Source organism: Equus quagga, chromosome 19, assembly GCF_021613505.1.
Source record: "Equus quagga isolate Etosha38 chromosome 19, UCLA_HA_Equagga_1.0, whole genome shotgun sequence".
Taxonomy (NCBI): Eukaryota; Metazoa; Chordata; class Mammalia; order Perissodactyla; family Equidae; genus Equus; species Equus quagga.
The window spans coordinates 17,545,444-17,617,532 of NC_060285.1; the positions used below are offsets into that span (position 1 = coordinate 17,545,444).

The window sequence follows — 72,089 nt, forward strand, 5'->3', positions numbered from 1 at the left end:
AAGCTTGGTTGGGGCTGGCCCAGTGGTGCCGTGGTTAAGTTCACATGCTCTGCTTCAGTGGCCCAGGGTTCTCTGCTTCAGATTCCAGGCACAGACCTATGCGCCACTTATCAAGCCATGCTGTAGCAGGCATCCCATATATAAAGCAGAGGAAGATGAGCACAGATGTTAGCTCAGGACTAATCTTCCTCCAAAAAGAAAACAAAACAAAAAGCTTGGTGACAAGAAAATATATGGCCTCCAAGCTGCTCAAAACAGCTGAAGCATTGTGAGAGGGAAAGGCAAGTGATGAGAAATGAGATTTGGAAAGGGGAGTGGACATCTGTCATGTTGGGACTATCTTTCCTATGTTAGAGAAGGTATCATGTTAAGTCTCTCCTCTGGGAAGGAGCAAGCACTCCATCTCACAGCCTCCCTTGCAGCTGGGGTCAGCCATGTGACCTAGGCTCCCCACCAGTCAGATGCATGTATTCAAAGTGAGCAAAGTAAGGAATGCAGTGCTAGGAGGACCTAGGTAGTGGTGCATGTGGCTGAGGACAGCAGCAGTGGCAGAACATCAGGTTTCCAGGCCCAACAACATGAGTGGGAGAAGCAGTGTGTGCTGAGCAGCAGTAGCCACAGTGGGCTCTTCACTGGAGCAGCCCCCCATGGGATGGTCTGGGTGTTGCTTCCGACTGAAATAGCCACAGTGCTTGACATTCTTTGCCTTCCTTCTTCTCCGCCCCCCACTCCATCAGATTCTTGCACTCCTAATACCCTTTAATAAATGCATTTTCTCTAAAATTAGTCAAAGCAGATTCTGTTATCTTAACAGGAGCCCTGACTTTTACGGCAATTAGTACAAGGAGTGGTCCCAGGCAGAAGATGTTCAAGGACATGGGAATCAAGAATGGAGTTCTGAAAGAAGATGGTGATGTAAGAGGACTGTGAACTCACCTCCTCCCATGGACACAACAAATTTACAATTACTCTTGGAACAACTACCCCTGAGAGAGAACTGAAAATTGGATGAAAAGAACTCCCACAAGAAGGCACAGTGCTGACTGAAGTGGAAGAGGCAGAAATTCCTTTCTGGAGAGGAAAAAGCCACATTTTAGCCACAGTGCTTTAGCCAGGAGCAGTCTTAAGGTATGAAGCCTTTCCTGGAGGAGTGGGGGGTCTGAACAGGAGAACTTTGCCACAATAAACAGGTTTTGGACTCAGCACAACCGAGACAAGTGTCATAATAGCTGGCTCTGCTGGCTATTGACAACAGTGAGGAATACCCCAGAAAAGCTATTAGACATAAGGGGAAGGGAAAGCCTGCTCTTGTGCCCATGTACGAATCCACCCATTTTGGAAAGCAACCTAAAATCACCAGAAAGAAAGGTGCACAGTCCTTTGGTGAAAGAAGACTCACTTGATAGTCTCTGGGCACATCTCAGTGAGAGATGAGACCTCCCCAGGCTGGAACCACCTCCCCAAGGATGGAGACATTGGCGGCAGCCATTGTTGTGACCTAGTACAGGCATGCTGACACAGATGCTGGCAGACACCATTGGAGTTATTCCCCTGGCCTGTTAGCTCAGGGGTCTGCCACACCCACTCCAGCACCAATTCAATCCAGCTCAGCCAGGGCAGGCAGCCCACCCTAGAGACTGGCCCCACCCTGCAGCAAGCCCATGGGCAACTTGTGGGCCAGCATAGGCAGGGTATGTGGGACCCCTGCAGGGAGATGAGTGGGTCTGCCTCTCTGGGGCAGAGTGTGTGCGAGGGGAAGGCCTGCATTGGCAGAGTGTGTGGGGTCTCTGCAGTGGGGTGAGTGGGTCCACTTCAGTGGGTTGGGGCAGGCACACCAGGCAAGACTGTGTTGATCAGGTATGTGGGCCTACAGGCAGTGGAGCTTGTCAGCTGCACAGACTTGTGCTTCTCCAACAGCTACATAGGGGATCAGCTCCACTTTCCAATGCCTGAGACAACTGGGTGCTCCCCTGCCTGGGGCTGGCCTCACCTAGCTGCATTCCTAAAAGAACCAAGAACAGGTTTGCAGGCTGGAGGCCTACAGCAAGTGTAAGCCCCTGAGTCTAGCAACCAGCCACACTGGGGGTCTACTCACTTTAAAAACTGCAGCAGAGGCATGCTATTAGACCTTGAAGTCAACTGTGCTAGGGCTCCCCACACCCAATAAAGTGACTGAAGGGACCATAGCAGCCACACACAGCTGAGCATCACAACCAGCTGGCCACGGGGACAGCCTAGCCTCCTTGTGCACCCGCAGCAACAGCAATCCTGCCACAACAGAAGGACACAAGTAGCCCACACAGGGGACACTCCTGGAATATTTGGAACTGGTGACAAGAGGGAAGGACACTGCTGGGCCTCTTAAGGTATCTGTTACATAAAGCCACCTCTCCAAGATCAAGAGATGTAGCTGATCTATCTAATATAGAGATATAAGCACAGAGAAAGAGGCAAAATGAGGAGACAAAGGAATATGTTGCAAATAAGGGAACAGGATAAATCCTCAGAAAAAGAACTAAATGAAACATAGATAAACAGTCTATCTGATAAAGAGTACAAACTAATCACAGATGTTTACTGACCTTGGGAGAAGAATGGGTGAATCCAGTCAGAACTTCAACAAAGAATTGGAAAATATAAAAAAGAACCAATCAGAAATGAAGAATAGAATAATGGAAACAAAAAATTTACTAGAGGGACTCAGTAGCAGAGTAGATGATACAGAACAACAGGTCAATGAGCTGGATGAAAGATTAGAGGAAGTCACCCAAGCTGAATAGATAAAATAAAAAAAAATTAAAAAGAACAAGGACAGTCTAAGGGACCTCTGGGACAACATCAAGTGCACTAACATCCATTTTATAGGTGTCCCAGAAGGAGAAGAGAGAGACAGAGAGGCAGAGAATCTATTCGAAGAAATAATAGCTGAAAGTTTCCTAACCTAAGGAAGGTAACAGACATCCAAATACAAGAAGTACAGAGAGCACCAAACAAGATAAACCCAAAGAGGCCCACACCAAGACACATTATAATTATATATATAATGTCAAGAGTTAAAGATAAAGAAAGACTCCTAAAGGTGCAAGAGAAAGGCAACAAGTTATATACAAAGGAAACCCCAAGGCTATCAGCTGACTTCTCAGCAGAAACATTACAGGCCAGAAGGGAGTGGCATAATATATTTAAAGTGCTGAAAGGAAAAAAACCTACAGCCAAGAATACTCTACCTAGTAAGGTTATCATTCAGAATGGAAGGAGAGATAAAGAGTTTTTCACACAAGCAAAAACTAAACAAGTGTATCATCAAGAAACCAGCCTTACAAGAAATGCTAAAGGGACTTATTTAAGTGGAAAAGAAAAGACCACAAATGGGAATAAGAAAATTATCCAAAAAAACAAAAAACAATAAAATCACTGGTAAAGGCAAATATACAGCAAAGATAGCAGATCAACCACCTATGAAGCTAATATGAAGGTCAAAAGACAAAATCACTAAAATTATCCATTTCCACGAGAGGGTAATGGATACACACGCATAAAAAAGAGGTTAAATACAATATCAAAAACATAAAATGTGGGAAGAGGGGAGTAAAAGAGTAAAGCTTTTAGCAAGAGGTCAAACTTAAGAGACCATCAACTTAAAATAGATTGCTACACATGTAACTTATTATATATGAGCCTCATGGTAATCACAAACCAGAAACCTATAATAAATACATTAAAAAAATAATAGGAAGGAACCCAAACATAATACTAAGGTAAGCCATCAGACCACATGGGAAGAGAGCAAAAAAGTAAGGAAGAGAGAAGAACTGCTAAAACACTCAGGAAAAAAAGTAATAAAATGGTAATAAATACATACTTATCAATAGCTACTTTAAATGTCAGTAGACTAACTGCTCCAATAAAAAGATATAGGGTGGCTTATTGGAGGGAAAAAAAAGACCTATATATATGCTGCATACAAGAGACATACTTCAGACATAAAGACACCCACAAATTCAAAGTGCAGGGATGGAAAAAGATATTCCATGCAAATGGCAATGAAAAGAAAGCTGGGGTAGAACTACTTAGACAAAATAGACTTTGAAACAAAAACTGTAACAAGAGACAAAGAAGGGCACTACATAATGATAAAGGGAATAATCTAACAAGAAGATATAATTCTTATAAATATCTATGCTCCCAGCATAGGAGCACCTAAATATACAAAGCAATTATTAACAGACATAAAAGGAGAAATAGACAGTAATGCAATAATAGTAGGGGACTTTAACACTCCACTCACACCAATGGATACACCATCCAAACAGAAGATCAACAAGGAAATATTGGCCTTAAATGACACATTAGACCAGATGGACTTAGTAGATATATACAGAATGTTCCATACAAATACCACAGAATACACATTCTTTTCAAATACACGTGGAATATTTTCCAGGATAGATCACATATTAGGCCGTAAAACAAGTCTCAATAAATTTAAGAAGACTGAAATAATACCAAGCATCTTTTCTGACCACAACTATATGAAACTAGAAATCAACTACAAGAAGAAAATTGGAAAAGCCACAAATATGTGGAGATTAAACAAAATGCTACTGAACAATGATTGGGTCAATGAAGAAATCAAGGAGAAATCAAAAAATACCTGGAGACAAATGAATATGAAAATATGACATGCCAAAAATTATGAGATGCAGCAAAAGTGGTTCTAAGAGAGAAGTTTATAGCAATATATGCCTAACTCAACAACAACAAAAATCTCAAAGAAATGATCTAACAGTGCATTTATAGGAGCTAGAAAAAGAAGAACAAACAAAACCCAAAATCAGTAGAAGGAAGGAAATAATAAAAATAAAAGCAGACATAAATGACACAGGGAGTAAAAAATAGTAAAAATCAATGAAACAATGAACTGGTTCTTTGAAAAGATAAACAAAATTGTCAAACCTTTAGCTAGGCTCACCAAGAAAAAAGAGAGAAAGCTCAAATAAATAGAATCAGAAATGAAAAAGGAGAAGTTACAACAGACACCTCAGAAGTACAAAAGATTATAAGAGACTACTATGACAAGCTATACACCAGCAAATTGACTAATCAGGAAGAAATGTATAAATTCTTAGAATCATACAAACTTCCAAAACTGAATCAAGAAGTAGAGAATTTGAATAGACCATTCACCAGTAAGGAGATCAAAACACGAATCAAAAACCTCCCAAAAAATAAAAATCCAGGACCAGACAGCTCCCTGGTGAATTCTACCAAACAGTCAAAGAAGACTTAATATATATCCTTCTCAAACTCTTTCAAAAAATTGAAGAGGAGAGGAACTTCCTAATTCACTCTACAAGGCCAACATTACCCTGATACCAAAACCAAAGACAACACGAAAAAATAAAATTACAAGCCAATATCATTGATGAACATCAACGCAAAAATCTTCAACAAAATACTAGCAAATTGAATACAACAATACATTAAAAAGATCATATGCCATCATCAAGTGGGATTTACTCCAGGGATGTAGGGATAGTTCAATATCCACAAATCAATCAACATGATACGTCACATTAACAAAATGAAGAATTAAAACCACATGATATTTTCAATAGATGCAGAGAAAGCACTTGACAAGATACAGTATCCATTTATGATAAAAACCCTGAATAAAATGGGGATAGAAGGGAAGTACCTCAAGATAATAATAGCCATATATGACAAGCCCACAGCTAATATCATACTCAACTGAGAAAAACTGAAAGCCATCCCTCTAAGCAGAAGAACCAGACAAGGATACCCCCTTTTGCCACTCTTATTTAACGTAGTATTGGAAGTCCTAGCCAGAGCAATCAGCCAAGAAAAAGAAATAAAAGGGATCCAAATTGGAAAGGAAGAAGTGAAGCTGTCACAATTTGCAGATGACATGATTTTACGTATAGAAAACCCTAAAGAATCCACCAAAAAACTTTTAGAAATAATAAATGAATAGGGTAAGGTTGCAAGATACAAAATCAACATACAAAAATCAGTTGCATTTCTATACACTAACAACGAAGTAGCAGAATGAGAAATGAAGACTGCTATCCCATTTACACTTGCTGAAAAAAGAATAAAATACCTAGGAATAAATTTAACCAAAGAGGTGAGAGACCTGTACACTGAAAACTATGGAACATTCTTGAAAGAAATTGAAAAAGGCACAAGGAAATGGAAAGATATTCCATGTTCTTGGATTGGCAGAATTAACGTATTTAAAATGTCCATACATCCTAAAGCAATTTACAGATTCAGTGCAATCCCTATCAAAATTCCAACATTTTTCATAGAAATAGAACAAAGAATCCTAAAATTTATATGGAACAACAAAAGACCTCAAAGAGCCAAAGCAATCCTGAGAAAAAATAACAAAGCTGGGGATATCACACTCCCTGATTTTGAAATATACTGCAAAGCTATGGTAATCAAAACAGCACAGTACTCATACAAAAACAGACACAGAGATCAATGGAACAGAATTGAGAGCCCAGAAACAAAACCACCCATATACAGACAACTAATTTTCAACAAGGGAGCCAAGAATGTACAATGGAGAAAGGAAAGTCTCTTCAATAAATGGTTTTGGGAAAACTGGACAGCCACGTGCAAAAGAATGAAAGTAGACCATTCTCTTCCACCATAAACAAATATTAACTCAAAATGGATTAAAGACAAATATAAGACCTGAAACCATAAAAATTCTAGAAGAAAACATAGGCAGTATGCTTTTTTTTTTAAGATTTTATTTTTCCTTTTTCTCCCCAAAGCCCCCTGGTACGTAGTTGTGTATTTTTAGTTGTGGGTCCTTCTAGTTGTGGCATGTGGGATGCCGCCTCAGTATGGCTTGATGAGCAGTGCCACATCTGTGCCCAGGATCTGAACCAGTGAAACCCTGGGCCGCCGAAGCAGAGCATGCAAACTTAACCACTCAGCCACGGGGCGAGCCCTGGAAGTATGCTCTTTGACATCAGTCTTAACAGCATATTTTCAAGTCCCAGGTCTGACCAGGTAAGGGAAACAATAGAAAAAATAAACAGGTGGGACTACATCAAACTAAAAAGCTTCTGCACAGCAAAGGAACCCATCAACAAAACAAAAAGACAGCCTAACAATTGAGAGAAGATATTTGCAAACCACATATTTGACAAGGGGTTAATTTCCAAAATATATAAAGAGCTCATACATGTCAACAACAACAAAAACTAACAACCCAATTAAAAAATGGGCAGAAGATCTGAACAGAGATTTTTTCAAAGAAGATATACAGATGGCCAACAGTCACATGAAAAGATGTTCAACATCAGTAATTATTTGGGAAATGCACATCAAAACTACAATGAGATATCACCTCACACCTGTCAGAATGGCTATAATTAACAAGACAAGAAATAACAACTGTTGGAGAAGATGTGGAAAAAAAGGAACTCTTATACACTGCTGGTGGGAGTGCAAACTGGTGCAGCCACTATGGAAAACAGTATGGAGATTCCTCAAAAGATTAAGAATATCTACCCTATGATCCAGCTATTCCACTGCTGAGTATTTACCCAAGGAACATGCAGACATGAATGCGTAAAGATATATGCACCCCTATATTCTTTGCGGCATTATTCACAATAGCCAAGACTTGGAAGCAACCTAGGTGCCCATCAAGGGACAAATGGTTAAAGAAGATGTGGTGTATATATACACAATGGAATACTACTCAGCCATAAAAAAGATGAATTCTTGCCATTTGCAAAAACATGGATGGAACTTGAGGGTGTTATGCTAAGCAAAATAAGTCAGAGAGAGAAAGTCAAATACCACATGATCTCACTCCTAAGTAGAAGATAAAACAAGAGCAAACAAACACAGACAGACAGAGATTGGTGGCTACCATAGGGGAAGGGGGGAGGGAGGCAGAAGGAGGGCGAAAGGGGTTATTTGCACATGTGTATGGTGATGGATGAGAATTAGTTTTTGGGTGGTGAACAGGATATAATCTACACAGAAATTGAAATATATATGATGTACACCTGAAATTTATATAATGTTATAAACCAATGTTACCTCAATAAAAATAAATAAATAAATAAAGGGAGGGTTTAATATCTTTAAAAAAAAAAAAAAAGAAAAAGGAGGGGCTGGCCCCATAGCCGAGTGGTTACGTTCGCACGCTCTGCTGCAGGCGGCCCAGTGTTTTGCTGGTTCGAATCCTGGGCGCGGACATGGCGCTGCTCAACAAGCCACGCTGAGGCAGCGTCCCACATGCCACAACTAAAAGGACCCACAACAAAGAATATACAACTATGTACCGGGGGGCTTTGGGGAGAAAAAGGAAAAAAATAAAATCTTTAAAAAAAAAAAAAAAAGGAAAGGGTTTCTAGCTTGGTTGGGTCTGAAGTCAGGAGAATATAGCTAAAACTGGAAGATGGGACTCTGGCAGCACATGACATTTTGTGGGTAAATTCTACAATTAAATTATCACCTGTGATCTCTCGAAATAAAATGTCCTTGAAAAGTAAAGCTTTGGGAAGCCACATGGCCATTATCTTGAACAGTATGATGGGCATGAAGAATTCAAGGATTCTTGGTGTGGTGGAATGGATCATGGTCTCCACCTCTTTGTTGCTCTCTAAAAGGATTACACATCCTTGTCACAATTAAAAAAAAGAAAAAGAAAAAGATGACATATCCATCCTTAGCCTGTAACTTCACAGTGCCTCCCAATAAGGTAACTTCATCACCATCACCACCACCACCTGCCCCACAGATGGTCTGGCCCAAAGGACAGATCTGAGGACAGAGAGTATGAACAACTCTAAAGAGTTTTGCTGTAAAGGGGAACAGAGAAATAGCACTAACTAGAGGGTCATTCTCGTGCCCGCTGTGCTTTGGGAACCACTGAGGTAGATTGAACTCCACTTACTCTCAATTCCTGATATTCCTTCCATGGGGAAGGAGTCCACTAGTGTAACACTCCGGGCCTTTCTCCATCCTCTTCACTCACTTGTTTGCTGGGGAAGAGGAGAGACCTCTGATTAGAAAACATGAGAGCAGGCAGCGGTGTGCTGGTAATCAACAACCAGCTCTCTGGGCCACAAGCCTTGATTGGCCGTGTGTAGCTTCCATACCTCTGTTTGTGGCGTTAAGGATTAAATGAGACAATGCATGGAAGGATCTAGGACAGGCCTGACCCACATAATAAATGCTCAATAAACATTTGCTGGATTTTCATCTAAATCTTGCCTGAAAGGACCCACGTTGTTTTTCTGTTTTTGTTTTCAAGTTGTTGAAGAGAAATGAAGCAACTGTTTCCTATCTTTTCAAGTTGACATCTCATGTGGTAGCCCCACTGAACAAGCCACCAATCTTAGGCCTTTGGGCATTGCTCTCAAGACTCCCAAAGAACTCAAATGCTATCTGGGACTTAGGTTCTAAAGTCATCGGGTAAGTTACACGACTGCGGACAAGACTTCACTCTATGCTGGGGAGAAAGCTGGATGGTAAGAAACTGCATAACAACCCCCGCCGTATTCAGTGTGCACTTTCACAGCATCAGTATCAGTGAGGACTGGCACTTTTAGGTAAATGGCACTTGAAGGCAGCTGCCTGTTTCCCATGAAGGAGCCAGTGCTGTAATTACACCAGTAACCTTCAAATTGAAACTGGCACCAAGTCCATCTTTCCATGGAACACCCTGTGCCCTGGCTGTTTCCTAGAGCAGTCTCAATTCCCTAATACTCCTCAGTTTTCAGTGTTCTGTCCTCTACTGCTCTATTTATTTAAAAAAAAAAAAAAACCAAGTTCCAAAATGTACCCCTTCCCACCCCCAACAATCTGCCTCCATTAATATTGGACTTGATTATTTTAATTTAATTTGTTAGAACTTCAGTATTTAAGTTTTCAGGATTGGCCTTTTGATCAAGAATCAAAGTTACTATCAGTTGTTCAGAGTTCAAATTGTTCACACTATTGAATTTCTTAACACACAATACTACTTTTTCTTTTTAAAAATGCAACGTAAAAAAATTGTCTCCGAGAAAATCCATACATTGGCTGTGTCCCCAACTTAATGTGTCCCTGATTCTTCTATTTCTGTTGGTGTCAGCAGCATGATGAATTTCATAAGGGAGAATTGAGGGAGAGGCCAGTGCTGAGAAGAATGCAAGACACGGGGGATCAGTACATATTTTTTGGGTAGATAAATGAAGAAATGGGCAGCCGAACGAGCTACATGAACAGCTTTGGGCACCATCCTGGTTCCCTCATCCCCACTTCCCATATTCAGACCCGGGAAAATATGTGGGGATCCCATTCACCTCCAGACAACTGCAAACTAATATAAACTCTACATTTTCCCCTTTTACCCTTTCTTCCCCTCTCCCAGTATCATTCCAGTACAGTCAAGAGTGAGTGTGACCTCACTCAAGAAAAATATTTAGGAAAATATGTATAAATAAACATTGCTTACTATTTGAGACAGTGTATGTTTCATTATGCAAGTGACTGGCACGTGTTGCAAATGAGAATAACCCAAATGTAAATAAGGATCCATGTGGTCCTTGGCAATGTCTTTGTCACAGACCCCATCTTGTGATACTAACAATGCTGGTGATGTTTCCGAACACTGACTCCACGTCAGGCCCTCTGCTAATCCATGGATTAACAATTTGATTCTCACACTTCTCTCAGAAGTAACAACTATTTTTTTCTGGACTCTTGTTTCTTTACTTGTAAAATGGAAATAATGTTTGCTCCTACATAATATGTCGTGGAAATTCAATGAACTAATGCATGTCATGTAGTAAGAACTCAATACATATTAGTTCTCAATATTGTCTCATTGTTACTCTCTCCATTTTACAAATTAGGAAAGTGAGACACAGGGAAGTTAAGTAAATTGCCCCAGATACATAGCCAATAAGTGGCAACGCCAGGATATAAACTCCCTGCTATTATGAAGAGTCTGTTGAATCTTGAAAGATTAAGGATTAAGGCAAGTAAAATATGGGTTACTCCCACCAGCAAGAAAGGGGAAAAAATTAAGCTGCTATTAGAAGTTGAATCCACTAGGGGTCAGTAGACACACGCATTACATAGGCATGACGCTGGGCGATAAAATTATTTTTAAGACGTTAAACAGTGCCAGTTTTATTGCAGATTTTATGCCGATTATTAAGGAAGAAATTGATCCAAACTACTTTCCTATTTTCCTATTACGTTAAAGTACAGAAGATTGCTGTGAGGAATAAATATATGTAAAAGAGACTAGTAAACTGTCAGGCAAATGAAAGGACTTTCTTCTATCAGCGTTCAATAAACCGTTGTTATTCACTCCTATGACCCTGACAGTGCCCCAGGCTGGGAGTCAGGCTGTGCCAGGCACGACGTTCACTGAACAATGGGAGACAAGGACCCGCCACACCACTGTACCACTCTCAGCTCACCCTTACTCTGTGTGAAAAGATGATAGCAATGGTCCAGGCACATGATGGTGGGGGCAACAGAGAGGGAAAGAAGCGGATGGGTTCAGTATATATTTGGGTCAACTGGATGAAACTGAATTTGGAAAACAGTGTGATAAGTGCCCTAGCAGAGCCGATATGCCAAGTGGACAGAGGGAGTGACCGATTCTACCTGGAGATGACACTAGAACTCAGCCTTTAAAGATGAAAAAGAGCTTGCCAGGCTGAGGGAGGGAAGTGGCAAAATATTCCGAGAAGAAGAAATATTCTGGGCAAAGTTTCCAGACCACGGAAGGTCCTTGCGCCTTTGAGAATAAGAGGATACCCAGAAAGGCCTGTGGGATGGCCTGGAGGGGAAGGGGGAGAGATATTCATCCCCCCCAACCCCCCATCCAGCCCCAAGTAAGAATATAAACGCCCAAGACAGGTGGGAGAAAAATACTCGTCCTGTAAAAAAGGTTTTTATATTTCTGATTACCAAAGTCTCATAAACATTTTTAGGAAATGTATGAAGAATATACATTTCATCACACACAGAAGAGCAGTATTTCCTTATTGTCTCTTTTATAAATACATTATTATATTTATATGTATGTGTGTGTATATATACACACACACACATAACACATATATACACATATATATGGGATAATTCTGTATATAATTTTGTATTTTTGCTTTCTGAAATAGACCATGCACATTTTCCGATTAAATTGCAGTCTTCAAAAGCATGATTTTTATGATTATATCTAATATTCCTGTATAGCTGATTCATCATTTTTAAGTATTCTTTTATTGTTGGACATTACTTTGCTCCCAATTTCCCTTTACTGTAAGCAGCTTTGATGTACCTTCTTTTATGTAAGTCTCAACATTTCTTATTATTTCCTTAACATAAATCTCTAAAGTTGAACCTCTCGGTCCAGGATATGAGCACTGCTAAATGCTGTTGATTCAAATTGCCAAGTTGCTTTCTAGAAAGGCTTATTAAGTGAAGCTCCCAAGCAAAGATGAGCGTATCCATTTCACCATACGCACGCCAAGGCTGAGTGTTATCACATTTGATACCTTTGTCACTCAAAAAAAAGAATTTATCAGGGGGTAGGCCCTGTGGCCTAATGGTTAAGCACAGCATGCTCTGCTTCAGTGGCCTGGGTTTGGTTCCCAGACACGGACCTACACCACTCATCGGCAGCTATGCTGTGGCTGTGACCCACATACAAAATAGAGGAAGATTGGTGCAGATATTAGCTCAGGGCAAATCCTCCCTAAGCAAGGAGGAAGATCGGCAACAGATGTTAGCTCAGGGCCAATCTTCCTCACAGGAAAAAAGAAAAAAAAAAAGAAGAGAGATAAGAAGTGTTGGCAAAGATGCAGAGAAAAGGGAACCCTGTACATGGTTGATAGGACTGTAAATTAGTATAGCCATTGTGGGAAAGAGTATGAAGGGTCCTCTAAAAATTAAAAATAGAACTACCATATGATCTAGCAATTCCACTTCCGGGTATATCCAAAGGAAATGAAATCAGTATCCCAAAGAGATGCCTGCACTCCCATGTTCATTGCAGCATTATTCTCAATAGCCAAGATATGGAAACAATCCAAGTATTATCAATGAATGAATACATAAGGAAGAAAAGATATATAATAGTATTATATATAGTATATATAATATATATTATAATTTTCCCTTATAGACATATAATATTATACTAATATACATTACATATCTATTATTATGTATATGTAATATATCTATAATGGAATATTATTCAGCCATGAAAAAGAAGGAAATCCTGCCATTTGTAACAACATGGATGAAGCTGGAAGACATTTAGCTAAGTAAAATAAGCCAGACAGACAAATACTGTATGATCTCACTTATGTGTGGAATCTTTAAAAAAAGTTGGACTCATAGAAGCAGAGAGTAGAATGGGGGTTACCAGGGAAAGGGAGGTGGAGGAAATGGGAGATGTTGGTCACAGGGTACGAAGCTGCAGCTATGTAGGATGAATAAGTCTAGAGATCCAATGTACAGTATGATGACTATAGTTAATAATCCTGTACTGAATACTGGAAATATGCTAAAAGAGTAGATTTGAAGTGATCTCATCACACAAAAAAGTAACTAGCAAATCATACGTTGGTATACCTTAAATATATACAATTTTTATTTTAAAATATATAAATAACTTAATTAAACAATAGACCTAATCTTCCTCCAAAATCCACCCCGCCCCCAGCAGCCCTTTTGCCTCTCCTATGACTCTCCCATTTGTGATCTTTGCCCAGCCGCACTGAATTCCTTTCTCCTCTTCATATGCCAGACACACTCCTGCACAGGACACTTGAATTTGTCCCTTCACCTTAAAATGTTCTTCTGCTGGATATCCACATGAGTAGCTACTTCTCCTTCAGATCTTTGCCTTCAAAGCTCATCTTTTCAGTACGTAATTCCCTGATCATCCTATTTAAGATTAAAATTGCAATGCCCACCTTCCCCACTAGCTCTCTACTCCCTCTTCTCTGGTTTAGTTTTTCCCATAGAACTTACTATTCTGATAACTACATAATAATATTTATTCATTTAGTGTGTCTCCCCTCTGTAAAACATAAGCCCCATGATGTCAAGGACTTTTTTCTGATTTGTTCACTGCTGCATCTCCAAGGCCTAACACAATGACAGGCATGGAGTCAACACTCAGGAAATAGTTGTTAGATGAATAAATCAATGAATGAACGGATTCTGCTAATAAACTTAGAGGAGAATTACAATAGATTTTGTCCCATTCATCGAAAGTTTCCAAGGTGCAGAAAAGCCAAATGACTTGCCAAAGGTCTTAAAAATTGTCCCAAAGATATTACTGCTCCAGAGAAGACACTCCAATTGCCCCAGAAGTCTATCCCTGTCTGGGAGTCAGTCACAAATTATTTGCTTTCCTACCAACTTAAGGCCATTTCTTCATAGTGGGTCCCTGGGACCCAATTCTAAGAAGAATGGAAAAGAATATACAAAGTAACTGTGTTCTGAGGAGTCTGTAGGACTTTAATATTAAATATTTAGAGAATAAGTAAAATACGTAATTGAGTGCTAAATTGTCTGAGTGTTCGAGGCTCCACTAGAGAAAGAAGGTCATCTTCGTTTAATGGGATGGTTTTGTGGCGAAAGAAATGGGAGAAATACGTGAAGGAATAGGATGGTCTCAACATCATCAAAAACCTAATTGCTAAGCACCTGGTGATACCTGGTCCTGGGAGACGTGTGGCCCTGTCCTAATGGAATGTTTCCTCTGGAACATATTCCACCATTTCTTCATTTCCTTGACTCTCTGCACTGGTTTCTGTGCATTAGACGAAGCAGCCACCTCTCCCAGTCTGGAAGCTGTGGTCTCATGTAGGAGATGAAGCTTATCAATCAACCCTGCCCCAGCTCTTGGTTGTCTCTCAAACCTTTCCACAAATTGCACTGTGTCTGAAAACTCCAAGTATTTTGTATTATAGATTAAATGGGAAAGCCCCACCTTCACAAAATAGAACCACAAGTACTAGTCAACCCTCCTGCGGAGAGATCTGCAAACCGTGAGTTGGAAGAGACAGTAAGAGCAAACCGTCTGATGGCCCCAGTGACGGGGAAATGGAGGGACCCAGCACGTAAGCTGGATTGCTTCACTCCCCAATGCCTTCCCACAGACTTCAGGAGAAGATCCAGCACAGCCCATGAAGCTCCTCACACGATCACCTTGCTCACCTCTCCCAGCCCGTTACCATCACCTCCCGCCCAGCCAGGATGAACTCCTAGCAGTTCCCAGATACGCCAGGGCCTTCGGGGCTGTGTCTTTGCACCTGCAGTTGTCTGCCTGAAGCTTCTTTCTCCTCCCACCTACAGTGGGCTAACTCACGCTCACCCTCATGGTTCTGCAGGGGACTGCTCTCTGGGGAGTCTTTCCTAACCCTCCAGTCTGACTTAGGTGCCCTTGCTCTGTGCCTCCAAAGTAATTCGTGCCAACCTTGGGCACTGCTCTTTGTGTTCATTACCCAGTGAATCCCCACTATTCCAGAGCCTCGAATGCAGGGCCTGGGTCTGTCAGCCATTCCCTTAGTAACTAGTACCCACCTGGGGCACAGTGAGAATTCAACTGGTGAAGGTTGATGAACAACTGAAAATCAGAACTGGGTATCAGAACGCAATCTATGGGAAAGCACATCATTTTGTACTGCTCAAATTTACCACGGGCATTAAGTAAAAAGTGGCAAATAAAATGTAAACTATCTTCCTGGGAATGAGTTCCTCACATAACTCTTCACTCCGGAAATTCTTCACAGCCCTGGGCATGGATACAATACGTCTATCCAAAGCTCCCTCTTGTAAAACTGAACCTGTTTTCTCTTCCCCTTCAAGCTCTTACCCATTCAAAACCCCAGAGAGAACTGCCCCATTGTACTAACTTAGCACCTTCTATCATTTCACCTCTCTCCCAAGAGATTACCTCAGACCACTTTTGAGAATTCAGTTCATGACGTCAGCCATTCTTCAGTAAAATCCCAGAAGTTGGTTGTACTTGCCAAAACCAGCTCTCTACCTTCCAGAGAGCCAAACAGTTCTTCCAAAACTAAATTCTAGCAGGCTTCTTTAACTAAGCCTAGGAGTAAATGTCTCCGAGCCTAGGTTTCTTAAGAAAACCCTTCTAATCAGTTTTATTAATCAGAAATTCTCTGAAAATCATCTCTCCTTTATATCTTCTCTTAATAATCATCTTGCAAAGAACCAGAATATATTGTTTGAGAAGATACGAACTCTTAAATTTCACACATTTTTAAGACTTCACCAATCTCTCTTTTCTTTCGAAGGATCTTAATGTTAATAGTTATTCTTCTCTACATCTTTCACTCAAATTCTTGCAGTATCTAATAAAGATTAGAACCATTAGCCTTAAGACACGGGTAAGTGGGTGGTAAGTATTATTAACACATAAGAATCAAGATTCTAAATTTAAATGTCTAGTTGAAGGAAAATGTTAAGACTTGTCATAACATGGAAAACATTATTCATTTGTAATGAAATTTGATGAAGTTTTAGGGATGTGTCTTAACTAACTTTTGAATTGGATTTTTATTCTATAAGCCTGCTGGTTGTTAAAAGTCAACCTAAGGGGAAGAAAAGGATGGGCTACATCAAGAAGCAACCTGGAAAAAACTACCAATGGTCAAAGCTTGAACAACTTGAGCAATAAAATAGTAATAGTATTGGATTATAACATAAAGAACAAAATACCCATGAGTCCATACTGATATTAATAAATGATTGAATAAATAAGTAAACGGGAGAGAAGGGACAAATATTCCTTAGAGAAGGATTCCAGGTAATACACGTGAAGGAACGCAGGCAGTAGAAAATTACCATTGGAACACTCCAGTAATAAAAGCTGCTGGCAAGATCTGAGGATGAATGCTAAAATGAGTGGGTAAACCTTTGAGGAGAAACAGGACATGTGCAGAGTCTCCAAGTGTCTCCCCCAAAATACTTATTACTGTGGTGCTTTTAACAAATGTCCAAAAAGTTCTGGATACTCTTTCCTCAAGAAGTGGAGATTACTTCCCCTCTCCTTTGAGTGTGGTCTTAGTGACTCATTTATGAGAAACAGAGGATGGAAAAGGAAACCAGAAATCTTAGAGTGGACAGATGCCCCCAACCAAGTGATCATGGTTAATATCACCAATAACAAGCCATGTTGAAATCATGAGATATTATGACATATTGGGATGGGGGACACATCTCCTCTGTGGTATTATTCCTAAAAATCTATAACCCCAGTCTAATCATAAAAAGATATCAGACAAATCCAAGAGGAGAGAAATACTATAAAATATCTACTAGCAGACTTCAAAGGTGTCGAGGTTATGAAAAACAAGGGAAGACCAAGAAAATGCCAGGCAGAAGAGACTAAGGAGATGGGAGGACCAAAGGCAACAGAATGAAATGGAAGCTCAGATTGGATCCTGGGACAGAAAAAGGACATTAATAGAAAAACTCATGGAATCCAATCAAAGACTGTAGTTTAGCTTATAGCATTGTACTAATGTTTCATTTCTTCATTTTGACAAATGTATTATGTTCATGTAAGATGTTAACATTAGGGGAACCTTTGTAAAGGGTGTACAGGAACTCTGCACTAGCTTTACAATCTTCTATAAAGCTAAAATTATTTCAAAATCAAAACTTTTCAAAAAGCGAACCTATCCATTATCCCTAATGGGATAAACTGCTGATGCTCCACCTAAAGGCCATCATGGACTTGTGGCTATGGGACGGGAGTACGTGTATCATGATCATTTATTGGTGATTCTTACCTTCGATTTTTTTTTTATCAATTTGATATCCCTCTGGTTGTCATCTATGGACCAAATATATAAGATAATGCTTTTCTTCTTATGAAAAATTTTGGTTTTTCAAGGTAATCTATCTATACATTATTATCTTTACATATTGATATACTGTATCTACATATCACAATGTCATGTGTGACTTCTGTGAAAGTGTTCTTTCGAAAAATAACTAAGAAATCCAGGTAAAGAGGGATAAAAATGTTTTAATTGTTGAAATACATTGGTAAATTGAGTAATTTACATTGTAGTACTAAGTGGATACACATGGTCATTATCAAATTAAGAACTTTCCAAATACCCCATCTAACCATCAGTCACGAGTCCTTGAAAATAGTACAGAATTAACACGATGAGATGCCATGATCACACAAAGGTAGAATGGGAGACTCAATGGCTATGAAGGATTTGTAGCTACACAAGCCTTTGACTAAAGAAAATAGGAAGGTAAACAAAATGCGCACATGGCATGCAAATTTCAAGTTTATTTTTAAATATTGCAATGTAATACATTGTTCCTAATAAAGGAAAGTCTCTGACATGTAAATAAAGCCAAAAACTAAATAGTAAAAAAGGGAAAGAGATAACAGTAAGAATCAATTTAACAATTTCACAGCTAAAAATTAATGTGAAGTAGAAATAGTGAAAGATACACAAATATATTACTTTAGGGAACTCATTTATACTGCCTTATTATCTTAAGTTATAAATAGAATAAGGATCTTGTTATACAAAAACTATCAAAAAAGTATCCGTGAAAAGACATGATCTTCATGAACTGTGTTGAGTGGCCAGGGTGAACATGCCGCTGGAGGCCAGCAGGGCGAGAGACGCCTCTGATAGCCTGTAAGCTTGTCTTCCGCAGGTGGACCACAGAGAGTTCCATATACGAGTGCACTCTTTAAGCAATTCCTTTCTAGTACCACAACATTCAACATGTACCCATGGCCTTAACTACAGACTTAAGAATTGGAAGGGATGGGGGGTTGGGGCCAGGCGACTGTTTAGAATTTCCTTGGAAATGTCTGTGCAGATTAGAAAGTCCCATGGAGTGAAATTCCTTCCAAATCTTGATGAGCAAGCTATGAAGACAACAAACAGAAAAAGGGGAAAGAGTTAGCAAGCTTGAAAAGGTACCACCTAGATTCAGCTTTAAGCCTACAAATTAGCTACTGAATTTCTTTTAAGTAAAACACACATTCAACATTCACTCAATGTTTATTTCAGACTTAATATGTGGCCAGCACAGCACTAAGCAGTGATGATACTTGTACAAAGAGACAAAGTCAGGTGGAGGAAGAGACTTATAAACTTACAATTAAAATACAACATGGTGGTGCCCAAACCTCGCTGCATGTCAACATCACCCAAATTAAAGATACAGACTGCGCAGCCACAACCCTCCTCCTTCCCTAGGTGGTCGGCCCCTCCTGGGAGGGGTCTAGCCATCCACATTATCTCTAGCTCCCCCAGGGGATTCTGATGCAGCTAGAGTATCCATTGACATGTGAGAATCATCACTTCAGTTTCCTCTATGCTGGCAGTGCTCCACACATCCAAATGAGCATAACTTGCACCCTCGAGTCATCTGTAGAAGAAATTTTAAGAGATTCTGAAATCATTTGTCAATTTGCTTCAAAAAGTAACCAAGCCAACACTGAATTCAGGTCATTGAGTGAGATCAGTGGCTTTATTTCTAGAGAGATTTTACATGTTTGGTCAAAAAATGTGTCTCTGATCCTTTCCATAAAATATCTCCCTCTCCAAAGGATAGTCTTTTCATCAGGGTTTCTGCCCAATAATTCAAGCTCAGAAAGCCAAGAGTTCAGACACATCCAGGTAAGTACCACAATGGACGCTTAGCAACTAAGGAAAATAGGAAGCCTTTCAACTTAGAAAACTTTTTAGGTAATTCAAAGGAGGCAAAACCAAGACCAGATTCAAACTGATTGTTTAGAAATAGAGTTAAAGAATGGGGAAAATTGAGAAGAGAGAGGGATGGCAATAAAATAATATATATTTCTAGCCATGAGCAGTAAGGAAATATTCTACCTAGCTGTCTAAAGTCACATGGGCTAGCTTACCAGCAATATTGAAAAATTGTTATCAGGGCATTTTAGATCCACAAACAAAGTTGAACAACCATCTTGTCTATCTCTCTGACGTGAAAACTGAAATTGAGAGAAGGTAAGCAATTCATCTAAGGTCCTGTGTTAATAACAGAGCATCCCAGTCTCCTGATATTGATCTACGTGGCACCCCTTTCCACTCTATTCCTTATGCTTTTTGAAATTCATCCTGTTTTCAGGAGGGTAAACAGTAAAGTATGCTTACTGTCAACTAGATTATCTTTTCCATTTAATGCAAACAACAGAAATACTCCTGCATAAAAGGAAGATTAGCAGGGAACTTCAAAATCTATAAGGAGGGTTAGAACTCTATTAAAAATACTAGAGATAGAAAATATCCAGGACATTCCTAGAGGGAAACTCAACACCCCAATGTGGTCACAGATACTAGGGAATTAAGCTCCACGATGTTGTTGCCTTGATGACAGTCTTTAAAGAAGTGGCTACGCAAGATATTATAGTTCTTGTCAGGAACTGTACTGGTTACAGCTTATCTGTCTCCACCTATGAGCTTATTCTGCAACCCACCCCATCCCAAACACCAACGTCAATATGGCCCTGGGCAAGGAGTTGGTTCAATACCAAATCAGTCTTGCCTTGGTCTGCCAATGGCTGGATTCTGGTTACCAAAAAGAATAATAGTACGATAATGATAATAGTGATGAGGATGATGATGACGATGACAATGATAGCAGAAGCTACCATTTATTTCATATTTAATTCTACAACAAGCTAAGCATTGGTTCCATTTTACAGATTACAAAATGGAGGCTACAAAAGGGAAGTAACTCGCCGGGCTAAAAAGCGAAAGAGCCTGAATTCAAATCCAAGGCTGTCTGACTCCCAAAAGACAATGGGCCATCTCAGGAGATGGAGAATTCCCAATCACTGGATGTTCAAAAGAGGCTGGATGTCAGTCAGCAAGACTGAAGGACAGTGGGGATCCAAACATCACACACACTGTTGGACAGAGGAACAGAGACTCTTGCCCTCTATGGAAATGTTGCTCCATACTTTTTAGAGACTGGTACATAGAGGGTAGTTACTGAATAAAAGCTATTTTTCTCCTGTCCTTATTCTTGTTCATCTTCTTATGATTCTAACTCCAAGCTCTTCAGCAGGATCCCAGGTCCACAGGGCTTCACCTTATAGACAATGGATTCTTCTGCCCATATTGAACATGTTTTATAATACCCAATCTGTAAACTTGGCCTATGATTTTACGATTCCGTCCTGCATAACTACCTCTCTGTACACTGATCTCTCTTGCCCATCTCTCTTGGAGTTTTGGTACTGATACATCTCCTCTCTGTATATTAACTAACCCCTGGATATTGCCAAACACTTAATACTGACGCTAATCTAATTCTCAGTCCCAGCGTCTCTGGTTTCTCCCTGTCTAGTATTTCCAAACTGCTGGCCGCTCAGTTCTGGCGATAAAGAGAGAAACCTTAGTGTTTTAGGTGGACACTTAGCTTGTTCTTATGAAATGAATTAAGTTGCATTTGAAACAAAATGAAACAAACAAAAAAGTAACTGCAAAGAAAATTGCTCTAATCCTTAAAGACTTCTTTACAATAAAACATGTTCCAGTCCACAGATATAACCATGAGACTCTCCTCCTTCTAAGCTCAAGATTTCTTAGAAATCCACAGCAATGATATCTACATTCATCATCAAGGTTAAATACATACAATTATTTAGAAAAATATAGTTACCTCTTGATTATTGAGTCATGGTATTTTCTTCTAATCTTAAAGAGAAAATTAAGAAAAGTTAAATGTTCAGATTATAAAGAACATATTCTAGTTTCCTAGGAAATTACAAATGGTAGTGACATATATGTATTTGCTGGTCTAAATCATAAAGTATAAAAATAGCAATGAGGAACAAATAAGTATAACAGGTTAAAAAATAATGTAAGACAGGCTTGTGTGCAAATTGAACTATTAAAAATCCTTTGAAACTATACATGAGACAACCGTACAGTGGTTAATAAATCAGCATTATTCACCAGAAGTCTCACTTAAAAATGTACTTAAGCGGGGGCCAGCCCCAGTGGCATAGCGGTTAAGTTTGCATGTTCCATTTCCACGGCCTGGGGTTCGCCCGTTCAGATCCCAGGTGCAGACCTACACACTGCTTATCAAGTCATGCTGTGGTAGGCGTCCCACATATAAAGTAGAGGAAGATGGGCATGGATGTTAGCTCAGGGCCAGACTTCCTCAGCAAAAAGAGGAGGATTGGTGGCAGATGTTAGCTCAGGGCTAACCTTCCCCAAAAAAAATAATTCACTTAAGCAAGATGTAATCTACAAGGTTACAATCATGTCTATTATCAAGAGGATTTCACTAGCCCCACATTAACTGTTAAAATTCAGAAAAAGAAGGCTCACTTCATTTAATTATAAAATAGGCAGTTATTTTTTCCTCTAATCACGAGACTGCTCATCATTTAGTCATCTTTATAATATACTACAGGAATTTACCTTTACAAAAACTCCATAACTCCACAAACTACAAAAACTCCATAAACTTACTGAAATATTAGCTTTCATTCTCACATTGATTATCACTGAAATTAACAAGAAACTGAAAATATCCATGGGGCAAAACCACAAACAGAAGCTAAATTTTGCTCTGGAATTACTCTCATCATGTGGGTGGCGATTTCAACAAACGATGACAATGAACAGATACGTGGTTCTCACACATGTTCACTGCAACTCAGTAGCTTGTAGGTTGAGTAGGGCAAGCTGAAATATCAATTTCCTATTTTTTCACAAAACATGAAATAAATATTTAGAGAAAATAAATGTCACACGACTTTACTTACTTTTTTGCACAGCCTTTGTTTGACTGGATGCCATACTGACAGCTTCAGATGGGAGACCAACATACACTCCTCCATAGTTTCTTAATGGAAAGAAGCAGACATAGAAAAATTAGACCAATTTCAATGGTACTAAATGTGTGCAGAAAGTGATAGAAGCATGGAGTACTTCAAACAATCATAGATTAAAATAACTCATGAATTCAGAATATTATTGCCCTTGGAAATACAACTGTTTCTTCTATGTTAAAAAGAAGCTATACATATATATATGTATATTACATATATTTAAAAAAGAAAGCTTACTGAGTTAGTAGAATTTTTAGATATTTTACTTACAATGAGGAAGAAGAAAAGAAGTTGGGTGTTATAATTTGGTATAGTAATAAATAATAGCAGAGTAACATGCTACAGTCAATTGTTCAACATTTATCAAGAATTCAGAGCGGTCAACATGGTATTCGGTGCTATGACACACAAAAATGTTTTTCATAGGTAGATATAAAAATAAAATGAAGAGGGGCCAGCCCAGTGGCGTAGTGGTTGGGTCTGCGCACTCCACTTTGGTGACCCAGGGTTCACGGGTTCAGATCCCAGGCACAGACCTAGCACTGCTAGTTAGGCCACGCTGTGGTGGCGTCCCACATAAAATAGAGGAAGATTGGCACAGATGTTAGCTCAAGGCCAATCCTAGTAAGTGAGTAAATAAAGTTAGTAAATAAATAAATAAAATAAAATGAGGAGAGAGAGTTAAGGAGTAATGAGAGTCAAGTGCAGTTAACCAGAGGAGGAGTGGGAGGACAACGGAGGCTGAGAGAATGGAGGGAAGTCATCAGGTTAGGAGAAGAGAACATCCAAAGACCAAAGGATGGAAACTAGCACAGGCCACCTGCATGGACAAAAACCAAGCTTGCTTGAAAGAGCAAAGATTAGGAGCTGGCCTGGTGGCGCAGCAGTTAAGTTCGCACGTTCCACTTCTCAGCGACCTGGGGTCCACTGGTTCGGATCCCGGGTTGCAGACATGGCACCACTTGGCAAAAGCCATGCTGTGGTAGGCATCCCATGTATAAAGTAGAGGAAGATGGGCACGGATGTTACCTCAGGGCCAGTCTTCCTCAGCAAAAAGAAGAGGATTGGCAGTAGTTACCTCTGGGATAATCTTCTTCAAAAAAGAAAGAAAGAAAGAAAGAGCAAAGATTATGAACCCTGGGAAAGTTCTTTTTCAGATCACATGCTCCTACCTGTATTCTCTGTGCCAAAAGTTTTCCTGGTGGAATCTGTATTATTGGTAATGTACCATGGTATTCAAGTAAATCCAAGAGTCAAATAAAATCCATGTTAAGTTAAATCTATGAGGTATGGACAAAATTATTCAAATTAAAGTCAGCTTTAATACCAAACATACCTCCTCTTGTCATCTTCTGTTATGGATTCTTCTGTTCTGAAAGGTCAAAAACATTCGCTATGAGCCATTTGGTTACATAGTCAGAGACTTCACTTTTGGTTGTGAGAAAAAGCGGACTGCTGAGTTAAAGTCAATTTCGTTTATTTTGTTAAAGACAATTTTGTTTATTTTGTTAAAGACAATTTTGTTTATTTCTTCCATCGGGTATTTCTGTCACTCATACACTAAAAAACTGGTCATTTTCTACTTACCAAACGTGCCAATCCAGCAAATGCCAAAAAGCCTGACTGCCAAACAAAATGAAAAACTGAGGGCAGCCAAGATTAGAAAGCACACAGAAATCAGGCGTCAAAGAGCCTGGGTTGCTGTCTTCACTGTGCCACCCACTCCCTGTGTGACAGACAGGCTGTGGGCAAGAAGCCTGTCTGGACCTCATCTGTAAAATACCAGATGATCCCCAGGTCCCTTCCAGTCCCCACACACTGGGATTTTGTGTCTCTCATGCCAGTTCAACGGCAAAACTCTAGGTGTGAAAGATTTCTTGAGTGCAAAAAGAGTTAATGTCAATTTGATTTTCTCTTATCTAAAAAAACCAGCCATTTTTTGATCTACTGCAAAGAGAAGCAGGAAATGTAGCCAAGGAAGTTTTTAGAGGAACTCACTACTTTAAAATGCACAGCCACTTTCCTTGAATAAGAGCAATCCATCTTCTACTAGAATTTCTTAGCATATTTCTAAAAGGATCAGGAAGCTTTCCTTGAAGCGCTAGTTAGCATACATTAAGTTACTATTCTGAAAGAAAGAAAACACAAGAGATTCAAATGTATCTGGCTGAACTCAACATGAGATTCTAAAGGGCTTCAGTCAAGAAGGCAGGCTGAAATCAACTAAACAGTTTCACTGAATCTTCTAATTCTAGGCTTTGTCGAATCGCGGTTTCAAAAGTTGTGAATATTTCAAATGTATATGTACGTGAGATTCCGCTTCACTGCAACAGCCAGTAAGTCCCAAGTCTCTGAAGAAGAGCAGGGTAGACATGGCAATTATCTGTTGAACACTGGCCACGCGCACAGCTAATACTCCGATAGACTGCAAAATCCACCTTGCGATCTAATTTACCCAAACTGAGCACATAACCTAAATTCACCAGATAATTATCAACTTCATTTGCTTCGTGCCAAAGTTGGATCATTTTTTAATTCAAAGGTGTCAAACTCATACTGTATTAGAAATGGTGTTATGCTTACTGAAGCGGTACGACAAAGTGTTGCTTACGACTTTTAATTAAAATGGATTTATAACCCATTAGTATAGATAACAGGAAAATGATGGTGACAAACTCCTTCAAGATTATTAGAACTGTTTACTTTGGCCCTGAATGGCTAACGTTATCATGAAATTGTTTTTGAAACTATAGAACTGGTAGATATGAATAAATATGACATTTGATTTTCTGCCACAGCTACTCTTTTCATATCCAATTACATGTTTCTTTTAATTCTTTCCCCTTTTGCCTGCTTACAGATATAGTCAATGTTTTAAAATATACTTTAACTTCCCCAAATGTAAGAAAACAGTAAATTATTTTTAACCTATTATCTCTTATAAATTATTCAATATCCTAAAACCCAAACTGTGTTCTCCATTATAAAATTAATCAACAACCTTACACATCTAAAGGGCAGGAAATGATAACGTGGCTACTGTATTTACTGGATAGCAAATTAAGCTTTGACTATAATACAAAACGTTGAAACTACCATTTACAAAGACTTATAAGATGTCCATTCTTTTAAACCTTCAAATAAGTTATAACACCTGCCTTTGTATATGTGCTCCCATGTAAGAGATTGCTTCCTCATCTATTTCTTCCAGAAACAATTATTCTACAAGATGAAGAGTGGAGACTAAAGACAGCACGGGCAAAAAGGTCATCAATATGAGTCCCTCTCATGTGTCAGACACAGTGCAGGGCACTTCGCATGCATCACTGTGATCCCTCATAACAACCCTGAGAGTGTAGACCTGAGGAAATAGGTTCAGAGAGTCATGTAATTAATAAACATGCAAGACCAAGATTTAAACCCCATCTGACACCATAACCCTGCTCCACATTCTCATTCACCACTCCACCTCTCAAAATGGAAGACGTAAGAGTCAAAAATACTTCCATTGACAAAGCAACATGGGGCCTCCCCTAAAGTGGGAGCTGCCTCCATCCCACTCTTGCAAAAGCTGTGAGCATCACCCCATCTCACAATCTGCTTGTGTAACTGCACCAGGCGCTGTGCTAGTGCTATTATATTACTTCCTTTAATCCTCATCACAATCCTGCAAGACAGGTAGCAGCCACATTTTAAAGATGAAAAACTGAGGCTTTGGAAGGTTGAGTAGCATGGCCAAGGTTACACAAACAGGTAATAGAGCCATCACTCAGATCCAAGTTCATGTGATTCCAACTCCTGCTTCATAAACTGCGAACCCAGGCTAATTTGTATCATAGAAACACCCCCTTCTCCCAAGCTGGATCTCTCCAATTTTTATCATCCCACTTAAGGAAAGGGGAACCAAGATGGCAGAAGAGTCTTAGTCAATGTTCTATTAGCATTAGAAGAAACCTCTAACAGCAGTGGGGGACAACCCATCTTTGTCGAACTTGCCAAATTGCTACGTAACTCATTTTTATCCAAGCACAAAAGTTGTCCTGATCAAAAAAATGGGCAGGAGACATGAACAGACATTTCTCCAAAGAAGATATACGGATGGCCAATAGGCACATGAAAAGATGTTCATCATCACTGATCATCAGGGAAATGTAAATCAAAATTACACTAAGATATCACCTTACACCCGTTAGAATGGCAAAAATAACCAAAACAAAAAGTAACAAATGTTGGAACGGTTGTGGAGAAAAAGGAACCCTCATCCACTGCTGGTGGGAATGCAAACTGGTGCAGCCACTATGGAAAACAGTATGGACATTTCTCAAAAAGTTAAAAATAGAAATACCATATGACCCAGCCATCCCACTACTGGGTATCTATCCTAAGAACTTGAAATCAGCAATTCCAAAAGTCCCATGCACCCCTCTGTTCATCGCAGCATTATTTACAATAGCCAAGACGTGGAAGCAACCTAAGTCCCCATCAACTGATGACAGGATAAAGATGTGGTATATATATACAATGGAATACTACTCAGGCATAAAAAATAAAATCGTCCCATTCACAACAACATGGATGGACCTTGAGGGTATTATGTTAAGTGAAATAAGCCAGATAGAGAAAGACAATCTCTATATGACTCCACTCACATGTGGAAAGTAAATATGTAGACAAAGAGAACAGATTAGTGGCTACCAGGCTAAAGGGAGGGTGGGGGGTGGGCACAAAGTGTGAAGTGGTGCACCTACAACATGACTGACAAATAATAATGTACAACTGAAATTTCACAAGGGTGTAAACTATCACAAACTCAAGAAAAATTAAAAAAAAAAAGTCCTGATCAGCAGTTACATTAGAATCTATTCATCTGGACAACCAGGTCCAGATTGAGGTTAAATCAGAAAATGGTGGTTGGTCTAAAGCAAATCTCCTTGTGGACAGATAAGTCCAATCAATGGTGTTTAGCTGCCTGAGGACCAAATGCTGCCCCTGCTTGTGTCCAAGAGGACAGCATCCGATCAGCTTGGGTGATGCGATCCTGCCTCAACCGCACAGGCTGTGGCACTGGGAAGAAGAAATGGTTCCTCAGGCAGCAATAAAGGTTCCTGGTAAAAGGAAGGCCCAGAGAAGCCAAAGGCCCCAAAAGAGCAGGTGAAATCGCTTCACAGTTATTCCGTGTGGGAGTAACCGCATGGTTAGCTCCAGGTGGGTGTCTAAAAAATATACCTTCCAGTGTCGGGGACTAACTTCCCTGAAAGGTCATTTTTTGTTGCTAAGAAAAGTAGACATCACCTCTAGCTGTTCAATTTATCCGACCACTTAGCAACGGAGCAAGAAACTCAAGTCTTCGAGATTCTAATCCATGGGGAGATTCTCAAGATTTGAATAATGCCCTGGCTGTCGGAACATCATTGCTGCCCCATCTGGACACCATTTTAAGGGATCATTGTGTTTTTTTTCCCCTCACAAAACATACCTTGAAAGATTTTGTTGTCAACCTGCCTTAATAACTCATTTGTTGATATTTTCTTAGACATACAAGTGCCAGAGGGAGCTTCTGATGAGCATGGAACAACCAAGGGTCCCACAGGGAGCTTATGTAATTCAAATCAAAGGCAAAATAAATTTCACGTTTTGGTCAGCCTGTGCAGATTTCCATTCAATTTCTGAAGGAGTGAGAATAGTCTGTGGGCCTTCTTCAACCCCGCAGACCCAGAATGTTCCAGGCTGGGAACTGTGCTTAGGCCAGAGCATTCCCCATCACAGAGGAACTTCTGTTTTTCACTGAGGACTTTTTTTTTTCTAGTCACTACAGGTTAACTGGGAGGGTAGTATTTATGATGTGACCTGCAGCTGTAATTGCTGATAAATTGCAAAATTTGTTCCCAAAGCCAGTGAAGGAGGCAGGGAGGGAGAGCAGAACCCAAGGCTACACCTTGCCCCAGCTTTGTGAGAACAGCAGCCACGGTCAGAGAGTCTGGAAGGCCCTCCCAGATGGGCCCCATTGTCCTGTTTTCTGCCAGTCCTAAAGCAGATCAGGAAGAGCAGAGAATGAGATGACCTCACCCTTGAATTTTCCCTCAGGGAGGAGAGTCTGAAGGTTGAATAGTCCATGCTGGAAAAGAGACAATGAAAAGGAGGCCCATGACAGTAGATGCCGGAGAAGAGGCCAAGTGCTCTGCTGCACGTGGTAACACTGCTCAGGAGTTAACTATCCACCTATCTCTACAGACTCAGCCCACCCGTAACCTGCTCCCTTAGGAAAGGAGCAAGTGGACAGACATCCACGAGGGTAAATCTCCTGTCGTAGCAATCCACTTCTAAAGAACAGTTCCAGAACAGAGTTCAGGAGTCAATGCCTGGACATCTAGAGGGAGAGGCACTGAAAAAAGGAAAACGCAAGAGAAAGGCTTCAGGGACAAGAAGAACACCCCTTAATCTACCATAAAGGGGGAGAAACCTTGGGATTAAGGCTTCTACCAAGAGAAGCAAACACAGAGTTAGAGGAGGGAAGGGACCAGATGCCATAAACCAAATCACCTAAAAACAGAAGGCGAAAGGTAACCTTTAGCAGTTTCCCTCCCCCTTCCTCTTCCCTGGCCCCAATTTCACCATGATGGAGTCAGAGGCTGGGGTCAGGGAGGGGGAAGGAAAATGAGCCTAAATCACCAACGAATCAAGAGTGATCTGGAAGTAACTCTGTGGCGTACCAAGACAAAATCTGCTCTTGCTAGGGAACCTGTGCTGGACATTGAGCTCTCATTGGTCTCTCAGCTCCAAATCCTGCGTCCTCCCCATACGCTGTGATGCTGCGGCTGGGACTCTGTTAGGTTCTTTGCCAGCTGGCTCCCTGTTAGGTTCTACCAAAGGGGATGCTAGAGAGGCACAAAATGCAAAAGGAGGGAAAGAGGGCTGCTCTTTCCAGCTTTGCTTCTGCTCCTGGCAGCATCACCCCAGCAGCTGGTTCAGTTTCTAGAACAGACTCTGTTACACTCCTTCTCTGGTCACTATAGTTCAAGTGGACAGGCAGTGGCTATTGTGTGACCTGCCACTGTGATTACTGCTGGTTACAAGATCCAAATGTGACAGCACCAGCCTGAAGTGCCCTCTCCTCAGAAGTCTGGGTCCCAGCCCCACAGGCCCCTCCACCTCCAACTCCTAGATTTTGATAACCCCAACTTCTTTTGTTTGTCACTCCAGGCCTAGGAGTGGTAGCCACTTCCTGTGAGTACCATCTCTGTTATCTCAGTTGACATTCTCAATCCTCTGAGACCTGCGGAACCAATTTCTAGTAGTAAATTCTCTCTGCTAAAATGGTTAATGTGGTTTCCTTTACCCTGACTGAACACTAACTGATGTTACTTGGTAGCAAGAATGGGGTTTATCTCCCACAGCCTGCATTGAATGTCTTACTGAAGCATTTAAAGTACTTGTTACTTCCTGTTCATCAGATCCAATCACTATAATGTCATCAACATCCTGGACCAGTATGATGTGCTATGGGATATCAATAACACCAACACATTGCAGAATAGAGGAGACAAAGCAGGAGGATGGGTAAAACACAGAGGCAAGACTGTGATGGTAAGTGTTAGGCAGGCCAGGGAAAAGGAAACTGATTCTGACAATCCTTGCAAACTGGTGCCGAGACAAAGTATTTGCCAGACCAAAGGTGGCATAACAGGAACTAGAGGCTACACTGAGTATTTTCAGTAAAGAACCGCACCCAGAACAGCAGCTGAAAGTGGAATTACCACTTCACTGAGCTGACAATAATCCGAAGTCACTCTCTAAAATAAATCTGCCTTCTGCACAGGCCAAACAGGCAAGTTAAATGGGGATATGAGAGGTGTCTCCACCTTCATTTGTTGAAGTCTTTGGTGGGGACACTGAAGTCTGCAACTCCCCCAGCGAGGCAGTATTCCTTATTGTTTCTTATCCTGGTAGGGAAAGGAAATTCCACGGGCTTCCACTGGGCCCTTCCTACCAGGACAGCCCTCACTTCACAGGTCACAGGGCCAAGGAGGGGATTCTGCCAGTTGCCAAATAGTCTACTCCAATTACGAATTCAAGAACTAAGGAAATCACCAGAGCACGCGTCTGCAGACTACAGGACACAATATAATTTGAACATTAGCCAAAATTCCATTTTTGACCTGACTGCCATAAGCCCACGCATGGACTGGTGGACCACAGGGGCATTTTGGGTCCTCAGGTATTAACATCAATTCAGAGTCAGTGTCTAGAAATCTCTGAAAGTCCAAGTACTTCCTTTTGCTCTAGTACACAGACATGAGTGCCTTCAGGGAAGATGTGGAGGAACACGTGTGGCAGTGTTGAAAGTTCCCTCAAGGGACAATGGCCTCAATCACTCTGAGTCTGACTGGGGTCTGGAAACTGGATAACGAGGCCATGCCTTTCCATTGTGGTGACTCAAGTCAGGTTTCTGGCTCACAGATGAGGAGTATATACTGTAGAAATATACAGAGGGAGAAAATGAACCTTTAGAAGGCCATCCTTCTAAATCCCTAGGGAGACTGTGATCAACTAGCTATCATCACAGTGCCTTCCAGGATAAAACATTTTGCCTCTTCATCCCTACTGTCCATCACGGTAAGTGTGCCCACCTTGCCTGAGGTGGTCAAGTTCTACCACCACTCGGCCTCTGCTCCTCTGGGGCCCCATCATGCCCAGTGAAATAAAGGGGCCATCTCAGTGGCAGCAGCTCCCACTGTCACAGCCGTCTTAACAGAGGACAGCCTTAGATTCTCCCTTCACTATATGTTTCTCAATTTTCTCAATGCTCAGTAAAGGAGGTCTCTTCTGCGGTGGGGAGTAGGTCATACTTGAGAAATTCATGCCAACATTCCTATCTCCTTAAGCCTTTGGATTCCTTCCTGTCCATTACACCAGGGAAGTTCTGGCACGCTCCTCCCCTGCTTAGGGTGTAAGTTCACTGCGTCTAAGTTCCATCAACCAAGTTCATTAAACTGTTAGAGTCCCAGCCACGCACCTAAATTATTAAATCTAGAGTCTCTGTTAAATATAACAATATCAATAAATTCAGTCTAACGCGGTATATACTCTTTCCTCCTCCATCTCACACCTTAGAATACATTCCTACACACATTCCCTAGGTTTCTGGTAGTATAAACTACAAAATCCTGCAATTACTTTGCAATATAACCTCTTTCCTCCCAGTTCAGACTCTGTTTGCCCCTGGGGAGCACTCTGAGATCTGATTGTGTTTGTGGATCTAGCAGCAACAAGAGATGGTCAGAACAGGTCTTGAAGAGGACAAGTGTCCCCTATCAAGGTAAGTACCCCAGATGAGGGGACCCCATTCCACGCCTTCCCCACCCAGTTGGTGTACTCTTTTCTCAAAGGCACTGCCAGGAAAACAGGAAGTTCCTGACTGGCAAAGATGGGGAAATATGGTCAGCTCTTCATCAATAGTTTCGCCCCAATTCTAATTTCAACCAGTCTAGTGCTCTTGGGAGAGGAAATGGGAAATAGAAGAGGCTACAACAGCTGGCTCTAATCTAACCAGGGCCTAAATGACCACAAAGTACCCCCTGCAATGTGGACTGAATGGAAAACAGCTAACAGAATTGTAATGCCCTAATAGCATGACCAAATGCAGTAAGACAAGAGGATCGTGGCGCACCTTGATTTCTGGCTTTCCCACTAAGGGAAGAGAAAGGAGAGGTCAAGGGAGAGAAGGAGAGGAGCAGAGAGGCAGGGAGGCTGGCTCTTTTTATTCAGTGGTGTATGCAACCACCTATTTGAATACTTTTAAGAGACTGGAAAGGCCAAGATTTAAATACAGTTTAATTTTACCTGTTGGCTAAAGTTAGAAAGTCAAGTTCTCTATTATCAGTCATGTGTGCCTCAGTGTCAGTGAAGGGAGAGGCACACGAGAGAGAGAAAGGGGAAGACCCAAGGGGAGAGGCTAGAACTAAGAGCTGTGGTTCAGGTATAAACGTCGCCCGTTTTACAGCTGTGCCCGGGACCGATCATAGAAGGAAGACTTAGTTCTCTTGTCCAAGGAGAAAAGGAGCAAAGTGGTATTAAAGGACTTACACTAATTACAACAAGTAGTTACTCCATTTTCTAGTTATGGGTGAGCCACTACTCTACAGAGTAAACTTGTTTTTTCCAGAGAGAACACGACTGAAAGCTTATTGGTAAACTGTTTTCTCTGGTATCAAGACAGTGTTTTCTTCCTGATCATATGCATTATTTGAAAATACGTGGAAAGTGATGTCATAGTTGAAAAAAATGTAAACAGTTTTTAACCATAAGCTCATGCTCCATCCTAGGAAGAAAACTTTTTAAACCACAAGAACATTTCCTAAGAACTGTGGAACACGCATTAACAATCATGGACCAGGTTTAAAAGATACATCGGGAATTTAATTAAAATTGGGTCTCTTTCTGTTAGCAAAGATTTAGCTTCTTTTATCCAAGAGCAGGTGTTCGAGGAGAAAAAATGTACTGCGGGTGAAGCCACCCACACAGTGTCATGAGAATCGCCTAGGATCACATGCTCACAGACACAGACTCACGGCATCAATGAAAGTGTTTGCAGAGACCAGTCTGATTGGGAGTGGACCACCAGTCAATCACAGTCCCCCCACTCTGGCGACTGTTGAAAAGATAAACCTTCCGTTGATAGTTTAAAAATGACACATCCTTGCAGAACAGTATGCTGTTGAGTGATACCTATCTTACCAAACTCAGCCCAACAGTTAGCCCTCGCACAGGCATGTCAGAAAAAGAAAAAAGAAAAAAAGCCACCAACGGCAACCACCGCCACTAAGCTCACAGACGGATAACTTCAGGTTTCCAAACTGCTTTCTGTATCTCAGAGTTTCCACCAAATACTTCACTTCCTGTGAAACCAGCATGCTACTCTTCTCCCCCTTCTCAGGTTGAGTATCTATACTGACCCAGATTCTCCAGCTAACCGCACAGCTGTCTGCTTCACACTAGATCTGTGGACCTTTCCTGAATGAACTAGAGACTGATTTTCATAAAAAACCTCTGACTTCCTTTAAGTCAACGTTGTAGAAGGTGGGACTGCCTCGAAATCAGCCACACGTCTGTGGTTGCTCTTCGGGGCCGGCTGGCTTTCCTCTGCCTGTCCTTTTTTTCATGAATATATTTTGTGCCTGCCTATTTAAAACCAAATATACACACAGAACACCTAAATTTTTCAGTCAGTTTACACTACTATGATTTTCATCTTATCAATGACTATCACTTAATTAAGACAAAGCAGACAGAGTTACTGTATCAAATACAAACTACTACTTTTTTCTTCCTTGGTAACATATGGTAGTCAGAATATTTTCCTCACTATATTTGCTTAGTTTCTCGGTTGTATGAAATAGCTCTCCCAAGTGAGCCAAAATAAGGTTTCCAGGGTAAGATAATGGAACTATGGCATGGATACATAATGTACACGATGTACACGCTCAAGAACAAATACAGATGATAAATATTAGCAGCCAGTCACTCCAATGTGCATCTCCTAACGCATCCTGGCTACAGCTTGTCCCAAAATTTAGGAAATTCTCACTTCCCTAGCCTTCCAGAACTAAATAGTTATGTGACGAAGAAATGATTTATTTTTTACTTACTCATCAAGAAAAATGTTCTAAATATAGAGCTATTCTTACTAGCGATGATCTAAGAAACAGGAAAACAGCCTGCAGTCTTTTCTTTTTCCATATTTGTAGGGCCTCTAAGAGGCCAAACTTATTTTGATTTGTAAACAGTATAAATTTAATATAGAAACCTCTAGAGACCCTGCGTGTAGCTCTAATTATCCATTTTTAGTTACCATTCATGATAATCTTTTGGAATAAGTTTACTAATTGACAAATGTTGACTTCCATGGACACTACAGTTCTCCAGATAAAGTATAATCAGGTAATTTTCATTATAATATGTTTTTATGATGACTCCTGCTTTTTAGGGTGGTTCTGATCAATTCTACCAAACACTTCATTACATATGATTTTGGAGAGAACTAATGTTTGATCATTGACAGCTTTGGCCTAGGTGTAATCTCACTCATTTTTTAACAACTTCTTTGGACAGTCATCTTTAAATCTCTCTCCTTGGATGAGCCCCTTGGCCAATACGGGTCCCTTTCTTTCTTCTAGAATGTACGACTGGAGAACGAGAGTAACATTCACTCTTTGTCTTGGTGTACCGGATCAGGAGGTAAATTACAAGTTCCTACCCCTCCCAGGCTCTCCTTCTAAGAAGCACACGGTGTTACGGATGAGTTCAGCATTGGCTATATCATTCACTATAAGTAAGGCAAGAATGTTCTCTCCACCTCCTTACCTAAGAAACCTTGCTGTTCCCTCATGGTATTACCTCTCAAAATGTCGAGAATATGCCATTTTGTTTTCCCATATCCCAGCGTCTCCAAACAGGATGGAGCCAGCACCCTTCCAACCTCCCCTGACCCGGCCCCCTCACAGCTCTTTCAGATGGGGTCTATTTCACCTCTATTCAAAAACTCTCCTCTTTGGCATCTCAACCCTGCTATAACAGCCCCCCATGCACTAAAGATCTTGGCCCCAACTCAAAGGTTTTCTTCCTAACCATTATTATCTTGGACAATTTAAAAATCCATGAGAATCACCCAACTGACCTCTTGCTTCACACCTTGCTGCCTTCCTCGATCTCAACAATTTTTACTGCTTCTCTAATGACGCTTCCCATGGCTGCTCCGTGGAGCTTAGTTCCTGGAACGACTTCCCCTCCGACATTTTAGAGTAGAAAAATCTCACTCCCTGGAGGAAAAAAAATCTTCCTTCTGATCTTTCCCCGAGTCCCTCCACCCTCCCCACTCTCCCCATTCACGAGCCCCTCAGGGCTTCCCTTCCCCTCCCTCTAGCATGCGCCTTGCAGTCAAGTATTTCAGCAACACTTGCTAGTCACCACCAATCCCTCTCTCTCTCTCTGGATGGACCACCCATCTGCTTTCTCTCTTCCTGTTCCTATTAGACTGGGTCCAACCTAAGGAACATCTAACCATGTATTGATGGGTGACCAAGGGGACTGTGTGATTTCTAACCGCAGCCAGGCCCTCAACATGCTGAGTCTTCTGCCATCAGGTATCCAAGAGAGGCTCTGTCAAATCTTTTCAACAACCCTTAAACCACCTGATAATTCTAGCTACCATTTACGGGGTGGGGGTGGCGGGGCGCCAGCAAAGCACAATGCCAAGTGTTACCCTGGCTACTGAATATACTGTACCAATAACCCTCAGAATCCTTGAGCAGTTACTTAATCTCTCTGTGCCCCATCTCTTCATTTGTAAAATGAAACAGCATGACTGCCTCCATCAGATTGTCATGGGTATGAAATGGGATAATGTACTTAAAGTGCCGGAAATCACTATATGGCATACAGTCCTCAATAAGATGAGCTACTAATTGAGAATAATGATGATAACAATGAAGATGGTTACCCTGCACAGTTAGTATTATCCCAATTTTACAGTTAAGAATACTAACGAGGGGCTGGCCCGGTGGCATAGTGGTTAAGTTTGCATGCTCCGCTTGGGCAGCCCAGAGTTCGCAGGTTCAGATCCCAGGTGCAGACCCAGCACAGCTGGTCAAGCCGTGCTGTAACGGCCTCTACATAAAATGGAGGAAGATGGGCACAGATGTTAGCTCAAAGACAATCTTCCTCAAGCAACAAGAGGAAGATTGGCAACAGCTGTTAGCTCAGGGCCAATCTTCCTCACACACAAAAAAGAATGCTAAGGACACAAAATCACACAGCTAGTAAACGGTAGCAGGAAGTTTACAGGCAGGTCTTTCTGCTTCCAAAATGCATGCTTTTTCAATGTTACTTCCACCCCATCCTCCTTTCCCTGCCTGCCACTTTGCAGAGGAGAAACAAGTCCATCAGATACCCTCAGGTTTGTAACTAGGAGTAGAGAGGGCTCAGCTGACACAGCTGCGTTAGAGAGGGGAAATTTATAAAGGATTCTAACGAAACTCAAGATGAGAAATTCATAATTTCATTTTTTACAAAAGACAGAGCTTCCACAAGTTTTATGTAAACTCATTCCAAGATATTTTTCTCTACAGTTGCTACCTTCCACAACAACAAAATTGCTTTGTCAAGAAAGAAATCTTAATGAAACGTCACTTTACAAGTTTTAGGTGAAAGAAGTATTTGAATTATCGTTTAAACTGAGAGGCTATAACCTTTTCTTTTTAACAGCAAACGTTAAATTTGAGCCAACTTGTTTAATACTGTTTATTTGAAACATATTTAAAATATCCTTATAAATATTGCCTAAAATTTAAATCAAGACTTTTTTTGGAAATAACACGAAAATTGACCTACATGGAGAACATACTCTGTTTCTGCCTGTGCAGTTATAATTACTCCCGATTTTAGTAAGGGCATCCCGATTTTTCTTTGCTGTGGGGACCACCAGTCTCAGGCTCTATGGTTAGTTAGGTGGGGCTAATGACACTGACTGGCTCCAGCGGGGAGCATAGGACCTGCGCCTGGCCAATGAGAACCCCACATTCCCCTGGCCCATTGACTGATTCAGAGAGAGGCACATGACCCCATTTCCTGGCCAGGGAGAGCGCGGCCCTAAGACTCTTGATGAAACTACAGCGAAAGAGAAGCTCTTTATCCACAGGAATTATTAAGCTGATAAGATATAAACTGGCCGCCTCCATCACACCCCTTAGGGAGCGCTGCCTAGGAATGAAGCCAAAAACAGGAAAGCAGAGATCTGAGAGTGTCTTCCTGTCATCGGATAACCTGGATCCAGCTGTGCCTAAGGCCAAACCCCTGGAGCTTTTCCGTTACACAAGCCAATAAATTCCTTTTTGTTTGTTTGTTTAGGTCAGTTTAAGCTGGGCGTCTGCCATTTCCAACCAAAAATATCCCAACACAACCTCTTTGTGCCAAATAGCTAAGATAATTCACTGAAACAACAGAGCATGGTTGATTTTTGCAGGTTTGTGAAAGCAGCCAAATGTCATCACGCTGAATTCCCTTCTATTCTGTTCTACATTTTACTGCACTGAGATTGAAAAGACAGAGAGAGAGAAAAAGAAAGGCTCGCTCCCACACATGCATGTGAGTCCATCTTATAGTGATTAAATTTCTTTTCTTTTTAAAAGATTGGTGCCTGAGCTAATATCTGTTGTCAGTCTTTTTTTTTTTTATTTCTTCTTCTTCTTCTTCTTCCCAAAGCCCCCCAGTACATAGTTGTATATTCTAGTTGCAGGTCCTTCTGGTTGTGCTATGTAGGATGCTGATGAGCGGTGCCATGTCCACACCCAGGATCTGAACCAGGGAAACCCTGGGCCGCCAAAGCAGAGTGCGTGAACTTAACCACTCGGCCAAGGGGCCGGCCCCTAAATTTCTATCTTCACCTGTGCTGTCCTCCTTATCTCAAGTTTCTAAGGTTAAGCTTCTAAGTTTTTAATCCTTCTCGCCTGTTTCAGGATCTACCCCCGTCAATTATTCTCTCCCTCACCGTAGATAACCCTCTTCAAATCACCCTCAGCTTCTTATTCCCCCAGACCCTACACTTTATCCTATAGGTACACCTACATCTCTTCCATGCAAAAAAGAAACAGAAAAACAAACTTCAATATACAAAATCATCCGTACACACAATCAGCCAGAAACAATCACAAAGAAATGGAAGAAAATAGTGTAAAATGTTGATGATGGTTGTCTCTGGTAGTAGGATAACAGCCCATTTTTTTCTCTTTTTTAAAAAATTGCTTTTCTGTGCTTTCCAAATTTCCTTAGTACTCCTTTTATAACAAATACATTTTTTAAATATGCTTCCTCTTTAAGCTACCAATATCTTTGCATCCCTTACCGCCAAACAGTAAAATAAAAGGCCACACCTCACTTCCTCACTCCTCACTCACTTCCACTTAGAGTCAATTATTACTCACATCACTCAGCTGAAACCATAGTCCCCCAGGTGACTCCTGTGGCCATCAAGCCACATCCAACGGCTTCTCTTCTCCCCTTAGCCTGTTTGACCATTTGTATTACCTGCCATCCCTGTCCTTGGCTCAAGTTTGAAACTGCAGTGTTATCCTCAGATTTTCCTTTCCTTTCCTTCCCCATTCAGTCCTTCAACAAACCTTGTCAATTACATTCCCAAACATATCTTGAACGCATCACCGCTTCTCCTTTCCCATTGCAACTGTCTGCTGTCCAGCCCTCCTGTGGCCTCTCTCCCATGACTCCTCTGTGCCTCCATCCTTCCCCCATCTCACACATCCCACTGCTGTGGGAGTCATCGCCCTAAAGCTCAAACATAATCATTTAATTCCCCCCCGCCCCTTAACATTCCTAATGGCTCTTGAATGCATACAAACCCAGTACAGTCACTGGCCTGGCACCAAAGGCCCTTCACAAGCCAGCTGCAGCCCATCAGCCACATCGTTCACCTCTGCCGAGCCTGCACGCAAGCTCAGGGCAAACTGGCTGGCTCTCCCCAGAAGAGCGAAGGCTCTCTTGACCCTGTGTGTCTCTTTCAGGCTCTTTCCTCTGCTCTGGGTGGCCACTCTTCCTCTTCCCACACGAACTCTTGTGCACCCTTCAAAACCCAGACTGCCATTAAATTCTGACTATTTTAATAATTAGCACTTATCACACTGTATTTTGGTCCCCAGTAGACACTGACCTACTTAAGAAATATCATTTTATTGGTTGGCTTCTTACCTATAGAAAACGGCAAATAAGTAGGAAAGGAGAGATCCAGTAAAAATTGCAGACCTTCCCCAGAGACCTGATTTATTGTTATATATTAAGGGAGTAATTATAGTATTTCTGACTTCTAAAAATAACTATAATTCTCCCAAAAGAGTTTTATGTGGTCCATGTAATATGGTGGTTGCCCTATTAGAAGCTGTACACACTCCGCAACCATTATGTGATTTTGGCCACTTCTTTCAGGTTTGGCTCAGTCTCTTTAGAAAAAAGAAACTGAAATCTTCATCATAGAAAGTTTAAATTGTCTTAATTTCGTAGCTCCTTATTCATTCATGGCATCACCTAATGTTATAGTCAAGATTTTTAAATCTGTAGCCTCAACTTAAAAAAAAAAAAAGAAGAAAGAAGGTGTTTGAATGTACCTTTTGCGCAAGGAAAAGTAGTACCATGATATTCTTAAATTTTTCCAATTAAATTTACTATGTTTATTTTTTAAAGGATTATTTCTTTAATAAAATTACGTCTTTTAGTTATAGGGCATATAAAGAGGTATAGGTAGTCACAGAAATCCATAGCAGGAGAATTCAGGATTTTAAAAAGTAGTTGAATGGCATCTCACCTCCTGAAATAATTAATTTTGTTGACAAAATGTCCAGCAAATTTCATTAGAAATTTCTATGCCTCTAAAAGGAAGAGGAAGTCATGAAATCAATCTCTCCTAGAAGAGAAATGATAGAATTCATTCAACAGCTGTTCGCTAACTATGAAACACTATATTCAATGCATGACACTAATGACTACAGGGGACACGGAGACGGGTGACATTTAACTTCCCTCAGTTCCCAAGGGGACAAGACAAGAAGATAAATAACTACAGCATATATAGTAATATAAGCCATATATGTATATGTATATGTATTATTATATAGTATAAGCCCAATATGATCTATCATAAGAGAGGCCCAAAAGGCTGTACAAGTTCAGAGGAGAAAGACACTGTATCCAGTTGAGAGATCCAGAAAATTCTTCTCGAAAAGAATAAGACAGAAGCCCTGAAGAACAGATAGGATTTTTACAAACACAGAATCAGAGAAAATGCCATTCCAGGAAGAGGAAACAGCCCAAAACAAGGAACCAAGACAGGAAGCATGAGGCCAGTTTGGGCCCCTGTCACGGGTCTCGCAGAGCAGCTCATCTGTCAGTCCTCGACCTTGCTCACCTCCTCACTGCAGGGCTTCCTTCCACCTCCTGCAGAGTCGGTCAGCTAAAGGCTAAAACACACATGGCCTTCCTATTCCAAAAGGATTCTGGGCTCAATCAGTGGGCAGTGGAGAATGACTGACAGTTTTTGAGCAGGGATCCTAAAAGGGCAGGACAGTGCCTGAGGAAATTAATCTGAAAGCAACATATAGAAATGGAAGGGAGAGACTGAAGGAGAGACGAGATCCGGCAGCAATAAGAACAAGGTAGGGATGCTGAACTCATTGTCGCTCAGTGTTTTGGTAATAAACTCAAACACTGCGACCAGGAGTTTGAAGCAATCTATACCACTTCATTTGTACTTAAAGTCCCACGTAAAATGCATATTTATTTCCCAAAAAAGTTTACAACCCCATTCTAATCTCTGGACCTCTCTTTGTAATAAAAAAAAGTCTGACTCTACTTTTGATGTTTGACCACTGACAGCTTCCAAGCCCCACCCCTCTCTCTTTTGCCCCACATCTGTGCAAGCTCATAAGAACGCCCGGGAACTCCTTCCTTTGGGCTGCTGCAGAAGAGCAAACCGTGCAAACCTCTGCCCACGCCCCAGCCCTGCTCCCCAACTGCAATAAAAACCAAAGCCACTCAGCCCTGCCTTCACTCAAGCTGAATGGACCAGCTTGGAGAGTCGCCCTGCTCTCCCCAGAAAGCCTCATGCGAGTAATAAATATTTTCATACCATCTGGGTGTCTGTGTGGCATCCTCATCTTGATATTGAAACCAATTTGGGGTGGATGGGGTGAGGGTTAATCCCACCCTCCATAGGGTAACCACAAACACTCAAATAGTGAATTACTGCACTGTGCTTACTATACCCAGATTGGAAGTAAGAGATGCTGAGAAGGGGCATGTGGAAATACTGAAAGGGTTTCTGAGCTCCAGAAAACTCTCATAGGGAGATACCCCTTATTAAAGGTCCTATGGTCTACAGATCAACTCAGTACTGACTGTGTTGAACAGTAATATACATTCACTCAAATATCTAGTTATCAACTTTGAAACAATTCAATGTGCATTTGGCAAATTCTTGGCTCCATCCTCTTCCTAATGGCCAACTCTAAGACACTGCCTAGTCATAGGAGTTATATGCTTAATTCTCCCATAATCATTTGCTTTTAACTAGAAGAAATCTACACAAGTTGGGATGGAAGCACGAACACTTCCCTTTCTTAAATTTCTGAGTTAACGGGCAAGTGAAAGGCTAAAATGCAAAGTCACAAATAATAACATTTTTCAAATAGAACTTTAGTTATAAACCAAATGGGAATCTTGATTTGTGCAGAGCACAGAAAGTATTTCCATGTCTTTCCAGCCATACGTACAAATAGCTAAAGGTGTTAATCACGAAAAACAGTGTCTTCCTCAGAAAGAGTTTAGAAAATCATATTAAGTACTTACGCATCTTTAGCTGCTCCTGCAGGGCCTAGAGGAGAAAATCGAAAAAGATAGGTTTGCATTCGTGGGATAGTATTGCTACAAAAACCTTACGCCCAATACCCAACTAAAATAATATTCTACGAGAGACTAGTTGAGAATACGGTTTTTTTAAAAGATCATTTCCAAAAACGAAAACGGAGAGCCAGAAAATCATAAAATTCAAATCTTAAGTTTAGAATTTATTCCACCCATTTTTAACAATTCCTATAAATCCCAAGGTGTTGGTTCTGAAAGTGGTTTTACAGATCACTTAATCCAGTCTCCTCATTTTGCAGATAAGGAAACTGAGAGATATGAGAAATATATTTTTTTTCTAAGCTAGTGTTGACGCAGCATTGTTATAAGTCACACTGTGCGCTAGTCACAAAGGAAAGCAGAGTCACGAGACAAAATGGAGGTGAGTCTAAATAAATTCGGAAGTCTCAAGGATGCCAGCCCAGCTCCAAAAGGAGTTACAGACATTTCTAACGCCACTCCTACTTGCTATTGAAACCTCTCATTTCTGCTTCCTACCCACCTGCAAAACCAACCCATTTCTTCTGGACCCCATTATCACAGATTCTCTGCCCACAGCACAGCCCCATCTCCGCAATTCCTCGTCCCTACAGCCTAATCTGAGTGACAGAGAACTCAGTTCCCACTTTACTAGCCACACAGCATTAAGTGCCCTTTCATGTCTTAAAGCTTCACTTTCCTCTTGTGTCAAATGAGGATAATAACAGCACCATTCTCAAAGGTTACTGTGAAGATGAAAAATAAAGATGCATGTAGACAATTAGCACAAAGTCTGGCACATAAAAACAGCTCCTAAGCTGTTGTTATTAGCAGTCACATTTACCTTAATATCTCGATTTCCATATCTATGAAATGGAAATGAAAATAACTTCGGCAGGAGTCCCAGAGATGTGAAAATAAAGGAAGATGTGCTACAAAGTCAGCAAAAAAGTCTGTAGGAGAAGTTATTGCTAAAGTTGCAAGAACTCTACCCCGTGATGTTAATTTAGGATCTGTAATACCGCAAATTCAAAGCAGAGCATAACGATAACCAAGACCAGGTCTTCAACAAATTCTTTAAGGCTTTGACCAGACCCAAACTTAGTTTCTTTCTTCAGGAAAGAGCAACATTTCTGTGCCACAACTATCATTTAAATTATATAAATAAAAACTGCTTTGGAATCTGAGATCATAGAAGCAAAAAAATCCTAAAATTAAAAAAAAAATCAACGTATGAAAAACTGCCAACAGTGAAGTGTTTTGATAGGAAAAAATAAACAAAGGATTAGTGCCACCAAAAACCCATGGAAATGAACATTTTCTTTCACAGTCTAAACAAGCATGAGAATCTGGAAGAAAGTCTATAAAGAAAATAATACCCAGATTTTCTTATTTTTATTCTCATGGGAAAAGATAAGGAATGTTTTGGGTTTTGTTGTGATCGGGGAGAGGAGAGCCAGAGGTGGAGGAACTTTTGATTCTGGAATTCTCGCAAAGAGAAGAAAGCGGAGATCATAATGCAGACCGTGAGTCCTCAGCATTTCGAGATGAAGAGCCATCTAGAACAATGACAGGGACAGCATTGTGCAGAGAAGCCATCCCCACTCCATCTCAGGGATGACAGCATGGAGGGAAAGAACAACATGGAATCGGAAGGCAGAAGACCCAAATAAAGTCATTGCTCCCATATTTGTCTAACAGTCACAAAATCTCTTTGCTTCAGTCTCTAATGCATGAGGACATGCGGGGCCCTTAAAGGCAGCTAAGAAGACAAGACACAATAAAGTGAGTGAAATTAGTTTCTAAATGCCAACATGTTGTCTAATCAGTACTTATTCTAATCAGCCACCAGGAACATTCCATCCCCTTCACCTTGATTGCACCAGGCTCCATGCACCCTCAGGGCTTCTGCCCTGCCAGGTTCACCACCCAACATCTCAGCAGGACCAAGACAGAGGCCTGGTGTCACCTTCCAAAAGGAAGCCAGCAGACCATTCTTCTGTTTTCATATGTCCTCATTTTAAAGGCACCATCTACTTAATAATTGCAATGGTGGGGTGGGCAAAGAAGTCAGAAACACTACATCAGATATATACATGACCGTAATATGCGCTCCATTTTTTTAAAGGGAAGAAAATGTGCATATTAGAAACAAGGTAACATGGTATTAATGATAAGCTTATAACCAGGGCAGGTAGAATATGACTCCCCAACACACAACTTCTCAGAGTAAAAACAAATGTGTAATTGTTGAAAACTTTCCGCAAAACTGTCAGAATATCTAGGTATATAAAATGCGAAAGAGCTCTTTGTTCTGCAAAAGCATAAAATAATCAAATTACTGGGAACAGAATAAAAATTATTATTACCCTCACGGCAACATTTTAATCACCCTTTACCTATATATTGATTATAATTAACCAGACGGAGATCTCTACTCTAGATAATTTATGCAAAAAATATTTGGACTAGAACTATTCAGATAGAAGCAAAATCCCATTTGCTTTAAGTTCTATTTATGGCTCATGTACTTTATCACTTATTAAACAAATATTTATAGTGGTGTACCTACTTCTTTCTACGGCATTCATCTCTGTTAGCACCACTCAACCTCATGCCAAAATGACTCCTTACTGTTTAAACACAGCCTTGGTGCATGAACGTAATGACCCTAGGAGAAATAGAAATGGAGGCAAGGTAACAACGTTTCTTGCAGAATAAAAGCACCACAAAATATAGAGACCACTAGAATTTTGGTGGGTCAAAAGATTTAATGACTATTTTCTAAAACTGTATATAAATGATCACCATCATTTGAAATATCTTCCTAAAAAGTAGAAGAAGGGGAAAGTTTGCTCGCAGAAAAGCATTATATGCATTTCCAGTGAGTAATTGTAAAGGGTCCAGCTGATTCCAAAAAGCAATTGTGAAGGGTTAGGGTATGCAAGGAAGAACACTTCCTTCTGAAAGGACCTGTTTCTTTAACACTTAAACCTTGTGGGTTGTTCACAAGATCACTTCATTTCCCCACGATTGTGTATACACTCTTCACACTCTTCAAAAGATTTTAATATTTTATTCATGAGCCTCTACGTCAAACATCTCAGTTACTTAAAAATGCACAGCAAATCCAATTTATTCAAACATTCAAAAAACTTAATCTGATATTGTGGGACCACAGAAAGACATTTGGTCTTTGTCCTCCGTTCCTAGCACAGAGCTTCTAAAGCCCTTGAAATCTCCTGAATAATAAGGGCAATAGGAGTCTCTTTCCTTCTAAGGAGGTGACTCTTGGCAGGACCCCAGAAAGCTTAAGGATCGGGGCTGACGGCCAGAGAAGCCAAACCTTGACTAGAAGCTTGGAACTTTCAGCCCCACCCCCTGGACCTCCAGGCGGGAGAGAGGGGCTGGAGACTGAGTTAACCACCGATGGCCAAAGATTTAACCAATTGTGCCTACCTAACAAAACTGCCATAAAAACCCCTAAACAACGGGGTTGAGAGAGTTTCTGAGGTGGCAAACACATCCATGTGCCAGGAGGGTATCGTACCCTAACTCCAAGGGAACAGAGACTCCTGTGCTCAGGACCATTCCAGACACCACCGCCCTGTATGCCTCTCCATCTGGCTGTTCAGTGGTATCCTTTATAATAAACTGGTAAATTTAAATCAGTAAGTAAAGGATCTTTCTGAGTTCTGGGAGCCATTCTAGCATATTATGGAATCTAAAGAGGGGGGCTGTGGGAACCCCAAATTTGTAGCCAACTTGGATAGAAGTGTAAGCAACCTAGGGACCCAAAACCTGCGACTAGTGTCTGAAGTGAGGGCATCCCCTGGGACTGAGCCCTAAACCTGCGGTGACCGATCCTAACTCAGGGCGGTTAGTGTCAGAATCGAATTGAACTGTAAGACACCCAGTTGGGGTCGGAGAATTGGAGAACTGGATGGTACCAGGAGGGGAAAAAAAAAAAACAAAACCTCTCAGATATTCTTCCTGCTTTATAAAATGTTTTATAAAAACCGGGTATCCTAATAGTAACTGAGCCTCTGAATGACCTTGAAGTGCTTTATGAATCACACCAGGATCGAATTGTGCTGTATTTACTTCAACAGACAATTATTGACACTCCAAGTATAGAGTTTTTTAACCATAGTTTCTTATTTCCTAATTCTGTCCCATTCTCGAGCTCCAGAAAACATTCTGCGTTAGTTTCCTACGGCTGCTTTAACAAACCACCACAAACTGGGTGGCTGACAACAGAAATATATGCTCTCGAAGGATGAAAAAAAACGGAGGCCGAAGTGCAAAATCAAGGTGTCGGGAGGTCCACACTCCCCACGGAGGCTCTAGGAGGAATCTGCTCCACGCTCTCTTAGCATCTGGTGACAGTGAGCATTCCTTAGCATTCTGTGGCTTGTGGCCACACAACACATTCTCTGCTCCACCCTCACATCAACTTCTCCTCTCTGTATCTCTGTCTCCTCTTCTGTCTCTTATAAGGACACTTATCGTTGGACTTAGGGCCTATCCTGATAATCTAGGATGATCTCAAAATCCTTAACTCAATTCCATCTGCAGAGACCCTTTGTCCAAATAAGAAAACGTTCACGGGGCTGGGTAGGTGGTGTAATGGTTAAGTTTGCGTGCTCAACTTCGGTGGCCCAGGGTTCAAAGGGTTTGGATCCTGGGTGCGGACTTACACACTGCTCATTGAGCCATGCTGTGGTGGTGTCCCACATACAAGATAGAGGAAGACTGGCATAGATGTTAGCTCAGCGACAACCCTTCTCTAGCAAAAAGAGGAAGATTGGCAACAGATGTTAGCTCAGGGCCAAACAAAAAGAAAGAAAACATTCAAATGTTCCAGGGTTAAGACATGGACATATCTTTTTAGAGGCTACCATTCAACCCACTACACTGTCTTATCCCTGCCCCCACACGCCACCAAAAACAGAAATTCTCTTTTGAAAAGAAATGTATGGCGAAATTAATATTTGAGGGGGAATCAAATTTAATATAACAAATCATACATTCCACAGACAAAATTTTATTCCTAGTGAATGGTAAAGCAAGCCAGCTGCAAGATACATCAGTTTAGTAATTTTAAGTAGATATATGTATAAATCTTGGTTCCCATAGACAGATGTTCCTTTGCAATCTAATCAGTCTTATGAGTTAAAAAGAGTGAGCCATACTGCCCTGTATGTTTTTCATATTTTTCAGATTCATACATTTATTCTTATGAGTTTCCTCACACACGCCAAATTCTAATATAAAGAAAATATTTATCTCTTTTAAAAGAAAGGTCACACACATCTTTACATTTGAAAAAAAGTCTATTAATGCCTTTTTTCATCACTATTCTATAAGCACTTTATAGAGTTTATGTAATATATTGGAAATATTCACAAGTAAATGAACTGCTAAATTGCATATTGAATTATGTTTCTTTGTTCAGACTGAGTGGCAATACTTTAAACACACACACACCAAAAAATAAAATTAGGTACATGAAGAATTTCTAAAAAGTACTGGAGAGTTACAAATCACTGTTCTTTCAGCATAAATGATCAGAAACATAAGTGATTATGATTCTTAGGAGAAATTAATAAAAATATGCAGGAATGATTTACTCTTTCTTTTATAAAAGAAAAAAGTCCCCCTGAGAAAACAGAAACAAACAAAATTTTCTTTAATTTTGCCAGCTTGCTATGTCTCCTCTGACCCATAATAGTTCTAAAACTATGTCATAGTCTCCGTTTGGCCAAAAGAAGAACAGCTCTTTCGTTCATCTAGAGCAATGTTTATTTTTCAAGAAGCCAATATAAGATACAGATTCACAAATCACGTCTTCAACAATGGAGAAAAACAGGTCAATGTGTTCTAGAAATATGAAATTATGTTAATGAACATGGAAGCTCTTACAGAAAACCTTTGTTTACAGGTTGTCCTTCTTGAGTAGCTACACTTTAGGTAGGCAAACCTTAATAAATAAAGGCAGCCATATAAGAACAGACATCACGTAACACATTGACCTTTAGCTGCTATAATATAATGTAAGCCATGTCTATATTGCACTGTGAGTGACTGGCGCCAGAACTGAATAATTCACTGAGGTCACCTACGAACCATTCATGTGGTTGCAACGTCAATTGTGAGGGTTGAAAAAGCGAACTTCCTGATTCTGTCGCACGGGGTAACTGCCTGAGCAGAGGCGTTTGCACATCTCTCGTCACTTGTCATCACTTCAATTGCGGCACATCCTGAGTGTAGCCCCCCGCCCCTTCTCACCTGCCCTTTAAGAGCAGCAGCCTCTCCCTCCAGTTACCCCAGCTTTGACAGCTTGGTTCATTTTTACTTCTCCCTCCGCCTTCCTCCCTCACAAGCAGCCTGGCTGTCTTCCAGGGGTCTCTGACATCAAGGCCTCCACCACTCCAGGCCCCCGTCACTCCAGTGATTCCAGACAGCAGCTTTAAATTACGTCACTCTATGTACATGCTCGCTCTTTCCTTCTACACCAATTAGGAACGTCTTTCCCTCTATTAATATTAACAGCGTGTTGAATACATACAACACATGAGGCACTGGTCTAAGCACTTTACATACATTAACTTGTTTAATCTTGAGAAGGTTCTATATTTACTCCCCCATTTCACAGTCGAGGAAACTAAGGTACAGACAGTTTAAGCAAGTTGCCCAAGGTCACACAGCTGATAAATGACAAAAGTAGGATTCGAATTGGGGCCTTCTGGCTCTAGAAACCAATCTCAACTCTGAGGCTTTCATGTCCTTCTGCCCTCCCCACTCCCCATCCTAACCATTCTTACTTTCTTCTCAACACCCTGTAACCAACATGAACCACTAAAGCCAGTCAGGCCAGACTCCTCACTGCCCGGAAATGCACCCAGCCTATTTCTGTCCCTCTGATTCCACACAGCACTAAAAACGCCCTCCCTTCTGTTTTCTGCTTATTCATATCCTACCTATTCTTCAAAGCCAAATCAAGTCCCACTTCTTCCAAGCAGGTTTCCCTGATGGCTTAAGATTTTATTTCATTCTCTTGATTGCTACATCAGTCACAGTGTGCCCACACAATTGAGGACTTAATTTTGTGTCTTCTTTGTTTCCCCAGTATACTCATTCATTGGACAAATACATTTTTTTTGAGGACCAAAAAATTCCATGGAAGGCTTGGATACTGGTCTAGAGGTTGAGGGTACAGCTGTGAACAAGATGCATGAGGCTCTCATGAGACCAACATTTGGGGCAGAGAACAAAAGAGATAATAAATAAATAAACAAAATATCAGCTCTCCAGCAAAGAGCGTTTCAAACAGAAAGAAAATAAGAGTGAATTCTGTATGCTTAAAGAATAGAAAGAAAGATGGCGGGGTTGGGGCCTAAGAAAGGTGGGGGAAAGTAGCACAAGATATAAATGACTTCTTTGATGATATCGACAAAATTTTTTATTGCTATCTTGCTCTTCTCTGAACACAGAGTAAGTTTTTAGCAAAGAGAAAGCTAGAAGAGAGAACAACATGCTCTTTTAAGAGCTGTCCTTCATAAGCAAACGTGAGGCCACTCATCAAGCAGACATGCGCTTTGCGTGGCTTTTTTCAATATAACCATACCCCCCTTTACATAATAAGGGATGTGCTCCTAGCAGGGGGGAAAAAAGGTCAACCAAGTATGTGTCAAGAGAATCACATTCTCCCATTTTCTTACATTGCCATTTCAGAGCTACCTCAGCATTATTCTGATTTGGCAATGCTACTCCTTCCTCCATCCTCAGACCTGACAAGCAGTTCATCAATAAATAAAAATGTAAACGAACCAAACTAGCTCCACTTTAAAGGAAAAGTGTCACAAATCCTTCCTCCAATTTTTTTTCACCTGGATAATTGTTCTTAACTTTTTAAAAAGAAGGGTGCACACGCAGCGGATCACAGAGGCCACAGTGCATGTTTGATTGACAGATATAATTCACCGTGTGGGATGTGGCCTTGACATTGTTCCAGGTGTCCATGCACAGCTCTCTGGCTACGCTCTGGTTAAAACCCTGTCCTTGCCTTCATTAGCATAAGGTGCTAAGTAACCGGTGTCACTGTCACATGAATGGAAAAGATTTGTTCCTGGTGGCTCTCTGCCTATCACAAGGATGGGAATTTAAGACTGTAAAGGTTACCTATAAGAGAGAAACTTTTCAATGAATCATTATCTGGGCTCATTCACAGCTCTAGGACTAGAATTACACATATTTTAGCACTTTCTCTTAAAATATTCCATACGTGTGGTCACTGATAGCCAAAGAGGAAAATAAAACTTAACCAATTGACTGAGCAGATCTCCATATCTGATCCCATTATGTGAATGTCAGAATAAACTTTAAAATAAATAAACAAATAAGTTTTGAATTTTAGGCCACATCTTCCCCGGAGGTCTGGGTTAAGGGAAGTGACAGGCCCAAGGTCACAAAGTCATTGACAGAACACCCACGCTTGCCTAGGGAGCAGTGCAGCATCAGACCGCGGTTTGAATTTGCAGGGCCGGGAAGGATGCGATATCCGATTGATCTCAACTGGAGGAGATACCAGTTCTTCAACCAAAAGGACACTGAAATAGGTCAGCAGATACTACTCAAAACAGATCTGACTCTTCAATGGAAAACACTAGCTGGATTAAAGGGAAGGGCTGAGTTTGGAATAAGTCACTTGACAGAAAGCCCGGCTGGCTGGGGAAATCTGGAAGATCTCGCCTGCCAATCAACAAAATGAAGTGGTGTAAAAGTCTCGATATTTTTTTAAGGAAAAATATATGAACAGATCACTCTTCGTAGTAAAGCTCTGTCACACCTTTCTAAAGCATCCTTAATACTGCAGCTTCTCAGAGAAATCCTGCGAGCAACGTGGCCGGTCTTAAGCATCGAGATTCTTAAAACCCTGTTTGCAGTTCTTCTCAACCCCACTAGAATCCCCATCACCACCACCCCTCAAAAAGTCCTGAATTGCTCTGCCGCACTTTTCCAGGTGCAAGGTCTGGGTTCCGAGGGGCTTGGGGGTGGGGGGGTGGGGGGAATAGCGTGATAGAGGAGGGAGCGAAAGCTGGCCAGGACTAGAAACCCTCCACCCCAAGAGGCTGCCCAGCCTTCCCGCTGCAGGGCAGCCCCGCCGCCAGTCTTCCCCGCGCTCCCTCTGCAGGATCGCCCTGCAGGTTCTCCTCGTCCAGGCGTGACCGCCCCCGCGCGAGGGAAATGCCACGCTTTGGGTCTTTCCAAAAGCGGGCGGTCAGCTCCTGTCCCGAAAATGAGGATGGGGAGAGGGGGCTGCACACCCTCCCTCCCCGGGGTCCCTGCACCCTTCCTTCCCGCCGCTTCTCTCCTGGCCTCACCGGCAGAGGCGACCCGCCCTGCAGACCTCCCCACCGCTCCGAGTCGCTGTCCCCGCGCCCCCGCCTGCCGCGCTCACCTCGGCCCGCGCCCGCGCTGGCGGTGGTGGAGTTCCCGCAGCCCATCTCGCCGCCGGCCGGCGCAGCGCGCTAGGAGCTGGCGGCCGCAGGTTCTGGGGGCGGAGACGGAGGCGCAGGGAGGCAGGCCCCGAGCGGGAGGCCCGCGGGGGGCGCGCGGGGGCCGCCCCCTCCAGCCGCCGGGGGGCGTGGAGCAGGGCGGGCCGGGGAGGAAGCCGCCCGCAGCCCTCTCCTCCGCCCTACTCGGGGACCCCGCCGGACCCACCCGTCACCTCGGCAACCGCGGCGCCGGCCAATCCGCAGCCTCCTGCGGGCTCCCCGGCCGGGCATTGGTCGTCGTTAAGAGGGGGCGGGAGTTTAAAGTGGGTTTTGGGGCGAGGGCGAGGCTGTGGGCGTGGTCGGCGCGGGCGGTAGGTGAGCAAAGGGGTGGAGGATGCCCACCTGCCTACCCTCCACATCCTCTTTGCCTTTTCTTTCCCCACTTCCCCTCCCTCCTCCAGGATGTGGGGAGAAGAGGAAGTGGTAGGGAACGCCTGTTTTGCGCACACTGGGAGCCCCCAAAAATGTTACTGACTGAATGATGTTCTCGTCTGAAGCCAGAGCCGAAATCCATTTCTGCTTTAACAGTGAGCTAATACAACTCTGTTCCCCCATCCCATTGGCTAATAAAGAACATAAAGTCTTCCCCAGGTTGGTCATATTACGCTATTCCACTTTAAAATAAATGTCTGCTGCAATTGTGGTAACCTGGATCTGGGACCTGCACTCTGATTTAATGACAGAACTGTGAATTTACGTGGCGCCTTTCAACCTAGTAGTCGGACAAGTGTTGCTGGAGTCAGACTGTCCAAGTTACAATCTTTGCTCTGCCCTTTAATAGCTGCGTGACCTCAGTAAAATTATTTAATCCATTAGTGTATCACTTCTTTTACCTGTAAAATGGCAGTAATAAGTCAGGTATATGTATAGCATCTAATACAGTGCCTGACCCTAAAAACGTGCCAGTTCTTCTTAAATCTATTAGAAATGAATCCTAATTCCCTGAAGGAAACGCCTAGCTGGTTTATCATGATGTCCTCCTGGCTCATAGCACAGACTCAATAAATGTTTTGTGAGATGAATTCAAGCCAGGAATTAAATCTCCATTTTAAATCCACTTAATATTTATAGAGAGCCTAACCTGTGCCAAGTCCTTTGTGAAAATTAAGTTCTGGTGATACAAACATGTGGGAGACAGTCTAGCCAGGCAGACAGATTATAAACAAATTAATTACAATATACCAGGGATGCCAACAGAGGAATACAGTGCTATGGAAGCCCAGAGGATGCTGGGATACTGGTTAAAAGACTCATAAAACCATAGAGTTGTGTTTAGAGAAAACCTGGAACGAGAGTCAAGGCCATGCTGGACTGTTGAACAAGACCTTTGAGGCAATGATGAGGACTGAGGACTCCTATCATTCGGGATACAAAAGATACACCATCCCCCATGTGAAAATTAGATACACCTGGGCGTGTGCTGAGATTGGGCAAATGAGGGTGTTTTCGAGTTTGTTTGAATTCTAGAAGCACTGCTTCTCCACCTTGGCCCCCACTTTCTTGGTTCAGTGGCTACCCCCAGACAAATCCAGAATTGATGGGGGAGGAAGCAGAGGGTGATCAAACAGCCGAAAGAAATGCTCTTGCTTATTTCTGCACAGTCTGACGCTGGACTGTAGTCCTAGGACACTTGTAAGAAAGGGAAAAACAGACACTGATATCCAGAAACCGGCCCGACACAGCTAGGCTTTTGTGTTCTCCTGTGGAGCACAGTCATGCAGAATATCAATATCAGACAAAGCTACCCTATAACCTGAGAATGTGAGACCCGATACGAGACCACTCAGTAATCTTGTCTATCTACGACAAAAACAAAGTTGCTGGCAAACCACAAAAACAGCGACCGCCGCCCCATCCTGGACAATGTGAACGACTGCTACTTCTCTACTAGTTGCAGTTGTAGCCCCATACCAGTCTTCTGCCTTATAGATGAGATTTATTAAGAATATCCCATTGTAGCATTGTCCCTGCTTCCTGACAACGTCCAATCCAGAAAAAAAAATCCTTTCTTAAACCTCAACCAAAATCACCTACTTCGAACACAAATCCTATAAGTTCTTTTCTAACACCCTGTTCCTGAGCTACCTCATGGTTCCTCATGGTGGCCATTCTCTTTCGCTGCAATGAGCAATAAATCCAACTTGTTTAACTACTAGTATTTTCTGGTGGTCCTTGGCAGGAGCACATTGACCCTTGAAAATAATATGTCCTCCGCCTTATAAGGTTATAGAGTGTGTTATCTACCCATTCTTCCAACAAACACTATTGAGCATCTCCTTTGTGCCAGCCACTCTTTCGCATGTTTAGGATATAGAAACGAACAGAGCACAGAGGAAAAACCCAGTAGGAGGAAACAGATCAAAATCAAACAAAAGATAATTTTAGGTACTATAAGTGTGATGGACAAAAACAAAGCATGGCAGTGGAATAGGTGACTAAAGTATAAGGAAAGGTGTTATTTTAGGTAGAGTGGTCAAGAAAGGTCTCCCTGAGGAAGGCATATTTTAGCTGAGGTCTGATTGATGAGAAGAAATAAGACATGTGCAGAACAACACCCAGGCGGAAGGAATGGCAGGTGCAAGAGCCCTGAGGCAGGAAACTGCTGGGTATGTTTCGTGAAGAACAAAGGCCAGGATGGCTAGGTTAGAGCAGAGATGGAGGGGGGTCGTCAGAGGGATAAGCCAGCTCACAGTGAGTGTGAAGGGCTTTGTAAGGAGTTAAAATTTTTTCAAAGGGCAATGCAAAGTCATTTGATGAGACAAATCTATAAAAAGCTCCAAATAAACTGTGAGACATATAGTAAATGCCTCATAAATGTCAGTCCTCTCCCTAATGTGGGGTGAAAGAGTAAGTCTAGTATCTCCTTTTCCTTTTTAGGAATTTATCTTATTTTATAGACAATGGTTAAATGCATTTCGATGTTTTCAAAAACAATGAGTCAAAAGAAAATCATTATTGCTTGCCTCATTTCCTGACTGGTCAATTTTAGGTTCTTTCTCTGTGCCAGTAAAATCACACTGTTTAGCTTTTGTTTTCAATCTTCTGACAAGAACTGATGTGGTGTGAAGGAGAGAGAAGAGGTGTGTGACTGAAATTGTTCTGACAAGGAAAAGAGAGCATGGAGCTAAGTTGGTCTCCATTTTCCTGGTTTTTCTTCCATAAAGGGCTCCCCCTGAAAAAGTTTGACAGCTGAGTTTTATTTTTGTTTTCCTCTTTTTCCCTGCTGACATGCTGCAAGATGGCTGCCTCCGCTCTGAGTACCTCATGCACACACCATATCCAGCAAGGAAAAGGGGGTAACGTCAGGAGGCCCCCAGAACGCTTCCTCTCCCATTTTATTTGCCCAAATTGGATCCTGTGCCCCTTCCTGATCCAACCACTGGGAAGGCCAATAGGATGGTTATAATTGACCCTGGGACATTACAATTTACGCCTGAGTCATGACAGGAAGTGCAGGATGGACACCTGAACGAAATTGGGGCTCTGCCAGCAAAAAAAAAAAAGAAGAAAAGAAAAGAAAAGAAAAAAGGAGGGAATAATTAATAGCTTTTGAATCAGTAATTATGATAGATATTACAAATGTGCCCCAATATCTAGTTTGCTGGATTTGGCTTCCTACCCCCTTGGAGATGGGCATGGACATATGACTAACTTTGGCTGAGAAATGCGGGTAAAAGTGAAAGATGGCTTGGCAGCTCTATGAGTTCTGGTCTGCTGGGGGTCAGGAGTTAGGAATGCAAGAGATGTATTATGGGTAATGCCTGAAAGATACAGGGACCAGAGGCAGGCAGGGAAAGCCATCAAGCTGCATTGCAGCTCTGACATGCGTCAGGGGGAAATAGGAAAAGAGATACCTAAGTAGACTGGGTAGGAAGAGGCTCCGACAGGGGGCGACTGTAAGAAAGTCTTGGCCAAGGCCAAGGGGAACTTTAAATGCAGATTGCCTGTAGGCTAGCCTCATGTTGGGCAGTGGTAGCCAGGCTCAGTAACCCACCAGGCTGCCAGCTGCCCAGAGAGATCTTGGCCTCAGCTTGAACACAGCAGCAGATCCGAAGGTGCCAAGAGCTGGGAGCTGTCAGCCAACTTCACTCCTCAAGCAGCTTCTCTTTTGCAAGATCTGAGCAGCGCATCTCCAAGCCTGCTGCTGAGGAAGCCGCTCTTGACAGTGAGTGCTACATTCTCCAGCTGCGAGGACTCTGGAAGTACTTGTGGAGGAGTTGCGTCTTCCATCAGCCTGGATTCCTAAGTCACTACATCAGGCAGCTCTCCACCCACACCCACAATGGACTTGCAGCATGAGCAAGAAAGGAACTTTTGTTGCTTCTAAGCCACTGAGAGGTTAGGGTCGTGCTATCATAATTTACCTATCATATCAAAACAGAGCATAGCATTTCATGGCGTATCATCACACAGATACAGCAACTACCTGTGTCTGCTACAGTATAATTTTCAAATGTACTGGCATAAATTGATCACAGTAGTTTCTTGATTTGGATCTCTTTTATATCTGTGAGTGGCTGTGCCCCCTTTTGCCTTCCCATAGTGTTTATTTGCACTTTTTCTTTCTTTCTTTCCGGATTCGTCTTGCTGTAGATCTGTCCATTTTTTTGGAGTTTTCAGAGTCCACGTTTAATTTTTAATTTGTTTTGTTTTGTTTTCAATTCATTTCTTTCCAGCCCTTATCTTTATTATTTTCTTCTTTCTAATTTCTTTGAGTTTACTGTGTTATTTTTATAACTTCTTGAATTAAACACCAAATTCATTTGTCTTCTTTCTTTCTTCTAAATATTGCTTATGCTGCAGCCCAGAAGTTTTGATATTTCCTATTTTCAAGTTTGTCCTTTATAAATACTTTGCAACTTCCATTATCTATTAATCCATGAATCATTGAGAACTTTTTTGTTTCCAAGTGAATTTCATTTTTAGAATGTGTTAATATTTTTACTATTGATTTTAATTTGTCGTGATGAGAGTTATCACTATGAAAATGATGGTTTCAAATATACTGGGACTTCCCTCGTCGTTCTCTCCATTTAATATTTGAACATGTTTCAAAACATTTTCTTATGCTATGTATTACTTATTCAGCCTGTAAATGACATTTTTTAGCAGACAACATTGAATGTATGTGTGTCATATGTCTCTGATTAAGCTGTTAGCACCTAGAGGACAGAGACGGTCCCCTACAGTTTTTATTTCCTTATTGCACTATAAGAGCAGGTAAAATGTTTTTGTGTGAGTATAAATGGAGGGAGGTGAGAGGGGGAGAAAGAGAATGGTTGTAAAAATATTTTTTAGCCCAACTGCCATTGTCAATCCTAGGGCTGATTTTTCAAGACAACTTTACGTCATCTTTCTGAAAACAATAATAACAGATTTTTGAGCTCTTAACATGGGTCGGGCACGATGCTAACTACTTTGCATGGATTATCTCATTTAATCCTCATGAAAATCCTAAGGGGTGGGTTCTGTTGGGTGGTTCGCAGACTTAATAGGAAGGCTGGGAACCAGACCTGGAAAGCAGCCAGGAAGCAAGGGAGACTGGGGGATGGGGACAATGCAGCCACAGGATGCTGTTCCTGTCCACCAGTGCCACTGTCCCTGCCGCTGCCTCTACCCACCACTGCTGCTGTCACAAACCCAACCCCACCCTCACTTAACTGTGGGCCACTCTATCAAGATTCAAAGCCTGGGGAGGGAAGATTCAAGGCCAAATGCTATAGGGTCAGAGAGAGACAGAAGCTGTCCTCCCCTCGTGACTTAAACAGCACGATTTTCCCAGAACTTGAGAAAGACCTCATTTTCTGAGTAGTTTAAAATGGCGGTTATCCGCCATAACATGTATAGCATTTGATTTAAGAATGTTGCATCCAATGCTTTCATTCGAGAGGGAGGAGATACAGTAAAGAAGTCTTGCTCACCATTGCTTTATTAGTTAACAGAGCAAGAACTTGAACCCAGGGCTTCTCATTTCCTGTCCAACACTCTCGACAATATTGTTCTGCCTGTTTCATCTTGAAAGACAGACTGGAGCGATGGCATCTCTCTGACTATCCTCCTTTGCAGATACTATCCTTCCTTTGGGAGAATGTGAGATTGAGGGGTGTGGACCTTTGGGCGTCAAATAACCACCAGATTTGGGAGGTAGCTTTGGCTCTGAAAACCTAGAGAGTTTGCTGAGGAGCCCAGAGTTGCTGGCTGGGGAGGCAGAGGTGGAAGGTACTTAGCAAGGAGCCACCAGCACTGTAAGAGAGAAGGATAACCACATCTTTCCCTGGCGCCTGCTCCAGGGCACATCTCTCTAGAGCTAAAGCTCGGCCTCAGTAGCTGCCACACTCCTCCTTCTCCACCCTACAGCTTCCAGGGCATTGTGACCTCTCTGTTCCCTCCCTTTCTCCTTCAGATCAGCAAAGGACAGACCCAAGCTTTCAAAAAGAACTTTACTAGGAAACCAAGAGACAACAGTACCCACGCAGTAATTTTTTCAGCATGGAGAAGGGTAAATTTACATATCCTAGCTATATTAGATAACCAAGCGCCCAAAAATACATGTTCCCAGGCCAGGGGCCATTTCTCAATTTATCCCACTCTGGTGCCCCTCTGCTTGGCAGGAATGGTTGAAACAGTAATCCAAGTGTCTTCCACAGTCCTACTGCAGCAGATGGGCATGCCCAGGTGGAGGCTGCTCCATGCTCTCCAATGGCCCATCAACCCTCTCCCTCTTTGGGTGAGATCTGGCAAAAGCAGAACAGAGAGGCATCAGCTCCTGATCTGAACAGTGCATCAGCAGGGACAACTTCAGCTGTGCTTTCACAGGATACTCAAAGTCATCACCTTTGATGATTCGGCTTCACGCTGTCTCTCAGCTCAGCCTCATTCTCAGGTCCCACTCACTGGCCCCTGGGAGCAACAGACTCCACATCACCGTGGCGAGACAGACACAGCAGCTCCTCATGTGTGCTCGAGTTCACGGCCAAGGAGAAATTCCGTTCATCTTTTCTGGTAATTCCTGCTAAATACCTGGTAGTCACTCTGACTGGGCCTGCTTTCCGTCACATGCTCATCCGTGAACCAGACATTGAGGATAAGAGGGTGTGGCAGTTTGATTGGCCAGGCTTGCTCCACCCCCCGTCCAGACTGCAGGGACTAAGAGTGAAGATAAGGAAGAGCAGAGCTGAGTCAGGCGTCAAGGTGGCCTCCCCTGCTCTTTCCATTACTTGCACTAAAGAGTGCCTTTTCGGAAGGGGAGTCTGATCAAATCACCCCCTCCCACCTTCCTAAGAGTCTTCAATAGTTCCCCATTACTGGACTCTCATGACAGAGACAAAAGTCCTAGACTTGGCCTACCAGGCCCTGCTTGGTCTGACTTCTACCCACCTCTCCTACTTCTATACTCCTTCCATCGCCTTCTTTTCTTTCTTGCATTTTCCGAGTCCCTCCCACCACTGGGCCTGCCCCATAGCTGTGCCCTCTGCCTGGAATGCTCTTTTCTCTCCTCTTTGCCTATTCAATTCCTGCTTAGCCTTCAAACTTTACTCAGATGTTATTTCTTCAGAGAAGCCCTTGTCTTACCTGCCTGACGAGGTTCAATTTCCCTGTTACAGAGACTCTCGGTCCTCAAAGCACTCATCCCAGTTGCCGTTCTACATTTCTCTATGATTCTTAGCTTAACAACTGTCTCTCCCACTAGATTATCTGTTCTTTAAGGCAGAGAGAAGGTCTGGTTGGGCTTTATCCTTGTTTGTCCAGTAGCTCACTCAGTGTTTGGACCAAACCAGGGGCTCAGGATATGTGTGAGCCTCCATCTGTGCCGCCATGGAGCTGACCTTCTAGAGAAGGAGACAGAAAAAAAAAAAAAAGATGCCCCAAAATCACCAATTGGGGTAAATGCAATGAAGAGATTCAGCCATGTATCAGGCTGAGATGAAAACACAAGAAGAGGAGCTGCTTAGATGGTGATGGTGACATTGAAGGTGACAGCTGAGGATAGGAAGGAGCTAGGCTCTTAAAGCTTCTTGGCTTCATGTGTCAGTCAGAATGGCCACCTCAGGGCCCCAAGACTCGGGGCCTGGAACCAAGGGACAGGCAGAGCCCCAAGAGTGGAGAGAGGGGGCGGAGCCAGTGGCATAGCAGTTAAGTGCACACATTTCGCTTCTTGGCTGCCTGGGGTTCGCCGGTTTGGATCCCAGGTGCAGACGTGGCACTACTTGTCATGCCATGCTGTGGTAGGCATCCCACGTATAAAGTAGAGGAAGATGGGCATGGATGTTAGCTCAGGGCCAGTCTTCCTCAGCAAAAAGAGGTGGATTGGCAGTAGTTAGCTCAGGGCTAATCTTCCTCAAAAAAAAAAAAAAAGTGGAGAGAAACACATGCTGAGCAAATTCAGTAAGATTTCAGAGCAAGAAGGGGTCCCAGGAAATGTGGTCCAGTGCTCTGCCACCAAACATCTGGTGGGACCCCATTTTGGAGCTCACACAGTGTATCTACTGCCTTTTCTCTAGGCTGACGACTTACTAGTTTGTTATTTTTAAAGGGAGGGGTTGGGGCAGAGGCCAAAAATAGACATATGACTTCAGTCTCCTTGTAAAGCACCCTTTTTCCTCACTGGTCATCACTGCCAGCCCTCACAATTTGATGTTATTGCATTTTTTTAATTGACATACAATTGGTATAACACAAATAACCCATTTTAAACTTTGCAGTTCAGTTGCATTTGATATTCACAATCCTGTGCGACCATCACCACTATCTAGTTCCAAACCATTTTCATCACGCCCAAAGGAAAGCTTGCACCCATTAAGCAGTCGCTCCCCATTCCCCACCCTCCTCCCAGCCCCTGGCAACCACTGATCTGCTTTCTGCCTCCATGGATTTGCTTCTTCTGGAAATTTCCTATAAATGGAGACCTTATCACATTTTAAACTTGGGGTTATTCCATAGTATTTTTACGTTATCAAAGCTCGTACATTGTTTTGTGCCCCCATGAATTTATAGACTAAATAGATCCAACTGAGATCTAGAATAAAATGTTTTGTTCAGAGCTGGGGGTTATTTGCAATAATGAGGAGAAACTAGGAAAAGGTTTACAGCAGGCAAGTGACAGACCTGTTGCTTGGTGCCTACTTATCACCAGGATGGAAGTTTAATGCACATGTAAAATAAATAATGTCATGTCCTTTTCTCTGAAGCAAACTATTAACAAAATATCCTCATTTCCTTTAGGAGACTGTGAGCATTTTCCCCAGGTGTCTGAACATTCAGGATATGAAAGACGTTTACTAGCCTATGTAGAGTGGATGGGCATGCCCTGAGGAACTGGGGAGAGATCCAGCTAGAATTCAAGCCATGAGCAGGAAGTAACTTACATGAAAATTTTTTTATGTTTTTTTTTTTTTAAAGATTGATCCTAAGCTAACATCTGTTGCCAATCTTTTTTTTCTTCTTCTCCCCAAACCCCCCTGGTATGTAGTTGTATATTCTAGTTGTAGGTCCTTCTGGCTGTGCTATGTGGGACGCCGTCTCAGCATGGCTTGACGAGTGGTGCTAGGTCCACACCCAGGATCCAACTGGTGAAACGCTGGGCCACCAAAGCAGAGCGGGTGAACGTAACCACTGGGCCACGGGGCAGGCCCCTATGTATTTTTTTACATATTATTTTTGAAGATTTGAAACATGCTTGTATAATCATTGGTGGCTTAGAAAAACACGCAAAAAGACTCTTTCAATGTTATATACTCATTTACAAATTTAATGTTAAACTTTTAAACGTTCTTTCCTTTGAATTACATTTAAGATCACATATTTTAAATTATAAAACACTATCAAACTTTAGGGAAAACTGGGAGTAACAGTTTAGATGCATATATATGAAGTCCTTATTACAATAGAACGTCATTTTATAAGTTGTTTTTAAAAATGGAATTTTAATGAATAAAAATTTTCTCTTCTAAACAGGAAAATAAAAGGAAGCTTGATATTGAAATTCTGAAATCCACATTTTTCCTGAAAAGTCCTTTTCCTCCAAAGGAGTTCGTCTCCCCCAGGATTATTTTTTCATGGACTACTTGAAGTGAAATCAAATGAGCTCAATTCTCACCCCTCATGATTGCCTTACAAATGTGGTTGAAAGCCAAAACAAGATATTCTAACATGCTAAGGAAACTTTTCTTTAGGTACAACACCATCATTTCCAAGCATATTGGCAATTAATGGGCATCAGTCAAACCTTTATGCTAGAATCTCACAAATTTGGCTAACACAGACAGTCAATGTCATGTCTAAATTTAGTTGCTCATTGGCCTATCGAATGGCCTCGTTACCATGACTAACTAAACAATATACGTGAACGGTTGAGATTAAATTGCTTGGAAAAGAAGGAGGGAGCGAGAAGGTGAAAAGAAGACATTTAATTATTAGCTAAAGCACACAGAATTTGGACTCCTGTGTCTGGACTCAAAGAGGTTCCTAAAAGAAATGATCTCCAAATTCAGGCTCCTTTAGTAGAGAAAATTTGCCAGGATTCAGAAAGATAATGAAGGCATCATTCTCTGATTTTAAATGCTTCAACAGATGACCAAAAAAAAAAGATTTATTGAACTACTATAGTGGTTCCTAGATTGAAGATCTTAAAATGTGATTTCAGATACAGTGTCTCAGGCTGGAAACTTCCTAGACTAAGGCTGCATTCTGAACCCCAGTTTCTTACAGCCTCTCAATCAACCTTCCTTGTGTTTCTCCAGCCCACCCCCACAAATGACTGCTTCTAACCCCACCATGACTCAGACTTCTCCCTACGGTGCTTTGTTTAATTCCATAGAAATTCAATTTTCTGAGTGTCTTAGTGATAATCCTAGTGAATATTCATATTATGTTTAAGATGGAGCAGGGCAGGAAATTGAAGGCATAGGATTTGGGAGTCAGACAGACATGGGATCAATTCCTGACATTTATATCTGAATAACCTAAAGCCCCTTAATCTCTTTAAACCGATGATATGGACATAATCTATACAATAGACAGCACACAGACTTTAGTGCCAGGCTGCCTGGGTCCCAATCCTAATTCACCTCTTACTAGTAAGTTACTTAGTCACTCTTTGCCTCGTTTCCTTATTTGTAAAAAAGGGAAAATAATAGTACCTAGGTCAGAAGATTGCTATGAGAATTAAATGAGTTAATATACGTAAATCACGTCAGGGTCTGGCACATGGTCAGAGCCATATGAGATTTCAGTAGTAGTAATAGAAAAAGCAATGTTATTGTCCCTATTATCTAGTAGTTTTGTATTGGAATTAAATGAGATCATGAAGTGGCTCACAAAGAGTAAGCAGTCAATCAATAGTACTTATTATATATGGCTGGCTTCAGAAAATATAAAGGCAGAGGATGCTTATTCTCATTCATTTAACAGTAAACATTTTTAGTGAGTAACTAGTAAGTGCTGGGGACAGCGCCAGGTGCTGACCTCACAGAGATGCAAAAATTGGAGGCCGATCTTCAACAACCCTCAGGCCAGCAGGGAAATGAACACGCAATCGAGTGTTTTAGGTACTATGATACACATTTCCGTAGGACTCCGTGGCAGTCCAGAGGAAGGAGATCAGGGAAGGCCCCCTAAAGAGGGTGATGCTTGAGTTGAATCTTTAAATATGAATGGTGCCAGCCAGATGGAGAAGACAAGGGGGCGTTCCAGGAGAAGAAGCAGCCACATCTCACATTGCTGCCAAAGACCTCTTTCTGTCCCAACCCACCTGATAATATTCCATCTTGGCCCCTCACTGCCAAGATGACAAAGGCTAAGCTCTCTACCTGGCATGCAAGCTTTTTTTACCCTGTGACCCTACCTCCTTTGTAGCTGCATCTCCGGCTGCTCCTCTTCATGGACACTGTGTTATGAGCACTCTATATGGGCTGTCCCCATCGCATCTTCGTTCACACAGGTGCCCCTACCTGTAATACCTTCCTCCTTCTCCTTTATCCTCCATCCAGCATCTTCATACTCAACCTTCAAGGCCCATCAAATATCACCTCCTTGGCAGGTCTTCTCCAATCTTCCGGGAAGTAATAATTCCTCCTCCCTCCCTCTACCTTAAGCACACTCCCTACCACACTGTATCATTACGTCTTGCTTATCTCCCTCCCCAACTCCCACTAAAATACAAATTCTACAAGGTCAAGGTTTCATTCGACTTTGCATTCCCAGAGCGTAGCCAAACACGTGGTAAACTAGCTATAAATTGAGCTATTATGTCTTTGATGGATGCTGAGCAAATGTTCACTGAGTCATGGAGTCAGTGTAAGAACTTGCTGAGGAAGGAGTCAATCAACCAAATCAGAGATTGTTCACAGCAATTTCGTGCAGAGAAAAATCAAGCAGCATTTCCTGACTCTCTCTCCTTAGTTTCCTGAGCACTTGCTTTGAAATGTGCAACCAATAAGAAAGAAGTAATTGGAAGAAATTACGCCTTTGAAGTCCCACATCCCTGTGAAACACACAGTCCTGGTATTAGAGTTTCTCTTGCCATCCAATGAGCTCTCATCGGCCATTGGAGAGCATGACCTAGATCCACCTGTACAATAAGTTGGAAGTAATTCCTACCTATTGGCACAGAATGTAATTCTCATCCTCTATAGCTTGCCGGGGATATACATGAGACCAGTTCAGGCTTGGCAATTAGAAAGGAGGGCTTGGCCCTCAGATCCCCACACTGATGGTGCTGAGAAGTGCTTCACCAACATCACTGGGAATGAACCACACCTAACAGGAGAAGGCCTATGGCAGCAAAAGTAGAATAAGGGCATTTAACATCAGTAACATTTTTTCTCTCTCATTTGCCACGTCACCAAGCTTGGGCTGCTGGGGTAGTCACATAATGTGGCCATGCTCATCAAAAATTGAGATGGCCATTATCTATCCAATCCACGTGAACGTGCCCACATATACTTTTTCTGAAAGTAGGGCACCCTCCACCTGTGCCCTTTGTTACCACCCCACGCTACCGAAAAAGACATCTCCGTTTTAGCACTTTCTTCTCTACAATCGGAAGCATCAGTTTTTGCCTCTTCTCCGTCTTTAAGAATGAGCAGATCTCCCCCAACTATAGAAATAAATTCTACTCTTTGGTTCTATCCCCAATGCTCTTTCTAACTGTTCTCACTTCCCCAGTTTATAGCCTACCTCCTGTCTTTCCACAATCTCTCTGTCTACTCATCAGGAGTATTTGTTGAGTATCTTCTGGGACCGCCAACCTCTGGACTTCTTGTAAGGTGGTGAGACGAGTAAAATCTCTGCTGTTCACAATATTGTTAGGTATTGCTACTTGTCATTGGAATCATCTTCATTGATATGCTAGGTGACAGTAGCGGACTTCTCTGGTTTGGGCCTGCCTGGCCTTTCTTCCCCCTCCTTCTTATCACAGGAACCCAATTTTCATTTGGGGAATTCTCCATCTCACATTCAATGTGGTCCTGATGGGACTACGAGCCATGACAGCTCACCAAGGAGAAGAATCAGTTGAGGAGTAGGCTGTGGTCCAAGCTGGGCCAACCCAACTCTCTCCCAGGAATCTGAATCTTGAGCAAAGTGGCAGAAGGGTAAAAAGCATTGGGATCTGAGTCATCCTAATGGCAATGCCCAAAAAAACCTGTTCATGGCCTACCCAGAGTTTCCCTTATTACTTTTTTCCTGAGGGCTTCTGCTAACTAAAACAGTTGAGGCAATTCCCTAGAAACCAAGTTCAAGGTAAAAATGACTTTGATAGAAGGAAATACTTTTAGCTTAAAAAAAGGTTAATTTTAACTACTTTGCCATTCTATATCTATTTATCTATGACAAATTTCTCTGCCAATTCTATAAAGCTATGTGATTGCCTTTCAATATATCCCATTTTTTTAAGTTAACCTAACTTGGTTTCTAACTGTTACAAAAGGCATGCAACTGATATAATGACTGAGAAATATATTAATTAATTAATGCTTCTTCAGAAACCAACCTAGAAGTACAAATTAAAATATGCAGTTCTTCCATAGTTATCATAATTATCATACGTACTCTCCTAAATTTGCGTTCTTAAAGTGGTAATTTCCAAAATGAGATAATCCCACGGCTGATAAAATCCAAATTGGAATCTCTGAGAATGTTCTTTGAAAGTGCTCAGCTTCTGTTCCAGTTGTTTCTGCATAAATATGGGGGGAAAAATTATGCTTAAAAGATATTTTGAGTTATGCTTGTTTTTTTTTTTTTTCCTTTTGAAGAATATAATGTGGTTGAAATAAAGCTTGATCTTCCTGCCTTGGGAGTTCCTCATTTTTGCTACTTGTCACGAGCTTGGGACATGTCCTGGTTGGAGGGGCAGGTCCCTGCCTCTGAGCTAAGGAATTTAACGGACCCAGTATTCTCAAGTCTCCTGCCCACATCATTCGTAATCTTTCCTAAGGGAGAAAACGGACTCTCATTTATATTACTTTAATTAGTGTTCTTGGCAAGTCTTGATTTGACCGGCCAAGATTCATCCTGTAGAAAATCGCATTTCGCTGCCGGTAGATGACAAGTCGCTAAGGCAGGGGAGCCCCGGAGGAGCTCCTTGGCAGGCTTATTGACTTTTAATTGTTTCCTAGAAGACTACTGGAAACCTCCACCCACAGCTTTGGAGAGCATTTTTCAAAAATGAAGTCTTTATCCCTTGACAGAAAAAAATGGTTAAGGCAATTCACCAGGACCTGAGTTCAAGGTAAAGATGATTTTGATAGAAGAGAAATGCACTTATCGCAAAAGAAAAAAAAAAAAAAGATTATTTAATTTCAACTACTTTGCCATTGTTCGTCTATTTATTTATTGAGCATCAGGTGTTTATTCTGGGCTCCACTCGCAGCCCTGTAAGTACTGTGTTTAGATTGCTTCGCTCTGACACTCACTCAGTAAAAATGTCTCCTTATTCTTATGGTAAATTCCACCTATTATCTTCCATACTTGCCACCAGTTGCCAAGGAGACTTTTCTTCCTTATGTACAGGAGAATTTTATTGGCTTTAAAAACACTTTGGGGGCAGCGGTATATTGCATTTCTCATTCTTCTCAGACGAGAAGACGAGTTTTCCCTGGGAAGGGAAACATAGTTTCTAATCCTAATGAGAAAAAGTTTCAGCCAAACATGGAACTGATACATCTTAGAACATGTTTGCCTCATAAGCTAAAATTAGTTTCTAAATGCTAGTTCATGGACTAGCTTACATCAGAAATAATGGAGGAGCTTTCTTAAAAAGCACAATCCCTGGGCCTCACCTGATCAAATGAATCAGAATCATTTTAATGGAAAATATATCTATTTGAAAGACTGAAATGGAGCTACATCTGCTACATAAAAAGGTGTCTAAGAGATGGTGGCCACGAAAAGCAAGTAACAGGACAGTAGACATAGAATAATCACATTTATTAAAAAAAGATTAAATATGCATATGATTGTATTATGTACAAAAGTTTTCAAAGACATTATCCAATAATAACAGTGGGTTATTCTAGGAAGTGCAAAGCAGAGTCTCGAGGATTTACTTTCTAATTTTTACCTTTCTGCACTTTTTGAATTATTTTCACCAAAAGCCCATACTACTTTTGTAACTGAAATTAATTAATCAACAGTGAAAAATACATTAAAAGCTTCCCAGGGCATTCTGCTCATCAGCCAGTTTCAGGGACCATTGTACCAGGCAAATGAGATAGAAGTCCATTCGTTTAATTTCTCAATTAAAGGAATTGCACTTTCTCTCAAGATGCAAGTTTTTCTAAATAAGCTGTCATACCAGGCCTCAGAGCAAAGTTGACACCTGCCAGCATTTATCCACATGGAAAGTAACAGAGGAGAATATATGATGGAGGAAGGAAGAACTTGTATTAAAATTTGAAGATGAAAACATTACAGCCCGAGGAGAAAAAAGCCTTAAAATTACTTTCATAGGGACGAAGACTGGGAAACTAAATTCTTATCCACCATCTTATACTCAATAACGTAAAGTACTTTCACTTCCTTTAATGAAAAGATCCATAAATCAAGCTAAAATTTTACTGCTTTCGTTCCCTCTTGAAAACTTTGATTGTCAGCAGGCAGCATATTCGTTGTTATTATAAGAACTGTAATTGTTTATCATTTTGACGTAGGTCTTAATGAAATAGGCTGAGTCAACCCCAAATGGAATATTCTTTAGTATTCTTCAGTGGTAAAATTCCACTGCCACTAGCCAAAGAACAAGAATCTTCTACTCTTTAGATTACAGCTTTGAGAAAGTAGCTTTTACACATTTTTGCTTTCTTTTATCCTCCTCCGTGCTGGAATACTGGTCCAGAATTCTGCCATTAGCCATTTAGATATCAAAGCAACTTTAGAAGCGTGTGGAAGAAATCTCAGGACAGAAATGCCTACAGGTAGGAATTTAGGAGAATACAAATGTTTCTCAGCTCAGGCCCTCCTTTAGAACATGTGGTACCAGTTCAACCTTCAGATTCCCTGTGGCCATGGAAATTTTAATTCAGTAAGTCGGGTACTGTCAGCCCTGGTGTTCTAGTCATTAAGATTCATCACTCTCACCACTGTGGCCTGGGTTGGTTTGATGGTCAGGGAACCACACCACCTATTTGTTGGTTGTCACACTGTGGCAGCTGCGTGTTGCTGTGATGCTGAAAGCTATGCCGTTGGTATTTCAAATACCAGCAGGGTCGACCACTGTGGACAGGTTTCAGTGGAGCTTAGAGAATAGACAGAGTAGGAAGAAGGTCTGGCTGCTCACTTTTGAAAAAATTGGCCACAAAAACCCCATGAATAGCAGCAGAGCATTGTCTCACACAGCGCTGGAAGGTGAGAGGATGGCGCAAGACAAGAGGGCAGGGTTCCACTCTGCTTACATAGGGGCACTAGGAGTCAGAATCAACTTAATGGCATTAACCACAAAAAAGTCAGGTACTGGGCCCAGGAATCTGAATTTTAGCCAGTGCCCTAAGTGATTTTGCAGGGCAGTTGGAGCCACCGTACCAGTCCTGCACTGCCTCCCCCTAGACAAGAGACAAATAAACTTACGTGCTTGTTACCAAATGAGGTTTTCCGTTATTTGTGGAATCCCATGAAACGCACATCTTGGCAGGCCAATGTGGCCCCCTTCCCCTCATTTAAGTACCGTGCCGGCTGATCACCAGTTTCTCTAAGCTTGCTTTTCTACTTTTCCACCCTTATTTCCAAAGACTCTTTGCATTTTCACACTTTTAACTTTGGAAACCACCTGTCTTTAGTCCAAAAAGTTTGTCCTCTCTTTTCCTGTAATTAATATTTTCAAAATACAAATACGCCTAAATGTGAGATACCTACTCACAGATTGCTTCATTACAAAACAAATTATAATACAATCCACAATAAATTGAAAAGCTTACAGAAAGCCTCAAAATTTGTCAAGCTTTTAGCAGTCATAGCTTCATCAATTTATCCTTTCATTTAGCAAATGCTTGTTGCATGTGTGTATTACCTGCAGAGTAATGAGCTAAGCACTGAAGGATAATCAAAGAGAATAAAATCTACTTTCTCCCCTGGAGTTAGGGGATAAAAGATACACAAGACTGAAAGAGATATTTAATAATGCATAGACAAAGGTGATCAAGTGGTGAAAAAAAGAGGTTTTGCCAAAAAATATATTAGCATTTAAAGAGGATGGAAATTACACTGACTGGAACAATTGTTTAGAACAATTGTCTTTCTAAATAAAATGTTTGCTTCAGTAAATCAAGCTTTTTGGAAAAAGTTTTTTCAAGGGCAAATAGTAAGTCTATCTTGGAAAAAGGGGGTTATTTACAAAAAAGAGAAAGAGAGTGAGAAGGTATTTGTAGAAGAAAGTAAATGTTTCCATATCCAGCCCTCCATTCCAAATGTCTCCTTATTATTTTTCCCAAGGGATCCGTTCAACCCTCAAGTAAATTTGAAGCTGGATTCCAAATCATTCCTGTAGACTGGAATTCCAAAATGGTGAGGTAAATGATTTCCTTACATACCGTGTTTGTGTGTGTGCTTGGTACCCTCGCCCATGAGACCGTAATTACAATGAATGCAAACACTGGGTGCTTCTAAGTCCTCACAGTGTGAGCACAGAGCCTCCTCAAATCTGGGGCAGGAGAAAACCCTTTGAATTAAATTATAAAGTGATAACGTACGTGAAAGGCAGAAAAATTATATAGAAATAAGGCTGTGCAATTGTCCAATAAATATGGAAATAGAACCCAATAAATTTTTTTCCCATTCTGTTTCACTATATCCTCATGTACTCCCTTCAATATGTCCTGCAAACCAAACCTAGAAGCTATCGATTTAAAGAAAGAGAAATATGAATTAAGTATCAAAGAACTCTACTTTGCAAAAGGTCACTTTCCTAGGGTAGTAGAAAGCGTATTGTCTTTTGTTAAAATAAATAAACAGATATACATTTTTAAAACCCACTAGCTTATCGAATTACAGCGTCATTTATCAGCCATGCTTCTCCTATCATAAAATAACTTGGCTTGTCCCTGAAAAAATAAATAAATAAAAATGACAATTTTAGAATTGTAATTGACAACTTCTACTCAATAATAAATAACAAATATTTTTGAGAGCAGGAAGGAAAGGATGTTGCATAGATTTGTTTAAGGTATCCCCTGGACTTCGCAGAACATCCTAATGTCAAATATTCTGTACCCTGTCTCTGGACAGATCTGTGGATTGGTCAAACCAAGCATCTTTGTAGTGGGCATCTGTTTTTTTCTACTTAGGTCTCCTGCTTTTCAGGAACTCATCTTACCCCACCCCCCCCCACCCCCAAGCCCCTCAAACCAGGTGGCTTTGTTAGTGGCTCCCAATTAGAATATCAAGATTAGGCGCATGACCCATAAAAACATCTAAGATTATTATGTCCTCTTGATTAATTGACCTATTTATTATTATGAAATGAACTTTAGCCTTCTTTATCCCTGGTAGTATAATCTCTGCTCAGAAATCTACTTGGTAGGGTATCCATAACAACAACTTTTTGTTGGAAAATAATGTGAAGGAACAAATTCTAGATTTTTTTCCTGCCATATCCAAAAACTGTGGTCAATATCAAAAGGCACTTTCATGAAAAGTGATCATGGATATTTTCATTGGCTCTCATTTTCTTTCACTGAGAAATAAAAGGTCTGAAATTTTCAGATGATCATGAATTCTCAGGACCTGACCATACATGATGATTAAATATTTCAGAAAGCTTTTCATCTGGATCTCGGCTACATTCCAATGGTGAATCAAATTTTGCCTCTTGAGAATTGAGAAATCCCTTTACCTTTTTTCCAGTTGTGGTGAAATACATAGAACATAAAATTCGCTATCTTAACCATTTTAAGTGTACAGTTCAGTAGTCTTGAGTTGTTGTTCAACCATTCTCCAGAACGTTTTCATCCTACAAAACTCTATACCCGTTAAACAACTCTCCATTTCCCCCTTCTACTATCCCCAGGCAACCACCATTCTACTTTCTGTCTCTATGAGTTTGACTTCCTTTACTTTTTGTGTGTGTGTGCTTTTTGGTGAGGAAGATTGGCCCTGAGCTAACATCTGTTGCCAAACTTCCTTTTTTGTTTCTCTTCCCAAAACCCCAGTACATAGTTGTATATCCTAGTTGTAGGTCGTTCTAGCTCTTCTACATGGGATGCCGCCACAGCATGGCTTGATGAGCAGTGCATAAGTCCGTGCCCAGGATCCAAACTAGCAAACCCTGGACCGCCAAAGTGGAGCACGCGAACTTAACCACTCAGCCATGGGGCTGGCCCCTACTTTACCTTTTAAACCACATTTTACCTCATTAATATCAAAGCATTACGTTTTTAGCAAAACATTCAGACAATTTGGAAATGTACAAAAGCAGAAATTAAATTCTTTCCATTCCTAATCCCATAGCCCTGAGATAATGATTATTAATAGCTCTGTGTAGATGAAGCTGTATTTTTTTTCTATGCATCTATTTAGGAAAGGATGGAGTTGGGGTCTTGAACCATATCCCCTCCTTAGAGTCCCCTGATCACCGTGCCTCCAAATTTCAGGGTCCTCTTGCTGATCTTCCCTCACCATGCTCATTTTGCGCTGTTCACAGATTGTAATTTACAGTCTCCAACCCCCCCGTCCCCAACCATGGGTAATTGCCATGTCTACGGTCC

General features: G+C 41.5%; 1 protein-coding gene across 1 annotated transcript; it reads right to left on the reverse strand.

Annotated features, from left to right (window-relative positions):
- Positions 1-18,073: 18,073 nt before the first annotated feature.
- C19H12orf75 (chromosome 19 C12orf75 homolog) lies at positions 18,074-52,060 on the reverse strand (the record flags this gene model as incomplete). The annotated part of the gene is made up of 5 exons (XM_046646713.1): positions 18,074-18,955; positions 21,721-21,755; positions 22,838-22,917; positions 24,240-24,275; positions 51,801-52,060. Coding segments are annotated over 4 exons (381 nt in total), but the record flags the coding sequence as incomplete, so codon positions are not given.
- Positions 52,061-72,089: the final 20,029 nt, after the last annotated feature.